Source organism: Miscanthus floridulus, chromosome 4 (genome assembly GCF_019320115.1).
Source record: "Miscanthus floridulus cultivar M001 chromosome 4, ASM1932011v1, whole genome shotgun sequence".
In the NCBI taxonomy this organism is placed as follows: Eukaryota; Viridiplantae; Streptophyta; class Magnoliopsida; order Poales; family Poaceae; genus Miscanthus; species Miscanthus floridulus.
Genome location: NC_089583.1, coordinates 82,936,839 through 83,008,671, shown reverse-complemented (window position 1 = coordinate 83,008,671; position 71,833 = coordinate 82,936,839). Strand labels below are relative to the sequence as shown.

The 71,833-nt window shown below is 44.0% G+C and overlaps 2 protein-coding genes, 1 long non-coding RNA gene and 1 pseudogene across 5 annotated transcripts; 2 read left to right on the top strand and 2 right to left on the bottom strand.

The window, feature by feature from the left end:
• Positions 1-38,791: 38,791 nt before the first annotated feature.
• On the bottom strand, positions 38,792-42,528 carry LOC136551874 (protein GAMETE EXPRESSED 1-like). 3 transcript variants are annotated; one of them, XM_066543411.1, is made up of 7 exons: positions 42,431-42,528; positions 40,780-41,346; positions 40,069-40,656; positions 39,829-39,955; positions 39,562-39,748; positions 39,325-39,481; positions 38,792-39,222 (listed from the first exon to the last, which is right to left on the bottom strand). In XM_066543411.1, exons 2-7 carry the CDS (start codon positions 41,262-41,264, stop codon positions 38,910-38,912), a joined length of 1,857 nt encoding a protein of 618 aa, XP_066399508.1. In that variant the 5' UTR covers positions 41,265-41,346; positions 42,431-42,528; the 3' UTR covers positions 38,792-38,909. The 3 variants fall into 3 exon arrangements, with proteins under 3 accessions (XP_066399508.1, XP_066399509.1, XP_066399507.1); XM_066543412.1 differs by lacking the exon at positions 42,431-42,528 and adding an exon at positions 41,653-41,778; XM_066543410.1 differs by lacking the exon at positions 42,431-42,528 and adding an exon at positions 41,535-41,760.
• A 319-nt stretch (positions 42,529-42,847) lies between these two features.
• Positions 42,848-45,616, top strand: LOC136551873 (uncharacterized). Its single transcript, XR_010782683.1, has 3 exons — positions 42,848-43,176; positions 44,386-44,590; positions 45,291-45,616. It is a non-coding gene; the product is annotated as an uncharacterized lncRNA (long non-coding RNA).
• A 661-nt stretch (positions 45,617-46,277) lies between these two features.
• On the bottom strand, positions 46,278-51,013 carry LOC136549890 (cysteine proteinase 2). Its single transcript, XM_066541316.1, has 8 exons — positions 50,740-51,013; positions 50,490-50,611; positions 50,240-50,361; positions 49,469-49,542; positions 47,258-47,522; positions 47,034-47,165; positions 46,746-46,881; positions 46,278-46,631 (listed from the first exon to the last, which is right to left on the bottom strand). Exons 1-8 carry the CDS (start codon positions 50,943-50,945, stop codon positions 46,594-46,596), a joined length of 1,095 nt encoding a protein of 364 aa, XP_066397413.1. The 5' UTR covers positions 50,946-51,013; the 3' UTR covers positions 46,278-46,593.
• Positions 51,014-53,958: 2,945 nt separating this feature from the next.
• On the top strand, positions 53,959-58,743 carry LOC136548718 (uncharacterized; annotated as a pseudogene).
• The last annotated feature ends 13,090 nt before the right edge of the window (positions 58,744-71,833 follow it).

The following is a 71,833-nucleotide window of genomic DNA, read 5'->3' as shown; positions in this document are numbered from 1 at the left end:
GAGCATGGCACCGAGCGGTGTGAGGTTACCATCTACATTGGGAAGAGTGAGGAGTTCCCTGACCTCACTGAAGCCTGGAGTGTGACCACAACTGGGTTTAGCTTCATCAACACCTACCAGGTTGTGGCTCGCAAAGCCTTGCAGTACCTCTACCAGATCTATGAAGAGCCCATTCCTGTACCCCCATGAGATTCTTCCCACCCTTGGACAAGAATCAGTGGGCATGCAGGGCTCACATGGAGGCCTTGCAAGGGTAGGAGGCACAAGAAGATAGTCCTACCATGGTGCACTTAACCACGTACCTCCTTGCTCTGGATGAGCAGTATGACTTGCAAGCCTTGGAACTAAGGATCTACCTCCGGCGGGCAGTGGAAGCCAAGATTTTCACTCGGATGGTCTAGGTGTAACTTGCCAAAGCACATGCTAGTGCTATAGCTACTGAGAGTCAGGAGACTGCCATGTTGGAAGCTCTGAAGGAGGCTAAAGATTGGTATGTCTATCAGCTGCAGGAGGCCTATCTTGTCACTAGGGCCAAGCGGAGGACGCTAGCTGCTGAAAGGCAGGATGCCCTGATCTTGGAAGGGATCCCTATCCACCCTCTAGAAAGGAGAACCGTGTTGTAGTACCACCAGCACCTCCACCCTCGAAAGTGTTAGGAGTCGAGCCCTTGGTTCCTCTCACTCAGCCATTGTCATGAGAAGATGTAAATCCATAGCCTAGGTGGTAGAAGAATCCACCGAGCCTAGGGATGAAGATGCGTGGTCCAGAGTAGATTAGTTGCCTTGGGATGCTATACCCATAGTAGTAGTGCTGTTCGTCGCTATCCTCCGGTATTGTACTCTTGCCGTTGTTGTCGTCCATAGTTGTTGGGATCGTCCGACCATAGGGAATGATGTGTCATGAATGGGAGACTGAATGCCTATATGATGTACCCGTATGAGACCATTGGAATATGCATTTTGTTATTTTGCTGTGTTTATTATGTTCATCTACCTTAAGTTTTGTTAGGCGTGCTTTAAGTTGTCAAGAATGATATTGAGTTACAAGGGAAGTTACCATCCAGATATCAGCGAACCAGCCGTAATTGGATAATATTGGACACTGTATCGACTAATTGTGGATGTCCTAGCAGAACACTTGAATTTCTTTAAATTAAATCCGCCATTGGATTTGAATTCCTTGTCCCTTGTTGTAAAGGGAACCCTTGTTCTTTGAATCTTTCTTTGCAATACTCCTCTTACTCTGTGGTCTATGACCCCACCGCCTCCATGGTGTGTAAGTTGGTAATAGTTGCCTAGTTAAAAGCTTATGGTGCCGTGACAAAACCGAGGGCTCCTTATGGAACAGCTACCACATGGTGACACTGCTCGGCACACGCTGGTATCGAGGTTGTTAACCAAGTACCTTTGCCATGTTATACCGCCATACCGCTTTTGCTACAAAATATTCTCCTTGGAAATATTCAGGTGTTCAAATGAGAAATCCACAATGGGTTGATGCAGAAGTATTCTCTCTAGTAAGCAAGAGGAGGTGGTTTTGGAGGAAGAACGTATGACATGGTCTTAGTCTACAGGAAAGATGGATGTGGTCAAGAAAGGGAAAGAAAAAGAAGAGTAGTAGGGAAAGTTGGTCTCAGGTAGTAGGGAGTACTTGGAAAAGCCTGATTGGATGTCATGTCCCAAGCCCTGTGTTTAGTTGACCGCACTACGCCTACTGGATTGTTTTGCTACGTGCCCTATGGACACCGTCTATGTCAGGTCCTCTAGCTCACTATTCTCGTGTGGCCATAGCATTGTGCCACACTCGCTGTCCTTGTGCACTATGCGCTTTTCCTTTTCCTAGCATTCAGTCGGCTCTAGACTCTCACGCCTCATCTCTCGTACCAGACCCCTCCTTCCCCTCCCTTCCTTCTTCTTTTGGAGACATGGTCGCCCGCATGCCTCCCTCATCGAACACACCCTCTTATCTCCTCTCCTTTATTTCCCATCCACTCGCTTGTATAGGGAGCGCACCATGGTCGTGTTTATCCCCACGGCATGACCTGTCTGTGTATTCCATCCATGCCATCTCTAATTCTAGTGCGCTGCGCCCCACCTCCGTTCACCGCTATAAAATACCCTTGGTCCTTGCTCTTCTTCTCCACCCCCATTCCCTTCACACTCGGAGTAGAGCTACGAAATCCAGTCGCCATTGTGGAGCTAGGTTTGTCAGTCTGAGGTGATGGTGTAATCTGAGAAGAAGAAAGGATCCAGTTCGTCGAAGAAGTTCAAGTTCCCTTTAGGTAGTCGATCTTTGGGTTCATGATGTTTGACTTCTTAGTCGACTGCTTCTAGATCTATTGGACCTACACCATGTTTTGGATACTCATTATCTTGTTGTTTCTCCATTGTCCTCGCCTATCTTACCTTTTGGATTAAGTCTCGGTTGTATCAGGTTGCTCTTAACCATGTACCTCTAAATCCCATCTGGTTTAGTATTTGAACTCGTGTAATCTTTCGTGTAATCCCTGATCTACGGAATGTAATCGTGTTTCCCCTCTTCTGGTTCTTGCTTTGAATCTTGGGATGAGATTCTTTTTAAGGGGGTTGGTTGTAACACCCCTGGTGTTACGAGCTTATTTAGCACCACGATTTAGGCCTAAGAAGAATTTCCAAAATGAGTTTCTCAGATTTTTTATTTAAACTAGAACTTTTTCATGGGTTGGCGAGAAATAGGATTTATGTTTGAAAGGTCAATTTTGGCAAATTATGTTAAGCCAAATAGTTCAATAGTGCTTAAATGTCTTGTTCCTATGGTTTAGTATAAAGTATGGACCTTTACATGATGTGTTTGTTGGTTGGAGTTAGTAGAGTTTGGATCTCCTAAAAAGGTTGGTAAAAGTGTAGTGGTTGTTATAGTTATAACTACGACCAGTAACTTGTCTAAAAGGGTTGTTGACAATGCTATCTATGGCATTTAAATTCTAACAAAAATGTTAAATACTCAGCGTCATGTTTTTGCACTATTAGTTGTTTCTAAGTGAGCTCATGAGCGTGTTGCAGATTGAGGTGGTGTGTGAGGTCATGATGCACTCTCCAAAATTGCCCAAACCTCCGTAGAATGCGCTGTGAAATAGGTTTTGGAACCTAGTCCATGATTTGGCACCCAAGTGATGAACTCAAGTTGGCATTTCCTTATCTCCCTCTCTAGTTGCTCTCTGGTCATGAGGTTTACTTCGCTAGTTAGGTGTTAGTGCCGACTTTAGGTTGATGGCTTCGGTTGAACCTAAATCGAAATGCTAAGTAGCTATTACTCCGCTTTAAAAAAGTGTGCATAGCACCATTTCTAGCTATTCAGGCTCGGGGCATGGTCATCACGCGTGCGCTACTGCCCTGGTTAGCGCTGTGGCCATAGTCATTGCCCCACTGGTCAGCCCCGTGGCTGCTGGCCCTGTGTTGGGCTGAGTTGGCTACAGTCGCTCCCTGCCATGCTGCCAAGCCGTGTGAGCCCATGCGCGTGCGTTGTCCGCCGTATCACATGGGGTCAAGCCCAACGCCGCAGTCGCTGTTGCTTGGCCAGCATGGCGCTTGCCCTTGCTGTCTGCTCCACCTACCGTGCATAGTTCTAGGGCATGCGCCAAGTCATCACGACTGTGTCATTGGCCCCGGCCACTGTTGCGATGGGACGACTCCCTGCTCTGCCCTACCTGTCCACCCAATCCCGCTAGTCGACAGCGGTGAGCTCTGTTCAGGCTTGGCCATTTTGGTTCAAGTGCATCGCGCCGAGACTCCACTCGCATGTGTGTACGTGCTCGCATCGCTGTTCGTTAGTTCACTGCCATGCTCTAGGATTTGGGGTAAGGCCCAAGGCAGCGGTAGCAGTTCGATCGAATGCAATTTCCAACTTGCCTTAACCCCCTCTATCTGTTGCTCATCTTGGCTGACATGGTTGTGCCACGCTCAGAGCGCCGCCGCCCTTAACTGCGCACATGGCCATCCTAGCACGGGCCGTTTTTGCTCCAGACGACACCATAGCCTTGTCCGAGGAAAGGTCCTGATGCCCTCCCATCTTTTTGTTTCTGTCTCCAAGGTCGTAGGTCACCAGAACAGTCACACCACCATAGCTTTCAATCCGCCGGCATGGTCAGAGCGTTAGAAGTCACCGTTCAACCCCAAATCGGCACCTAGGATTTCGTCTTGGCTCCACGGTGCTCGTTAGCCTACTCCTTTAGTCAGCGCCTTACTCTACTGACCGGCGTAGTGGGGCAATGTCAGTCAGAGCCACGTCGGCATGCGTGGAGTCACCAGGGGCTGGTGCGCTCGAATTAGGAGAAAGCCTGGGGGCTGGGTGAAAGCATCAGAGAGAGAGCAATAGTGGAAAGGACTGTGGGTTATTTTCATTGAAATCCAGGGTCGTTTCTGCAAAAACATTAGCGCGCGCAGGCCTCCCGGCCTTGGGCCATCGCTGGGCTGATTACGCCACGCATAGCCCCGCCCTGGCTTGGGCCAAACCAGGCCGCTGGGCCGAAAGGGGTGGCCGTCGGCCCTTTCCATTTCCTAAATGCTTTTCTAATCTAGGTTTCTAGTTTAACTTGTAAAATCAATATAAAATAGTATAGGGATCCAAAAATTATGAAACCAGTTTTGTTGAGTTCCTAAAATTATGATCTATCTGCTAGTATATTTTGTTCACATAGTTTGATAATATTCTTGGAAGGTATATAATTAATTTAAGGTACTTAATATTGTAGAAATAAAAACTTGTAGGAATTGTTGTGATAAATTGGTAATAGTGTTGGATCTAAAATTGTTATAGTAGGTTCCTAGCAATATTAACTGCTCACTATAATTTTTGTAGCTCTAGAATAATTAATTTGCTAGATAGATAATGATGTCCTATTTCGAATAAAGATTAAATCGATAGAATGAAATAAAGAAACAACTTGGGTTTGTATAACTAAAATGTTGGTTGGGAAGTAACGCCTTATTCGACAATAAGGATACGTAGACCAGTCATTAGAACTAGCCTGTTAACTTGAGAGGCGTAAATTGTATTCTACAAGTCATGATTGCAGTCGATTAATTATGTCTTTGCATTGCATCGCATTGCATATCATATAGGTATGATGATGGATCAACGGATCAAGTGAAGGATGAGTGGGAATCTGCAGATGGTGTGATGGTATTCTCTCCAGGGGATGATGCAATGGGCTTTCTATTTAGATGATGTGGATGATCTAAAGATGTAAATACTAACTTTTGGTTATATTTTACTAGGCAAGCCCCGGTGCATAACCCCTACTTTTCTGCAGTTTAAATTATATTTGTGCATTAAGTTTTAAGGAGTTGATTGAAACCCACTTGCATATATATATATATATATATCTTTATCCTATGAGTCTTACTAGTATGATAGGATCATGTAGATTGCTATGCTACAGGACTCTGATAGAAGTCGAGTGATTGCCTGTCACTCGCGAGAGATAGGAAATATATTACTGTATTATTATCACTTGGAAAATATAAATGGTGGAAAGGAAAATGGTGACCGGGTAGGGATATGGTTTGGGTTATTGGTGGGTGTAAGAGGTTGTGTCGCTGTGGATGTAGGGCATAGCTTGGTTACTGTAAGTGCAATCAAGTCCTATTGTGGGTTTTGGCATTGATGACCACCAAATTAGAGGACTAATGAGATTTATCGAGATGACAAGCAGGGAATCAAAAAATGAGGATGATATACAGGTTGTAGGTGTCCTAATTACAAAAGGTGGCTAGACCTAGCTCAACAGAGGTTTAAATTCTTTTATGTTTTGAAATTGAGTTTAGGGAAAGCCGTACTATTAAGAGGGATTTTAGGACAGTTGGTCAACTGTTGAACCAGATGCTCAAATTCTCAGATTTACATCCTTTCACCTCATCAAAATAGCCAGCCAAATTTCACCTCAACTTACCTGTTTTGGCTAGGGTGGTAGTGCCGCCCTGTTAAGAGCAGCAGTGCCACCCTTAACTGATCGTTGGACCCAAGGGGTATTTATACCCTTTAGGCCTAGCCCACAACGGTCATCTTCTTCACTCAATCATTCTGCTCAAAACAGAATAGAACCAAAGCTCACCCTCTCTCCTCCATTATTGCTCCTCCATTCCTCAAGCAAATCTTTGATTTGAACCATCAAAACTTAAGAGAAAAGGCAGCAAAACTCGATTGGAGAGCAGATTCACTAATTTCCAAATTCTAAGAGCATTGGGTTCATATTTGGCTAGTAGTTCTAGGGTTTATTACTCTTGGAGCTTGCTCCTAGCTAGCTAGGCATCGCCCTTGGACTTGCCAACTCATGTGGCAGCCTTGGGAGGTTTGTTACCTCATTCTTAGAGCTAAGAAATCACCTCTCACTTCAAGAGTTCATCCTCTTGATTTGAGAATAAGGGTAAGGAAAGCCTTTGTGGCAAGCCCAAGCCTTTTGTGGCTTCCTCAAGAATGTGGACATAGGCAAACCTTTGTGGTGAGCTAAACCATGGAATAAATCTTGTGTCTCGCGTGCTTCATCTTGTTTACTTGCTGGTTTAGCTCTTTGCTAGCTGGGGTTAGGGTTTGGTTGCTCGATCCACTCTTGTGTGGAGTTTCTGTGGTATTCAGTCTTCAAACTAGATCTTATCTTTCTATTGTAGGATTAAGCAACTATTGGGATTAGGTTCATCTCTATAAAATCTTAGCTGTGTTAGATTTATTTTTGAAGAGCAGCAGTACCACCCTACAGGCCGATAGTGCCACCCTCTGTTCTGATAGAATTTTAAGTTGAATTTTTATAGACCTATTCACCCCCCTAGGCCTCCTTTATCTTCGTGTAGATCCTACAAGTGGTATCAGAGCGAGGTTGCTTCGTATACGCTTCACCGTGTGAAGTATGGAAAAAGGAGGAGGTTCAAGGACCGTTCGCGATGTAGACGCAAGTGGTGTGCACATCAAGGATGTCGGTAGCAGCAGCGAGCTATCCATGTCGATAGTAAGTGATGCCACCATTAAAGAACCCAAGACCATCGATGCCAAAAGAAGAAAGGCAAGAAAAGAAAGAAAAGCCACCAAGATCGCAACAAGAGAAGCTAGAGAAAAGAAGAAGGAAGAGCAGCGGCTCAAAGATAAGAAGAAGAGAAAAGAAGCTAGAAGAATCACAAGAGAGGCAAGAGTCAAGAGAAGGGCAGCAAGAGCTCAAGAGCAAGAGAAGAATGAGTATGATGCATCATCTAGTGAGCTCTCTAGTAGCTCAGATGATGGAAATGATGATGTGTCATACCATGCTTCAAAAGATAGCAAGAAGGTGAAGAGCAAGGACAAGAAGAAGGATAGCAATGACAAGGGCAGCAACAACAATAAGAACAAATATGCCACCGTATCCTTTAATTATTCTTATTTATTTAACCATAACAAAAGGTCCTTTATCAATGTACCCATGGGCAAGTTGTCCTCATTTTGATGGGACAAACTTTACCAAGTGGAAGCACTTGATGAGTGCCTATCTTGTAGGTCTTCACTCCGGTCTTTGGGAGATTGTGGTGAATGGATTGTAGCCACCGGAAGATCCCAAAGTGCCAACAAATGAGGAGATAGCTACTGTCCATCTCAATGGCCAAGCCACAAGCATTCTTCTTAGTGCCTTGGATGGAAATGAGTACAACCGAGTGATGAATGTCAATGTTGCAAAACAGATTTGGGACACTTTACATCTAGCACATGAAGGTGTTGATAAAGTGAGGAAAGCAAAGATTGATTTGTTGATGGCTAAGCTCAATAGGTTCATGATTGTTGATGGAGAGGGGCCAAAAGAGATGTTTGATAGATTGATGACCTTGGTGGGCAAGATTAGAGGCTATGGATGTGATGAGCTTGATGATCACAAAGTAGTGAAGGTTATGTTGGAAGCCTACTTACCAAGAAATGAGACCGTAGTTACCTTGATTAGAGATAAGAAGAAGTTTGAGCACTTCACACCAAATGATGTGCTTGGAAGATTGTTGATATTTGACATGCAAAGAGAAGAATCCAATGAGAGGAGAAGACTTGGTGAGTTGCAAGCCAAGCTAGAAGGCATGAAAATCAAGGAAGTAGCTCTCAAGGCCAATAAATCAAGCAATCAAGGCACCTCCAACAAGGCGAAGGGCAGCAAGCAAGCATCAACAAGTCAGCCCAAGGAAATCAAGTCAACTCCACAAAATGATGATCCAAGTTCATCCTCAAGTGAAGATGAATATGATGGGGCTGATTACATGAAGATTGATGACATGGCTTTGTTCATGAAGAATTATCACAAGGGGCTGAAAAGGAATAGGTATAAAATAGTGCAAAGAAGGTTCCCAAACAAGAAAAAGAGGACTTGCTATAATTGTGGCAACACCAAGCATTTCATTGCTAAGTGTCCCTATGAGAAGAAAGACAACAAATACAAGAGGGACAACAATGAAGGCAAGCATGAACACAAAAAGAGATACAAGCAAATGGGAGAGGCACACATTGGGCATGAGTGGGACTCAACTAAAGAGTCAAGTGATGAGGATGCGAAGGTTGCAATCATGGCCATTCAAAAGCCATCCTCTACACCAAGGCTCTTCAACAACATGTCCGATGATGATGACCACCACTCCACTCACATTTGTCTTATGGCAAAGGGTGAGAAGGTAAAATGAAGAGCCAAATCTCCACCACCTCCTAGTGACATCTCTAGTAGTGAACTTAGTGATTCTAGTGATGATGAAACTAGCGATGTTGAGAAATATGCTAAATTGACTAAAAATTTGGATCCTAAGACCAAGCTCTTCATCACAAATCTAATGGAGGAATTAGAAAGTGTCAAAGCCGAGCTAGCCGATAGAGATGAAAATCTTGAGGAAACCAAAAAGATGTATATTGGCTGCAAGGAAGCTCTTGAGTTAGAGAGAAGTGAGGTGGACTCTTTGAACAAGGCCTTGGATGGAAAACAAAGAGAACATGCTCTCACAAAGAAGGCAAATATTGCACTCAATGACAAGTATTGTGTCTTAGTTGAAAAGCACAACAAACTTGAGGAGCAATATAATCTTCTATGCAAGAGCACCCCACTGCCCTCTAACACAAATGACATATATATTCCCTCCACTAGCCAAGGGTGTGGAAAATGCTATAATCTGACTTAAATGTTTATTCCACTAACCTTGCAAACATGGAGGTTATGAAAAAGGAGATTGCTAGGCTCAATGCTATGTTAGGCAAAAGGTGCATGAAAAGCAAGAAATCTACTGGTGGCAAAGTTGAACAACCAAAGAGGCCGCAATACAAAGATGAAAGAAATCCACACATCAAGAATGGGCTCGGGCACACTCATGGAGGTAAAACCAATGGAGAAAGGTAATCAATGGATATGAGTGTGTTTAGTTCATGAGCAAAGGGCAGGAAGGTATAGATAGGTCTGCATAGATGGTGGCATAAGGCTAGCCTAGAGCAGCACCATAGCCTATGGGCGGTAGTGTCGCTATGAAGGGCAGTAGTGCCGCCCCCCCATAGAAAAGGGAAGATCACCTCCTCCTCATCTGCTCATGTCAAGCCTAAGAAGAAGGTGTCTCATCCTGAGCAGGTTGTCCAAAAACCAAAGAAATCTATCTAGGTCACTCCAAATAGATATGCTTATCAACCAAAGGCAAAAACACCTCAACAATGTTTGAATTCTAACTTTGTTTTACAGCACAATAGCAAGGGGGAAGTGTTTGCCAAGTTTGTTGGCAATGGTCGAAATGTTTATCTTAATACTTTCATTTGGGTTCCTAAAGTTCTTATGACTAACGTGCAAGGCCCCAAGAATATTTGGGGACCTAAAACTAGGAACTAAACTTGTGTTGCAGGCATACTCCTTCGGTGGGTCAAGTTGGGTACTTGACAACGGCTGTACAAATTATATGACCGGAGAAAGGAGTATGTTCTCATCATACTCCCCAACTACAAATTCAGATAAGAATATCATATTTGGTGACAATTTAAAAGGGGGTGTGATTGGACTTGGTAAAGTAGCTATTACACTTGATCATTCAATTACAATGTCTTACATGTTGATTCCTTGAAGTACAATCTGTTGTTTGTCTCTCAATTGTGTGAGATGGGCTACAATTGTCTCTTCACGGATAAGAGTGTGGAAGTCTCTAAGAGGGAGGATTCCTCTATTGTCTTTACGGGTCGCCTCAAGAACAAGCTTTACCTAGTTGATTTTAGCAAAAGTAAAGCTAAGCTTGAGACGTATTTAGTGGCAAAATCTAGCATGGGTTGGCTATGGCATCGTCGACTAGCTCATGTTGAGATGAGGAACTTGGCCAAACTCCTAAAAGACAACCACACCCTTGGACTAACCAATATTCAATTTGAGAAAGACATGATTTGTAGTGCTTGCCAAGCAGGAAAGCAAGTAGGTGTACCTCACCCACAAAGAACATCATGACCACCACACAACCATTGGAGTTGATTCACATGGATCTCTTTGGACCAGTCACCTACCTAAGCATCGGGGGTAACAAATATGGTCTAGTTATTGTTGTGATTATTCCCGTTTCACTTGGGTGTTCTTTGTTTATGATAAGTCCCAGGTGCAAGAGAAAGTCAAGATATTTGTGAGAAGGGCACAAAGGGAGTTTGGTCTTCCTATCAAGAAGATAAGAAGTGACAATGGGACTGAATTCAAGAACACTCTAGTTGAAGAGTTTCTTGATGATGAGGGCATCAAGCATGAGTTTTCAACCCCTTACACCCCTCAACAAAATGGTTGTAGTAGAGAGGAAGAACCATACACTTCTTGATATGGCAAGGACAATGCTAGATGAGTACAAGACGTTAGACCTCTTTTGGAGTGACGCCATCAACACCGCTTGCCATGCCATCAATCGCCTCTACTTACACAAGAAACTCAAGAAGACTTCATATGAGCTTCTAATCGGTAACAAACCAAAGGTGTCATACTTTAGAGTTTTTGGGTGCAAGTGTTTTATACTTAACAAAAGACCCAAAACCTCTAAATTCGCACCTAAAGTTGATGAAGGCATTCTTCTTGGTTATAGATCAAATGAGTATGCCTATCGTGTCTTTAACAAAACCATGGGTAGAGTTGAAGTCACGGTAGATGTGACATTTGATGAATCTAATGGCTCTCAAGTGGAGCAAGTTGATTCAAGTGTTGTAGAAAAGGAGGATCCACCATGTGAGGCAATCAAGCAAATGGCTATAGGCGACATTAGGCCACAAAAAGATTGAGCCACTAATGATGAGAATCCCCAGGCTATTGCTGCACAAATTTCTGCTGACATACTCCATCGACAAGGGCAGCACTCACCTACTAAAAATCAGCAGGGGCAGTAGTGCCACCCCTAAGGGCGACAGTGCTACCCCATCCACCCTCAGCAGTAGCTCCTTCAACTCCTACTCCACCACTTCAAGGGCTCAACTTGGAGCCTATCTTTGAACAAGAAGAAGCTAAAAGTCCAGAGGAAGAACAAGGAGGTGTTGAGCATCCAAGGCTACGTCAAACTATACAACATGATCACCCTGTTGACAACATCCTTGGGAGCATTTGAAAGGGGGGTAACAACTCATTCACATTTAGAAATTTTTTGTCAATATTACTTGTTTGTTTCCTCTTTGGAACCTCTCAAGGTTAGAACAAGCACTTGGAGATCCGGATTGGGTCATGACTATGCAAGAAGAGCTCAACAACTTTGAGAGAAATCAAGTGTGGAACTTGGTGGAAAGGCCCAATACCAATGTCATTGGTACCAAGTGGGTCTTCCACAACAAGGCAAGATGAAAATGGCGTGGTGACAAGGAACAAGGCAAGATTGGTGGCCCAAGGCTTCACTCAAGTAGAGGGCTTAGACTTTGAAGAAACATATGCATCGGTGGCAAGACTTGAAGCAATTCAAATGCTTCTAGCCTTTGCTGCTCATCATGACTTCAAGCTATACCAAATGGATGTCAAGAGTGCATTCCTTAATGGCCCAATACAAGAGTTGGTGTATGTGGAGCAGCCACCAGGGTTTGAAGATTCCAAGTTCCCCAACCATATCTATAAACTCCAAAAGGTGCTCTATGGGCATAAGCAAGCACCAAGAGCTTGGTATGAATGCCTTAAGGAATTCTTGCTTGAATAAGGCTTTGAAATAGGCAAAGCTGACCCTACACTCTTTACTCACAAACGTTGGAAATGATATATTTGTTGCCAAATATATGTCGATGACATAATATTTGGTGAGTACTAAACATGTGTATTGGTGATGAGTTTAGTAGGATCATGACTAAGAAAGATTTGAGATGTCCATGATGGGTGAGCTAAAGTTCTTCCTTGGATTTCAAATCAAGGCAAATGAAGGAAGGGACATTCATTAGCCAAACCAAGTACACCTATGATATGCTAAAAAGTTTGAATGGTGAATGCCAAGCCTATCAAAACTCCCATGCCAACCAATGGACATCTTGATCTAAATGAAGAAGGGAAAGCCGATGGACATCAAAGGTATATCGCTCATGATTGGCTCTCTACTTTACTTATGTGCATCTAGGACGGACATAATGCTTAGTGTGTGCATGTGTGCTAGATTCAAGCCAACCCAAAAGAGTGCATTAGACTGGCATTTGGCTTTAAAAGAATCTTGAGATATTTAGTAACACTCCTAACCTTGGCTTGTGGTATCCTAAGGGCTCCAAGTTCAATCTACTTGGCTATTCGGATTCTAATTATGCCGGTTGCAAGATAGATAGAAAAAGCACTTCAGGGACATGTCAATTCATTGGACGGTCCCTAGTGTCTTGGAGTTCAAAGAAGCAAAATTGTGTAGCCCTTTCCACCACCAAGGCCAAGTATGTTGTAGCCGGTGCATGTTGTGCTCAACTACTTTGGATGAGGCAAACCCTTCATGATTTCGGATGTCAATTCACCAAAATCCCACTCTTGTGTGACAATGAAAGTGCCATAAAGCTTGCAAACAATCCCATAAGCTACTCAAGAACCAAACATATAAACATTCGACATCACTTCCTGAGAGACCACAAAACTGAGTTCCTAAAATCATGATCTATCTGTTAGTATATTTTGTTCACATAGTTTGATAATATTCTTGGAAGCTATATAATTAATTTAAGGTACTTAATATTGTATAAATAAAACTTGTAGGAATTGTTGTGATAAATTGGTAATAGTGTTGGATCTAAATTGTTATAGTAGGTTCCTAGCAATATTAACTACTCACTGTAATTTTTATAGCTCTAGAATAATTAAATTGCTAGATAGATAATGATGTCCTATTTCGAATAAAGATTAAATCGATAGAATGAAATAAAGAAACAACTTGGGTTTGTATAACTAAAACTTGGTTGGGAAGTAACGCCTTATTCGACAACAAGGATATGTAGACCAGTCGTTAGAACTAGCCTATTAACTTGAGAGGCATAAATCGTATTTTACGAGTCACGATTGTAGTCGATTAATTACGTCTTTGCATTGCATTGCATTGCATATCATATAGGTATGATGATGGATCAACGGATCAAGTGAAGGATGAGTGGGAATCTGCAGATGGTGTGATGGCATTCTCTCTAGGGGATGATGCGATGGGCTTTCTATTCAGATGATGTGGATGATCTGAAGATGCAAATACTAACTTTTGGTTATATTTTATCAGGCAAGCCCCGGTGCATAACCTCTACTTTTTTGTAGTTTAAATTATATTTGTGCATTAAGTTTTAAGGAGTTGATTGAAACCCACTTGCATATATATATATATATATATCTTATCCTATGAGTCTTACTAGTATGATAGGATTGTGTAGATTGCTATGCTACAGGACTCCAATAGAAGGTCGAGTGATTGCATGTCACTCGCGAGAGATAGGAAATATATTACTGTATTATTATCACTTGGAAAATATAAATGGTGGAAAGGAAAATGGTGACCGGGCAGGGATATGGTTTGGGGTATTGGTGGGTGTAAGAGGTTGTGTCGCCGTGGACGTGGGGCATAGCTTGGTTACACTGCTTTCCCTGTTCGTGTCGGTTAAGGACTGGTCGTTGCATAAGACTCTAGGCAAGTCACAGACTTATTATCCTAAACACATACTTGGGTATGGGTGCTTGAAAGACTTGTTGCTCTCTTGTTATGGATCGGCTCTTTCCGGACCGACTGTCAGGGTGGTTTTTGGGCTAGGAGGTCCTTGCACCGCACTGTGTCTGGGACTTAGGGGCGGGGGCTTGGAGTCCTAGTTTGGATGGGGACTTGGACACCTAGGACAGGAGGGTGATGGGTTGGTCCTGCTTGTGCCTTGGGTATAAGCGGGGCATGTGTTTTTAGGGTACCTAGCTAGGGGCATTGATTCGCAAATCGCCGGCGGCCCGGTATGGCTTGTCTAAACTCTAGCACCGTAGTAAGAACTAGAAGATGAAAGATGGTTACATAGAATGGTTAGTTAATGAAATCTGATTGCTTACCACTTGCTTGAAAGTAGCACAGGTGCTTACATAGAATGGTTAGTTAATGAACTAATGCACTGCTAATAAAGATCGAATATAAGGACGCACGCTTAGTAATGCTTCCTGCAGAGGCAATAAACCCACAAGCCAGATAGCCTTGCATATCCTTGGAGTCTTTTCTTTCCTCCTATCAGGTAGGTCTTGCTGAGTACAATTGAGTACTCAGGGTTTTATTTCCCCCTGTTGCAGGTGACAGATGGAGGCTAGAGCTGACCTTTGTGTATGGATTCCTCCTGGTGGGCCCAGAGCGGATTTTCTTTACGCTGCGATCGTAGTTTTTATTTATAACTCTCACTAAATATTTTTATAAATGAAAGTTTTATAATCTGTTGTCATAGTTTATATATTGATGCTTCATCATGCCATGAATAGATGTTTATTTCCGTTGTAACTCTGTTCACATGTTTATATTCCGCTTTTCAATTAAATTGTTCGTAACTCTGATAATATGATTACATTCTGTTGTTATAACAATAAATATTATACTCTCATGTTTAATTAAAAGTGATGTAAGAAATAGTTAAGAATGATGTAAGCTTATTTCTCTCATTTGTGATCCTGATGTAAAAATATGGATTTTTGGGTTCTCCCCTGGGGTGTGCCTGATGGAACTACGTAATTTGGTGTACTCCCTTGAGTGTTTAGTGTCTAATGGAAGATGAGCACTCTAGGAGGCATTAGATTAGGTGGTTCTACCATAGGTGGTATCAGAGAATAAATGAGGAAATAAAGCTTTGAAAACCTTTTCTAAACTAAAATTTGACAACCTATTTTTGTAAAAAGTTAGGGCGTTCAACTGCAAAGTTATATAAGTAGCCCTGTTACTATGGTTATGTATCCAGGATAGATGGCACTCTGTTGATTTAGGTAGGCTTAATCAATTTTTCTATAGGTACACTGACCCCGAGCATAGTTCGATAGTATCGACTAGTTACAGGGAGAGAACGCTGTGCCAAAAATGTGAGAACGGTTGCCCTATATGTTGGCAATAGTGAAAGGACGTATAGGACGTGCATTCATGCATATCCTGTTTATGCATTATAGTGTCGTATTGCTGGCAGATACGCCATCCATAGGTGTCACACGTGTCATAGTGTGCACGACTGACTTGTTCCTGTTCAAGAGTTATTTCTACACTATGGCTTCGTGTTTCACATTCGCCCGTGGTTCACGCCTATCGCGACCCATGTCTCCCTGTACCCCTTTTCTATGCTCTTGTCGGACACCTGCCCTACAGACGTACCAGTTAGTAATGGCCTCGAACCTCAGTCACCTCGAACACGCAAAAAATTTGGTCGATTCATTCATAGTGACCCCGCATAGGAACCCCAGTGGACCATGTCAAAACGCTCCACCTTTATAAGTAGAGCCTGGCTTAGCCATTAGTACAACCACTCGACACACTTTAGCTCGCTTAGCTTTTCTTTTGAGCAAGCTTTTCGCTCAGCTTTCCTTGCAACCACCGCTAGAAATGGCAGGAGCCTGGGTTAGTAGTTACTGCCTGAACATTGAGGGTTTTCCTAGAATCCTACATGCCACCCTACAAAAGCTTAGAGTCAAAGATCATCCTGAGTATGAGGGCTATGAGTATGAGGAGCATGGCACCGAGCGGTGTGAGGTTACCATCTACATTGGGAAGAGTGAGGAGTTCCCTGACCTCACTGAAGCCTGGAGTGTGACCACAACTGGGTTTAGCTTCATCAACACCTACCAGGTTGTGGCTCGCAAAGCCTTGCAGTACCTCTACCAGATCTATGAAGAGCCCATTCCTGTACCCCCATGAGATTCTTCCCACCCTTGGACAAGAATCAGTGGGCATGCAGGGCTCACATGGAGGCCTTGCAAGGGTAGGAGGCACAAGAAGATAGTCCTACCATGGTGCACTTAACCACGTACCTCCTTGCTCTGGATGAGCAGTATGACTTGCAAGCCTTGGAACTAAGGATCTACCTCCGGCGGGCAGTGGAAGCCAAGATTTTCACTCGGATGGTCTAGGTGTAACTTGCCAAAGCACATGCTAGTGCTATAGCTACTGAGAGTCAGGAGACTGCCATGTTGGAAGCTCTGAAGGAGGCTAAAGATTGGTATGTCTATCAGCTGCAGGAGGCCTATCTTGTCACTAGGGCCAAGCGGAGGACGCTAGCTGCTGAAAGGCAGGATGCCCTGATCTTGGAAGGGATCCCTATCCACCCTCTAGAAAGGAGAACCGTGTTGTAGTACCACCAGCACCTCCACCCTCGAAAGTGTTAGGAGTCGAGCCCTTGGTTCCTCTCACTCAGCCATTGTCATGAGAAGATGTAAATCCATAGCCTAGGTGGTAGAAGAATCCACCGAGCCTAGGGATGAAGATGCGTGGTCCAGAGTAGATTAGTTGCCTTGGGATGCTATACCCATAGTAGTAGTGCTGTTCGTCGCTATCCTCCGGTATTGTACTCTTGCCGTTGTTGTCGTCCATAGTTGTTGGGATCGTCCGACCATAGGGAATGATGTGTCATGAATGGGAGACTGAATGCCTATATGATGTACCCGTATGAGACCATTGGAATATGCATTTTGTTATTTTGCTGTGTTTATTATGTTCATCTACCTTAAGTTTTGTTAGGCAGTGCTTTAAGTTGTCAAGAATGATATTGAGTTACAAGGGAAGTTACCATCCAGATATCAGCGAACCAGCCGTAATTGGATAATATTGGACACTGTATCGACTAATTGTGGATGTCCTAGCAGAACACTTGAATTTCTTTAAATTAAATCCGCCATTGGATTTGAATTCCTTGTCCCTTGTTGTAAAGGGAACCCTTGTTCTTTGAATCTTTCTTTGCAATACTCCTCTTACTCTGTGGTCTATGACCCCACCGCCTCCATGGTGTGTAAGTTGGTAATAGTTGCCTAGTTAAAAGCTTATGGTGCCGTGACAAAACCGAGGGCTCCTTATGGAACAGCTACCACATGGTGACACTGCTCGGCACACGCTGGTATCGAGGTTGTTAACCAAGTACCTTTGCCATGTTATACCGCCATACCGCTTTTGCTACAAAATATTCTCCTTGGAAATATTCAGGTGTTCAAATGAGAAATCCACAATGGGTTGATGCAGAAGTATTCTCTCTAGTAAGCAAGAGGAGGTGGTTTTGGAGGAAGAACGTATGACATGGTCTTAGTCTACTAGGAAAGATGGATGTGGTCAAGAAAGGGAAAGAAAAAGAAGAGTAGTAGGGAAAGTTGGTCTCAGGTAGTAGGGAGTACTTGGAAAAGCCTGATTGGATGTCATGTCCCAAGCCCTGTGTTTAGTTGACCGCACTACGCCTACCGGATTGTTTTGCTACGTGCCCTATGGACACCGTCTATGTCAGGTCCTCTAGCTCACTATTCTCGTGTGGCCATAGCATTGTGCCACACTCGCTGTCCTTGTGCACTATGCGCTTTTCCTTTTCCTAGCATTCAGTCGGCTCTAGACTCTCACGCCTCATCTCTCGTACCAGACCCCTCCTTCCCCTCCCTTCCTTCTTCTTTTGGAGACATGGTCGCCCGCATGCCTCCCTCATCGAACACACCCTCTTATCTCCTCTCCTTTATTTCCCATCCACTCGCTTGTATAGGGAGCGCACCATGGTCGTGTTTATCCCCACGGCATGACCTGTCTGTGTATTCCATCCATGCCATCTCTAATTCTAGTGCGCTGCGCCCCACCTCCGTTCACCGCTATAAAATACCCTTGGTCCTTGCTCTTCTTCTCCACCCCCATTCCCTTCACACTCGGAGTAGAGCTACGAAATCCAGTCGCCATTGTGGAGCTAGGTTTGTCAGTCTGAGGTGATGGTGTAATCTGAGAAGAAGAAAGGATCCAGTTCGTCGAAAGAAGTTCAAGTTCCCTTTAGGTAGTCGATCTTTGGGTTCATGATGTTTGACTTCTTAGTCGACTGCTTCTAGATCTATTGGACCTACACCATGTTTTGGATACTCATTATCTTGTTGTTTCTCCATTGTCCTCGCCTATCTTACCTTTTGGATTAAGTCTCGGTTGTATCAGGTTGCTCTTAACCATGTACCTCTAAATCCCATCTGGTTTAGTATTTGAACTCGTGTAATCTTTCGTGTAATCCCTGATCTACGGAATGTAATCGTGTTTCCCCTCTTCTGGTTCTTGCTTTGAATCTTGGGATGAGATTCTTTTTAAGGGGGGTTGGTTGTAACACCCCTGGTGTTACGAGCTTATTTAGCACCACGATTTAGGCCTAAGAAGAATTTCCGAAAATGAGTTTCTCAGATTTTTTATTTAAACTAGAACTTTTTCATGGGTTGGCGAGAAATAGGATTTATGTTTGAAAGGTCAATTTTGGCAAATTATGTTAAGCCAAATAGTTCAATAGTGCTTAAATGTCTTGTTCCTATGGTTTAGTATAAAGTATGGACCTTTACATGATGTGTTTGTTGGTTGGAGTTAGTAGAGTTTGGATCTCCTAAAAAGGTTGGTAAAAGTGTAGTGGTTGTTATAGTTATAACTACGACCAGTAACTTGTCTAAAAGGGTAGTTGACAATGCTATCTATGGCATTTAAATTCTAACAAAAATGTTAAATACTCAGCGTCATGTTTTTGCACTATTAGTTGTTTCTAAGTGAGCTCATGAGCGTGTTGCAGATTGAGGTGGTGTGTGAGGTCATGATGCACTCTCCAAAATTGCCCAAACCTCCGTAGAATGCGCTTGTGAAATAGGTTTTGGAACCTAGTCCATGATTTGGCACCCAAGTGATGAACTCAAGTTGGCATTTCCTTATCTCCCTCTCTAGTTGCTCTCTGGTCATGAGGTTTACTTCGCTAGTTAGGTGTTAGTGCCGACTTTAGGTTGATGGCTTCGGTTGAACCTAAATCGAAATGCTAAGTAGCTATTACTCCGCTTTAAAAAGTGTGCATAGCACCATTTCTAGCTATTCAGGCTCGGGGCATGGTCATCACGCGTGCGCTACTGCCCTGGTTAGCGCTGTGGCCATAGTCATTGCCCCACTGGTCAGCCCCGTGGCTGCTGGCCCTGTGTTGGGCTGAGTTGGCTACAGTCGCTCCCTGCCATGCTGCCAAGCCGTGTGAGCCCATGCGCGTGCGTTGTCCGCCGTATCACATGGGGTCAAGCCCAATGCCGCAGTCACTGTTGCTTGGCCAAGCATGGCGCTTGCCCTTGCTGTCTGCTCCACCTACCGTGCATAGTTCTAGGGGCAGTGCGCCAAGTCATCACAGACTGTGTCAGTTGGCCCCGGCCAGCTGTTGCGACTGGGACGACTCCCTGCTCTGCCCTACCTGTCCACCCAATCCTACTAGTCGACAGCTGGTGAGCTCTGTTCAGGCTTGGCCATTTTGGTTCAAGTGTGTCACGCTGAGACTCCACTCGCATGTGTGTACGTGCTCGCATCGCTGTTCGTTAGTTCACCGCCATGCTCTAGGATTTGGGGTAAGGCCCAAGGCAGCGGTAGTAGTTCGATCGAATGCAATTTCCAACTTGCCTTAACCCCCTCTATCTGTTGCTCATCTTGGCTGACATGGTTGTGCCACGCTCAGAGCGCCAGCCGCCCTTAACTGCGCACAGTGGCCATCCTAGCACGGGCTTGTTTTTGCTCCAGACGACACCATAGCCTTGTCCGAGGAAAGGTCCTGATGCCCTCCCATCTTTTTGTTTCTGTCTCCAAGGTCGTAGGTCACCAGAACAGTCACACCACCATAGCTTTCAATCCGCCGGCATGGTCAGAGCGTTAGAAGTCACCGTTCAACCCCAAATCGGCACCTAGGATTTCGTCTTGGCTCCACGGTGCTCGTTAGCCTACTCCTTTAGTCAGCGCCTTACTCTACTGACCGGCGTAGTGGGGCAATGTCAGTCAGAGCCACGTCGGCATGCGTGGAGTCACCAGGGGCTGGTGCGCTCGAATTAGGAGAAAGCCTGGGGGCTGGGTGAAAGCATCAGAGAGAGAGAGAGCAATAGTGGAAAGGACTGTGGGTTATTTTCATTGAAATCCAGGGTCGTTTCTGCAAAAACATTAGCGCGCGCAGGCCTCCCGGCCTTGGGCCATCGCTGGGCTGATTACGCCACGCATAGCCCCGCCCTGGCTTGGGCCAAACCAGGCCGCTGGGCCGAAAGGGGTGGCCGTCCGGCCCTTTCCATTTCCTAAATGCTTTTCTAATCTAGGTTTCTAGTTTAACTTGTAAAATCAATATAAAATAGTATAGGGATCCAAAAATTATGAAACCAGTTTTGTTGAGTTCCTAAAATCATGATCTATCTGCTAGTATATTTTGTTCACTATAGTTTGATAATATTCTTGGAAGGTATATAATTAATTTAAGGTACTTAATATTGTAGAAATAAAAACTTGTAGGAATTGTTGTGATAAATTGGTAATAGTGTTGGATCTAAAATTGTTATAGTAGGTTCCTAGCAATATTAACTGCTCACTATAATTTTTGTAGCTCTAGAATAATTAATTTGCTAGATAGATAATGATGTCCTATTTCGAATAAAGATTAAATCGATAGAATGAAATAAAGAAACAACTTGGGTTTGTATAACTAAAATGTTGGTTGGGAAGTAACGCCTTATTCGACAATAAGGATACGTAGACCAGTCATTAGAACTAGCCTGTTAACTTGAGAGGCGTAAATTGTATTCTACAAGTCATGATTGCAGTCGATTAATTATGTCTTTGCATTGCATCGCATTGCATATCATATAGGTATGATGATGGATCAACGGATCAAGTGAAGGATGAGTGGGAATCTGCAGATGGTGTGATGGTATTCTCTCCAGGGGATGATGCAATGGGCTTTCTATTTAGATGATGTGGATGATCTAAAGATGTAAATACTAACTTTTGGTTATATTTTACTAGGCAAGCCCCGGTGCATAACCCCTACTTTTCTGCAGTTTAAATTATATTTGTGCATTAAGTTTTAAGGAGTTGATTGAAACCCACTTGCATATATATATATATATCTTTATCCTATGAGTCTTACTAGTATGATAGGATCATGTAGATTGCTATGCTACAGGACTCTGATAGAAGTCGAGTGATTGCCTGTCACTCGCGAGAGATAGGAAATATATTACTGTATTATTATCACTTGGAAAATATAAATGGTGGAAAGGAAAATGGTGACCGGGTAGGGATATGGTTTGGGTTATTGGTGGGTGTAAGAGGTTGTGTCGCCTGTGGATGTAGGGCATAGCTTGGTTACTGTAAGTGCAATCAAGTCCTATTGTGGGTTTTGGCATTGATGACCACCAAATTAGAGGACTAATGAGATTTATCGAGATGACAAGCAGGGAATCGAAAAATGAGGATGATATACAGGTTGTAGGTGTCCTAATTACAAAAGGTGGCTAGACCTAGCTCAACAGAGGTTTAAATTCTTTTATGTTTTGAAATTGAGTTTAGGGAAAGCCGTACTATTAAGAGGGATTTTAGGACAGTTGGTCAACTGTTGAACCAGATGCTCAAATTCTCAGATTTACATCCTTTCACCTCATCAAAATAGCCAGCCAAATTTCACCTCAACTTACCTATTTTGGCTAGGGCGGTAGTGCCGCCCTGTTAAGAGCAGCAGTGCCACCCTTAACTGATCGTTGGACCCAAGGGGTATTTATACCCTTTAGGCCTAGCCCACAACGGTCATCTTCTTCACTCAATCATTCTGCTCAAAACAGAATAGAACCAAAGCTCACCCTCTCTCCTCCATTATTGCTCCTCCATTCCTCAAGCAAATCCTTGATTCCAACCATCAAAACTTAAGAGAAAAGGCAGCAAAACTCGATTGGAGAGCAGATTCACTGATTTCCAAATTCTAAGAGCATTTGGTTCATATTTGGCTAGTAGTTCTAGGGTTTATTACTCTTGGAGCTTGCTCCTAGCTAGCTAGGCATCAGCCCTTGGACTTGCCAACTCATGTGGTAGCCTTGGGAGGTTTGTTACCTCATTCTTAGAGCTAAGAAATCACCTCTCACTTCAAGAGTTCATCCTCTTGATTTGAGAATAAGGGTAAGGAAAGCCTTTGTGGCAAGCCCAAGCCTTTTGTGGCTTCCTCAAGAATGTGGACCTAGGCAAACCTTTGTGGTGAGCTAAACCATGGAATAAATCTTGTGTCTCGCAGTGCTTCATCTTGTTTACTTGCTGGTTTAGCTCTTTGCTAGCTGGGGTTAGGGTTTGGTTGCTCGATCCACTCTTGTGTAGGAGTTTCTGTGGTATTCAGTCTTCGAACTAGATCTTATCTTTCTATTGTAGGATTAAGCAACTATTGGGATTAGGTTCATCTCTATAAAATCTCAGCTGTGTTAGATTTATTTTCGAAGAGCAGCAGTACCACCCTACAGGCCGATAGTGCCACCCTCTAGTTCTGATAGAATTTTAAGTTGAATTTTTATAGACCTATTCACCCCCCTAGGCCTCCTTTATCTTCAGTGTAGATCCTACAAGTGATATCAGAGCGAGGTTGCTTCGTATACGCTTCACCGTGTGAAGTATGGAAGAAGGAGGAGGTTCAAGGACCGTTCGCGATGTAGGACGCAAGTGGTGTGCACATCAAGGATGTCGGTAGCAGCAGCGAGCTATCCATGTCGACTAGTAAGTGATGCCACCATTAAAGAACCCAAGACCATCGATGCCAAAAGAAGAAAGGCTAAGAAAAGAAAGAAAAGCCACCAAGATCGCAACAAGAGAAGCTAGAGAAAAGAAGAAGGAAGAGCAGCGGCTCAAAGATAAGAAGAAGAGAAAAGAAGCTAGAAGAATCACAAGAGAGGCAAGAGTCAAGAGAAGGGCAGCAAGAGCTCAAGAGCAAGAGAAGAATGAGTATGATGCATCATCTAGTGAGCTCTCTAGTAGCTCAGATGATGGAAATGATGATGTGTCATACCATGCTTCAAAAGATAGCAAGAAGGTGAAGAGCAAGGACAAGAAGAAGGATAGCGATGACAAGGGCAGCAACAACAACAAGAACAAATATGCCATCGTATCCTCTAATTATTCTTATTTGTTTAACCATAACAAAAGGTCCTTTATCAATGTACCCATGGGCAAGTTGCCTCATTTTGATGGGACAAACTTTACCAAGTGGAAGCACTTGATGAGTGCCTATCTTGTAGGTCTTCACCCCGGTCTTTGGGAGATTGTGGTGAATGGATTGTAGCCACCGGAAGATCCCGAAGTGCCAACAAATGAGGAGATAGCTGCTGTCCATCTCAATGGCCAAGCCACAAGCATTCTTCTTAGTGCCTTGGATGGAAATGAGTACAACCGAGTGATGAATGTCAATGTTGCAAAACAGATTTGGGACACTTTGCATCTAGCACATGAAGGTGTTGATAAAGTGAGGAAAGCAAAGATTGATTTGTTGATGGCTAAGCTCAATAGGTTCATGATTGTTGATGGAGAGGGGCCAAAAGAGATGTTTGATAGATTGATGACCTTGGTGGGCAAGATTAGAGGCTATGGATGTGATGAGCTTGATGATCACAAAGTAGTGAAGGTTATGTTGGAAGCCTACTTACCAAGAAATGAGACCGTAGTTACCTTGATTAGAGATAAGAAGAAGTTTGAGCACTTCACACCAAATGATGTGCTTGGAAGATTGTTGATATTTGACATGCAAAGAGAAGAATCCAATGAGAGGAGAAGACTTGGTGAGTTGCAAGCCAAGCTAGAAGGCATGAAAATCAAGGAAGTAGCTCTCAAGGCCAATAAATCAAGCAATCAAGGCACCTCCAACAAGGCGAAGGGCAGCAAGCAAGCATCAACAAGTCAGCCCAAGGAAATCAAGTCAACTCCACAAAATGATGATCCAAGTTCATCCTCAAGTGAAGATGAATATGATGGGGCTGATTACATGAAGATTGATGACATGGCTTTGTTCATGAAGAACTATCACAAGGGGCTGAAAAGGAATGGGTATAAAATAGTGCAAAGAAGGTTCCCAAACAAGAAAAAGAGGACTTGCTATAATTGTGGCAACACCAAGCATTTCATTGCTAAGTGTCCCTATGAGAAGAAAGACAACAAATACAAGAGGGACAACAATGAAGGCAAGCATGAACACAAAAAGAGATACAAGCAAATGGGAGAGGCACACATTGGGCATGAGTGGGACTCAACTAAAGAGTCAAGTGATGAGGATGCGAAGGTTGCAATCATGGCCATTCAAAAGCCATCCTCTACACCAAGGCTCTTCAACAACATGTCCGATGATGATGACCACCACTCCACTCACATTTGTCTTATGGCAAAGGGTGAGAAGGTAAAATGAAGAGCCAAATCTCCACCACCTCCTAGTGACATCTCTAGTAGTGAACTTAGTGATTCTAGTGATGATGAAACTAGCGATGTTGAGAAATATGCTAAATTGACTAAAAATTTGGATCCTAAGACCAAGCTCTTCATCACAAATCTAATGGAGGAATTAGAAAGTGTCAAAGCCGAGCTAGCCGATAGAGATGAAAATCTTGAGGAAACCAAAAAGATGTATATTGGCTGCAAGGAAGCTCTTGAGTTAGAGAGAAGTGAGGTGGACTCTTTGAACAAGGCCTTGGACGGAAAACAAAGAGAACATGCTCTCACAAAGAAGGCAAATATTGCACTCAATGACAAGTATTGTGTCTTAGTTGAAAAGCACAACAAACTTGAGGAGCAATATAATCTTCTATGCGAGAGCACCCCACTGCCCTCTAACACAAATGACATATATATTCCCTCCACTAGCCAAGGGTGTGGAAAATGCTATAATCTTGACTTAAATGTTTATTCCACTAACCTTGCAAACATGGAGGTTATGAAAAAGGAGATTGCTAGGCTCAATGCTATGTTAGGCAAAAGGTGCATGAAAAGCAAGAAATCTACTGGTGGCAAAGTTGAACAACCAAAGAGGCCGCAATACAAAGATGAAAGAAATCCACACATCAAGAATGGGCTCGGGCACACTCATGGAGGTAAAACCAATGGGAGAAAGGTAATCAATGGATATGAGTGTGTTTAGTTCATGAGCAAAGGGCAGGAAGGTATAGATAGGTCTGCATAGATGGTGGCATAAGGCCTAGCCTAGAGCAGCACCATAGCCTATGGGCGGTAGTGTCGCTATGAAGGGCAGTAGTGCCGCCCCCCATAGAAAAGGGAAGATCACCTCCTCCTCATCTGCTCATGTCAAGCCTAAGAAGAAGGTGTCTCATCCTGAGCAGGTTGTCCAGAAACCAAAGAAATCTATCTAGGGTCACTCCAAATAGATATGCTTATCAACCAAAGGCAAAAACACCTCAACAATGTTTGAATTCTAACTTTGTTTTACAGCACAATAGCAAGGGGGAAGTGTTTGCCAAGTTTGTTGGCAATGGTCGAAATGTTTATCTTAATACTTTCATTTGGGTTCCTAAAGTTCTTATGACTAACGTGCAAGGCCCCAAGAATATTTGGGGACCTAAAACTAGGAACTAAACTTGTGTTGCAGGCATACTCCTCGGTGGGTCAAGTTGGGTACTTGACAATGGCTGTACAAATTATATGACCGGAGAAAGGAGTATGTTCTCATCATACTCCCCAACTACAAATTCAGATGAGAATATCATATTTGGTGACAATTTAAAAGGGGGTGTGATTGGACTTGGTAAAGTAGCTATTACACTTGATCATTCAATTACAAATGTCTTACATGTTGATTCCTTGAAGTACAATCTGTTGTCTGTCTCTCAATTGTGTGAGATGGGCTACAATTGTCTCTTCACGGATAAGGGTGTGGAAGTCTCTAAGAGGGAGGATTCCTCTATTGTCTTTACGGGTCGCCTCAAGAACAAGCTTTACCTAGTTGATTTTAGCAAAAGTAAAGCTAAGCTTGAGACTGTATTTAGTGGCAAAATCTAGCATGGGTTGGCTATGGCATCGTCGACTAGCTCATGTTGAGATGAGGAACTTGGCCAAACTCCTAAAAGACAACCACACCCTTGGACTAACCAATATTCAATTTGAGAAAGACATGATTTGTAGTGCTTGCCAAGCAGGAAAGCAAGTAGGTGTACCTCACCCACCAAAGAACATCATGACCACCACACAACCATTGGAGTTGATTCACATGGATCTCTTTGGACCGGTCGCCTACCTAAGCATCGGGGGTAACAAATATGGTCTAGTTATTGTTGTTGATTATTCCCGTTTCACTTGGGTGTTCTTTGTTTATGATAAGTCCCAGGTGCAAGAGAAAGTCAAGATATTTGTGAGAAGGGCACAAAGGGAGTTCGGTCTTCCTATCAAGAAGATAAGAAGTGACAATGGGACTGAATTCAAGAACACTCTAGTTGAAGAGTTTCTTGATGATGAGGGCATCAAGCATGAGTTTTCAACCCCTTACACCCCTCAACAAAATGGTGTAGTAGAGAGGAAGAACCATACACTTCTTGATATGGCAAGGACAATGCTAGATGAGTACAAGACGTCAGACCTCTTTTGGAGTGACGCCATCAACACCGCTTGCCATGCCATCAATCGCCTCTACTTACACAAGAAACTCAAGAAGACTTCATATGAGCTTCTAACCGGTAACAAACCAAAGGTGTCATACTTTAGAGTTTTTGGGTGCAAGTGTTTTATACTTAACAAAAGACCCAAAACCTCTAAATTCGCACCTAAAGTTGATGAAGGCATTCTTCTTGGTTATAGATCAAATGAGCATGCCTATCGTGTCTTCAACAAAACCATGGGTAGAGTTGAAGTCACGGTAGATGTGACATTTGATGAATCTAATGGCTCTCAAGTGGAGCAAGTTGATTCAAGTGTTGTAGAAAAGGAGGATCCACCATGTGAGGCAATCAAGCAAATGGCTATAGGCGACATTAGGCCACAAGAAGATTGAGCCACTAATGATGAGAATCCCCAGGCTATTGCTGCACAAATTTCTGCTGACATACTCCATCGACAAGGGCAGCACTCACCTACTAAAAATCAGCAGGGCAGTAGTGCCACCCCTAAGGGCGACAGTGCTGCCCCATCCACCTCAGCAGTAGCTCCTTCAACTCCTACTCCACCACTTCAAGGGCTCAACTTGGAGCCTATCTTTGAACAAGAAGAAGCTAAAAGTCCAGAGGAAGAACAAGGAGGTGTTGAGCATCCAAGGCTACGTCAAACTATACAACATGATCACCCTGTTGACAACATCCTTGGGAGCATTTGAAAGGGGGTAACAACTCATTCACATTTAGAAAATTTTTGTCAATATTACTTGTTTGTTTCCTCTTTGGAACCTCTCAAGGTAGAACAAGCACTTGGAGATCCGGATTGGGTCATGGCTATGCAAGAAGAGCTCAACAACTTTGAGAGAAATCAAGTGTGGAACTTGGTGGAAAGGCCCAATACCAATGTCATTGGTACCAAGTGGGTCTTCCACAACAAGCAAGATGAAAATGGCGTGGTGACAAGGAACAAGGCAAGATTGGTGGCCCAAGGCTTCACTCAAGTAGAGGGCTTGGACTTTGAAGAAACATATGCACCGGTGGCAAGACTTGAAGCAATTCGAATGCTTCTAGCCTTTGCTGCTCATCATGACTTCAAGCTATACCAAATGGATGTCAAGAGTGCATTCCTTAATGGCCCAATACAAGAGTTGGTGTATGTGGAGCAGCCACCTGGGTTTGAAGATTCCAAGTTCCCCAACCATGTCTATAAACTCCAAAAGGTGCTCTATGGGCATAAGCAAGCACCAAGAGCTTGGTATGAATGCCTTAAGGAATTCTTGCTTGAACAAGGCTTTGAAATAGGCAAAGCTGACCCTACACTCTTTACTCACAAAGTTGGAAATGATATATTTGTGTGCCAAATATATGTCGATGACATAATATTTGGTAGTACTAACCATGTGTATTGTGATGAGTTTAGTAGGATCATGACTAAGAGATTTGAGATGTCCATGATGGGTGAGCTAAAGTTCTTCCTTGGATTTCAAATCAAGCAAATGAAGGAAGGGACGTTCATTAGCCAAACCAAGTACACCTATGATATGCTTAAAAAGTTTGACATGGTGAATGCCAAGCCTATCAAAACTCCCATGCCAACCAATGGACATCTTGATCTAAATGAAGAAGGGAAAGCCATGGACATCAAGGTATATCGCTCCATGATTGGCTCTCTACTTTACTTATGTGCATCTAGGCCGGACATAATGCTTAGTGTGTGCATGTGTGCTAGATTTCAAGCCAACCCAAAAGAGTGTCATTTAGTGGCTGTTAAAAGAATCTTGAGATATTTAGTACACACTCCTAACCTTGGCTTGTGGTATCCTAAGGGCTCCAAGTTCAATCTACTTGGCTATTCGGATTCTAATTATGCCGGTTGCAAGGATAGATAGAAAAAGCACTTCAGGGACATGTCAATTCATTGGACGGTCCCTAGTGTCTTGGAGTTCAAAGAAGCAAAATTGTGTAGCCCTTTCCACCACCAAGGCCAAGTATGTTGTAGCCGGTGCATGTTGTGCTCAACTACTTTGGATGAGGCAAACCCTTCATGATTTCGGATGTCAATTCACCAAAATCCCACTCTTGTGTGACAATGAAAGTGCCATAAAGCTTGCAAACAATCCCATAAGCCTACTCAAGAACCAAACATATAAACATTCGACATCACTTCCTGAGAGACCACAAAACCAAAGGAGATATCGAAATTCATCATGTGAGCACCGAAAAACAATTAGCCGATATCTTCACTAAGCCTCTCGATGAGTCAAGGTTTTGTGCTTTGCGAAGTGAGCTAAATATACTTGATTCTCGTAACATGGTTTGAAATATGGCATACCTCGATTTGACAACCTAGCGACATAGGAAAATAATTTAAAAAGGATATTATATTGTGTTTCAAAACCATTTCAAAAGGCCAACTAAGTGTCATGACCATTGTCTGTATTATTGATTGCTTACTAGTCATGATATTTAGATAATATATATCCATATCTGAGGTAAAGGAGGTCATAAAGTTTCAAGCATAATCCCTGCAAAATTAGCAGGGCGGCAGTGCCGCCCATAATGGTCGGCAGGCCGCCCTCTAAAAACTTGGTCATTTTCTGCCAATTTTGACTGGGTCGCGGGGCCCGTTTTCTTCTATCTATTCCATTCTCTGGCCTCCGACCCAACTCTTTCCTTCTCTCCTAGCCGACGCTGATGCCCGTGCTTCTCTCTCTTTCTCTCTCAAGCACGCTCTGTCACCATTCCTTGCGATCTACCACCCCGGCAGTGCCACCCCTACAGCCAGGCCAAGTCTCCTCATTGCTGGCCCCCTACAGGAAGCTCCTGGCCGAGCCCTTTCTCCTCTTCTCCCTCCATTCCATCAGTTTTGGAAGCAAGGTGAAACCCTAACCCCATTTGATCTATGCAATGTAAAAGTTTTAGTCATGGATTTTTGTTTCTAGGGGCAGTATGAAGGGTTTAGAAAAGTTTTTGATGAGTAAATTGAAGTGATTTTGAATTTCACCGGTTGGATGATTTTGGGAAGAGCGGCAATGCCACCCATGGGACCATTAATGGCACCCCTAGCAGATTCTAACTGCTATACTTCGATCTCATTAATCTGATGAAGTTCAGAATGGATTGGATTCATTTATAAAAAATTGTTTCTAAAGTTTTCATACTCAATCTTTCAAATCCATGACTAGGGTTTCATATTTTTTTCAGTTTAGACTGTGATTATGAAATTGTGATGATGGATAGACATCGTTGGAAGTAGAATTTAACCAGAACTGAGAAAGTTGAAAATGAACTAGAGAAGCAACTAAGGGTGGCAGTGCCGGCCTCAGGGGGTGGCAGTGCCGCCCTACCATGCTGATTCCAAATCTAGCAAAGCTTCCTATGTCATTTTCAAAATTCTTTTTCTTTTTAAAACCTACTTGCAACTGTTTCTAACTCATTATCTTATATAGTTTCTTATCAAGTCTCATTTAATTGCATAGATGGACCGAGGAAAAAGGAAGGTGATGTCAACTAAGCAAAAGGTCAAGAGAGGCAGGAGATAGGCAAGCTATATTCCCAATGACAGAAATCTTGATGAAGACCTTGCTAAAGAAGAAAGACTTCAAAGGATGGGAATGACCATTCGTGTGTGGCCTGATTCTCCTCTGCACATTTTAGAGTTTGATAGCAGCTATATGAGAGAAAACACTGACGGGTTCATCCTCAATCCTCCCCAAAATAGTGACAATCATACAGTTCTTGATTATTCCATGAGTTGGAAGAAGACATGTGAAGCTAGAGAGATTGATCCTTACTCCTCTAACAGGTCCAATGGCATTGATTATAGATTTTGGAATGCTTTCCAATCTAATTTTTATGCCACAGCCATCCTATCTAAGCCAAAGGTCAAGATCAGCAAGATGTAGTACATTGATTTTGGTGACTTGGAGAGCAGGGATGGTCATGAGTTTGCTGCAGCCATCAAGACCTGTGACCGCTTTGAGATGACAGATATCATGAGTTTCAGGCATGATTGGAATAGGGAGATTCTTGCACAGTTCCATGCCACTTACTATTGGAATAGGGAAGTGGGTGAGCTTCATTGGATGACTGATGGGCGACATTATCGCATTGATTTTGTCACCTTCTGTCGTATTCTTGGTTTTGGACACATCCACAAGGGATATGAGAGGATTCATAATGAACGTCGTCTTGAGCCAATGGAAGTAAGCTTCATGTGGGAGAATCAAAATCTTGCAGTTCCTGATTGGTCAAGGACCAAGCTCAAGAGCTTCTATTACATCATGAACAATCTTTTCAGGATCACTCTTAACCCTAAAGACAATGCAACAGATTTGAATGGCTACATCACTAATGTATTGTCTAGGTTTCCCAGTAGTGAAAAGTTTAATGTTCCTAAGGTTTATTTGGGTTGAGCTAGCATATGCCATGGATGATGGGAGGATATCTTTGCCCTATGCTCCTTACCTCATGTTTGTGATTGAGAGAGTGACTGGCATGTGGTTCTCTAAGGATTGTGAGCACACTGTTTACAAGATCAAAAAGACCCATGGTGGCTTAGGGGGACTTGGGTCAGCTACTCAGCACACTTGTTCTGGAGGACATGGAGATAGTGGGGCAGTAGGCTTTCACTCTTTTGGAGCTGCACATAGAGATATTCCTGAGTCCGTCTAGGGCTAGGGAACAAAAGAAGAAGTCAAAGTGGGGGAAGATGAGTGCATGGATGAAGGCAATCTTTGCTCATTGTGCATATGCGTCACAGACTGCTTATGAGGATAGAATGGAAAATAGGGAAGCAGTGAGGCATGCTAGGGAAATGGCGGGGCTACCACCCCTTCCACCAGTACAGTCACCACCTCAGTTTCCTAACTTGCCTCGCCTTTCTTCCTCTGACGAGGAGCAAGATCAGCCACATAAGCACTATTATGAATAGCCAGATGATCAGCAGTATGGGCACTCATATGAGCCATTCAGTTAGTACTATGTGTACCCATAGGGGCAACATTTTGAGCAACCCCCAAGGCAGCAGGACTTTGGTGCAGAGATTCACTCCACAGAGGTCGATCCACAGGTTCAGGCTAGCCCTATTTCGCACATATTTTAGGAGACCGCGTCCTTCGACAGATCACTCTGCTGATCAGTGTAGCAGGGTAGTGTCAGCCGGAGCCGTGTCGGGGGCTGCTCCTTTAGTCGGCGCCTCACTCTGTTGACCGGCGTAGCGGGGGCAGTGTCAGTCGGAGCCATATCGGCGTGCATGGAGTCATCAAGGGCTGGTGCGCTCAAATTAGGAGAAAGCCTGGGGGCCTGGGTGAAAGCATCAAGAGAGAGAGCAATAGCGGAAAGGACTGTGGGTTATTTTCATTGAAATCTAGGGTCGTTTCTACAAAAACGTTGGCGCATGCGGGCCTCCCGGCCTTGGACCATCACTGGGCCGATTGTGCCACGCGTAGCCCCGCCCCGGCTTGGGCCGAAAGGGGTGGCCGCCGGCCCTTGCCATTTCCTAAATGCTTTTCTAATCTAGGTTTCTAGTTTAACTTGTAAAATCAATATAAAATAGTATAGGGATCCAAAAATTATAAAACTAGTTTTGTTGAGTTCCTAAAATCATAATCTATCTGCTAGTATATTTTATTCACATAGTTTGATAATATTCTTGGAAGCTACATAATTAATTTAAGGTACTTAATATTATAGAAATAAAAACTTGTAGGAATTGTTGTGATAAATTAGTAATAGTGTTGGATCTGAAATTATTACAGTAGGTTCCTAGCAATATTAACTGCTCACTGTAATTTTTGTAGCTCTAGAATAATTAAATTGCTAGATAGATAATGATGTCCTATTTCGAATAAAGATTAAATCAATAGAATGGAATAAAGAAACAACTTAGGTTTGTATAACTAAAATGTTGGTTGAGAAGTAACGCCTTATTCGACAACAAGGATACGTAGACCAGTCGTTAGAACTAGCCCGTTAACTTGAGAGGCGTAAATCGTATTTTACGAGTCACGATTGCAGTCGATTAATTACGTCTTTGCATTGCATCGCATTGCATATCATATAGGTATGATGATGGATCAACGGATCAAGTGAAGGATGAGTGGGAATCTGTAGATGGTGTGATGGTATTCTCTTCCAGGGGATGATGTGATGGGCTTTCTATTTAGATGATGTGGATGATCTGAAGATGCAAATACTAACTTTTGGTTATATTTTACCAGGCAAGCCCCGGTGCATAACCCCTATTTTTCTATAGTTTAAATTATATTTGTGCATTAAGTTTTAAGGAGTTGATTGAAACCCACTTGCATATATATATATATATATATATATATATATATATATATATATATATATATATATATATCTATTATCCTATGAGTCTTACTAGTATGATAGGATCATGTAGATTGCTATGCTACAGGACTCCGATAGAAGTCGAGTGATTGCCTGTCACTCATGAGAGATAGGAAATATATTACTATATTATTATCACTTGGAAAATATAAATGGTGGAAAGGAAAATGGTGACCCAGCAAGGATATGGCTTGGGGTATTGGTGGGTGTAAGAGGTTGTGTCGTCGTGGACACAAGGCATAGCTTGGTTACACTGTTTTCCCTGTCCATGTCGATTAAGGATCCGGACATTGCATAAGACTCTAGGCAAGTCACAAACTTATTATCCCGAACACATACTTGGGTATGGACGCTTGGAAGACTTGTTGCTCTCTTGTCATGGATCCGGCTCTTTCCAGGACCAACTGTCAGGGTGGTTTTTGGGTTATGAGGTCCTTGCACCGCACTGAGTCTGGGACTCAGGGGCAGGGGCTTGGAGTCCTAGGTTTGGACGGAGACCTGGACACCTAGGACAGGAGGGTGATGGGTTGGTCCTGCTTGTGCCTTGGGTACAAGCGGGGCGTATGTTTTCGAGGTACCCAGCTGGGGGCATTGATTCGCGAATCGTCGGCGATCCGGTATGGCTTGTCTAAACTCTAGCACCAGTAGTAAGAACTGAAAGATAAAAGATGGTTACATAGAATGGTTAGTTAATGAAATCTAATTGCTTGCCACCTGCTTGAAAGTAGCATAGGTGCTTACATAGAATGGTTAGTTAATGAACTAATGCACTGCTAATAAAGATCGAATATAAGGACGCACGCTTAGTAATGCTTCCTGCAGAGGCAATAAACCCACAAGCTAGATAGCCTTGCATATCCTTGGAGTCTTTTTTTTCTTCTACCGGGTAAGTCTTGCTGAGTACAATTGAGTACTCAAGGGTTTTATTTCCCCCTATTGTAGGTGACAGGTGGAGGCTAGAGCTGACCTTTATGTGTGGATTCCTCCTAGTAGGCTCAGAGAGGATTTTCTTTACGCTGCGATCATAGTTTTTATTTATAACTCTCACTAAATATTTTTATAAATGAAAGTTTTATAATCTATTGTCATAGTTTATATATTGATGCTTCATCATGCCATGAATAGATGTTTATTTCGGTTGTAACTCTGTTCACATGTTTATATTCTGCATTTCAATTAAATTGTTCGTAACTCTGATAATATGATTACATTCTGTTGTTATAACAATAAATATTATACTCTGATGTTGTATTAAAAGTGATATAAGAAATGGTTAAGAATGATGTAAGCTTATTTCTTTCATTTGTGATTCTGATGTAAAAATGTGGATTTTTGGTTCTCCCCTGAGGTGTGCCCGATGGAACTACTGTAATTTGGTGTACTCCTGTGAGTGCTTAGTGTCTAATGGAAGACGAGCACTCCTAGGGAGGCATTAGATTAGGTGGTTCTACCACAGTTAGATTATCCAAACTTCTACGAGAGGAAGAAATAAAATGGTACCAACGTGCTAAAGTAAAGAATTTATTAGAAGGGGATGCCAATACAAAATACTTTCAGTTAGTAGCAAATGGGAAACATAGGAAAACTAGGATATTTAGACTAGGAGCAGGAGGAAGGTTTAATTTATGGTGACGCTGAGCTTAAAAAATATATCACCACTTACTATAAAAAATATTCTTGCCATCTGATCATAACAATTTGGTGATGGATGAGTCATACCGTGATGACATCCCTCAAGTTACAGTTGAGGAAAATGATCTCTTGGTTGCTGAGTTTACGGAGGAGGAGATTAGAGGTGCAATTTTCCAAATGAACCATAATACGGCTCTAGGTCCTGATGGTTTTCCTCCATAGTTTTATCAGGTATTCTGGAATATAATTAAGGATGATCTGATGGCTTTGTTCATAGATTTCCATAAGGGAGAATTGCCTCTACATAGCCTAAACTTCGGAACGATCATTTTAATACCAAAGTCTAAAGAAGCTAAACAAATACAACAATATAGACCTATTTGTTTGTTAAATGTTAGCTTCAAGATTTTTACTAAAGTGGCTACTAACCGAATTGTAAAGATAGCTCAACGCATAATTAAACCATCCCAAATAGCATTCCTGCCTAGGAGAAATATAATGGAGGGTGCAGTTATTTTACATGAAACCTTACACGAGTTATATAAAAGGAAACAAAATGGAATTATCTTTAAGATTGATTTTGAAAAGGCGTATGATAAGGTGAATTGGAATTTCTTACAACAAGCACTAAGAATGAAGGGGTTTCATCCGGAGTGGTGTGATTGGGTCAAAGTTTTTATTCAAGGTGGGAATATGGGCATTAAAGTTAATGACCAAATGGGCTCATATTTTTCAGACAAAGAAAGGTCTTAGACAAGGTGATCCTCTGTCGCTGATCCTTTTCAATATTGTTGTAGATATGCTAGCTATCATTTTATCTAGAGCCAAGGAGGAAGGCCAAATAAAAGGGGTTGTTACACACCTAGTGGAAAATGGCTTGTCTATCTTGCAATATGCAGATGGACACGGTTCTATTTTTCGACCATGATATTGAACGGGCAAAAAATTTGAAACTTTTGCTTGATACTTTTGAACAATTATCAGGTTTGAAAATCAACTTCCATAAAAGTGAATTATTTTGCTTTGGCCAAGCAAAAGAATTTGAGGAGCAATACTCATATCTATTTGGTTGCAAAATGGGATCATACCCTTTTTGATATTTGGGCCTTCCTATGCATTACAGGAAGTTATATAATAAGGATTGGAAATTAATTGAAGAAAGAATTGAAAAGAAGTTAAGTGGGTGGAAAGAAAAACATTTATCATATGGGGGTAGATTAGTGTTAATCAATTCTATTTTGTCAAGCTTACCTATGTTCATGTTGTCTTTCTTTGAAGTCCCGAGAGGTGTTCTAAAAAAGATTGAATATTTTAGATCAATGTTTTTTGGCAAAATGATGAACACAAAAGAAAATATAGACCGGCAAAGTGGAATATTTTGTGCCAACCAAAAGAGCAAGGTGGTTTAGGAATTCAAAATATAGATTTACAAAATAAGTGTCTTTTAAGCAAATGGCTTTTCAAACTTTGCAACGAGGAGGGCACTTGGCAGGAGTTAATAAGGAACAAGTACCTAAAGAACAAGACTCTTAGTCAAATTGAAAAGAAAAACGGGTTTTCATAATTTTGGAATGGTTTGCTAGGAGTCAAAGACATTTCTTAAGTCTTGGAAAGTTTAAACTAGACAATGAAACTCAAATTAGATTTTAGGAAGATAAATGGTTGGGCTCCCAAGCCTTGAAAATCCAATACCTGAATTTATTTAATATAGTGCGGAAGAAACAAGCAATGGTGGCTGATGTACTTAATTCCACCCCTCTCAATGTGTCTTTTAGAAGGGCACTAGTTGGGAACAAGCTGTTGGAATGGCAAAGTCTAGTTGCGAGAGTTGCTTTTATTAACTTAAATGAGGGTCGAGATACTTTCATCTGGAACTTAAATAATAATGGCTTGTTTTCTGTTATATCCATGTACAAATACTTAGTCAATAACGAGATTAAGGTTACCTAGAAAATTTGGCATATGAAAGTGCCCATAAAGATTAAGATTTTTCTTTGGTTCTTAAAGAAGGGGGTGATACTAACAAAAGACAATCTTGCTAGAAGGAATTAAAATGGTAGTAAGGCTTGTTGTTTTTTAGCACACCTGAAACTATCCAACACTTGTTTTTTGATTGCCATTATGCCAGTTTTCTTTGGCGTGCTGTGTTTGTTTTGTTTGGCATTAATTCTCCAAAGAACACGAACCGTCTTTTCAATAGTTGGTCTAAGCTAGGAGGTTCCAACCATAATCATCTTTTATTGATTGGAGCTGCAGCGTTTTGCTGGGCAATATGGATCACAAGGAACGATGTGGTTTTTGATAAAGGTCACCCAAAAACTTTTTTACAGGTTCTTTTCAGAGGAACATAATGGTTACGGTTTTGGGCTCTGTTGCAGCGCTCGGATGACGACAAGAAACGGATTCTTAACGCTTGCAAGCTACTAGATTCGAGAGCCATGGAGTTCTTCGCATAGCTGGATGGTCTTTTATTTACCGTCTTGGACTTTAGTTTTGAACATGTAATAAGTTTTAATTATAGGTGTTGCGAGCGATGAAGAATGAAAAACATTAGCCTCTTACATATTACATATACTTATATATTTCTATTTTTATCTCTTCCTGTTTGGTATATAAATATAGTTATTATTAATATAAGCGATAGTTATAGTTTTATAGCATATATATTTGATACTCATTCCGTTTCAAATTATAAGTCGCTTTGATTTTTCTTGGTTCGTTTATTTTGCTATAGATCTAGATATATTATTATATCTAAATGTATAGCAAAATGAATGTAAAAAAAAATCAAAGCGACTTGTAATTTAGAACGGATGGAGTATTATAAATATTGATAATCTTTGGGTCTGGTTTGACTTTGATTAAGTCCTTATAAAATTATTTTTCAACGGACAAAGTACTGTATATGTTTTTTTTTCCTCTTTTGAGCTCAGAACCCGGAGGACTTTACTTTTTTTGAGGCTACCTGGAGGAGTCCTGGAGCAATAGGAAACGGGTTTGTTTCCGTTTGCGGAGGGCAAAGTACGAAACTGTTTGCACGCACCCACCTCACGGCGCGTGCGCGGCCGTTGCCCTCCCGCGCTCGAGGGCTCGCCCCTCCGCTAGGACACGCGTGACGCGTCGCGCGCGCTCCAGGAGCTGCCGCGCCCGGCGGCACCACGTGGCTTGGGGCTGGGGACCAAGGGCGAGGTGGCGGCTGCCGACTGGCGGGGGCGAAACAGGAACAGCTGCCCGTGCCGTTTCGTCTCGTCTCGCGCCAGCAGCTCAAGACGTGCACGTATACGTACGTGAAAGTGGTATATACGGGGAAAACGTGTGGGAAATACCAGCGTAAGATGGGGAGTAGTGTGATGGCTCAGTGCCTCAGTTCTTCAGTTTAGCTTTGCAGTTGGTGTGGGTCAACTTTTTTGACTAGTTCGGTTGAATTTTTTCAGTTGGCAGCAGCAGCGGTAACTTTGTTTGTGTTTGCTCGATTACGATGGCACAGACGTATACTACTGAATTACTGATGCACTCTACCTTTAAACCGCTCCAGAAAAAAAAAATACCGGTAGAAACTTGACGTGAACGTGATCGGCCTCTCTATTGCAAATAGGCCCAGATGAAACTTGGCTTCAACTGATGGACTGCCCCTTCGGCGGCCTTTCCAGTTTTCGCCCATTCCAACAAGCTGGGCTTCACAAGTCCCCGAAAAGATATTGGTCCGGGCCTTTCTTAAGCATATTTATCCGCATCATCTTTGTCTTCTTAATAAAAAAATAAAAAAGAAGAATCACTGAAGCCCCTCGGATAGAAGCAGCAAAATGCTAAACATCATACAAGATTTCTGCAGCGTAACTTTATTTCACAATGGTAGCTTCATGAAAATGCGCTAGAACATCGTGTAAATAAAAATTTCGTCAACATCTGATGCGACACTCAAAGTAGCTCCTTACGAACTAAAAAAACCCGACCGCTGTGCCTATTTCCGTGGCCGCAGATTGTACTTCCGGGAGACCGACGCCGTGATGGAGTTCTCGCCGATCTCCTCTGCCACGACAACTTGGTTGCGCCTTCGAATTGGAGGCGACCGCTCCGGCGGCAGGACGTATGTTGGGTCAATCTTACTGTCCACCTCGTCTTCCAGCTCGTCGAAGACCCACGAGTAGTCCCTCAGGCTCTCCTCCTCCTCCTCCGAGCCGTACGACAGCGCCCTCCTGCCAGTGTTTTCCTCAAGCGCCCGGACCTTCTCGACCAGCGTCTGGAGCAGCCCGTGGTTCAACACCTCGTAGTCCCTGAAGGATGAACACAAGTTTAAATTACAGCTAAGGCCGGTCCATGAGCGTGCGTATGTGCATTGTGTGATTGTGAACGGAACGTCTTGGTTTATCACCTACCTGTAGGTAAATATGGAGTGCAGGATTTGAACAGTGGCAGCGCCAAGGAACACCATTCTGACCAAGAACACCTTGGACATGACCCAGAACTGCTTGTCGAAGTCGTCGGCGCCGATTTTGATCAACCCAATCTCCAACAGAAGCGTAATGCACAGACCTGCCGATGCAAAATGTTAGCCAAATGGGCATTCATATTTAATTGATGATAAGTTTTCAATTTCTCTAGTGAAATCATACCAAAGTAGAGCTGGCCCCTGATGCTGAACGTTTGCTTTGCACTGGTGAGCATATAGATGAGGAACACAATGCAGCAATAGAAGAAGAAGGCCTTGATGAAGCGAGACTCAGCTAGAATGGCATTGTGCAGAATGTACAGCTTGTCCAGAGCAGCAAAAATGTTAGCCTGCTTTGCTCTAAACTCTTCCTGTGATATGAAAAAGTTCAGTAAATATAAGCGAACATGTAAAGTTAGTCATATTTTCAAAATGAGATATAAGAACAAACCTGTGCTTCCAGTATGGAGTGAGAATTTTGGATGAGATGCTCATGAGCCTGTCGGATTTCTTCTTGCCGGGACAGTAGCTCTTCCTGCTGACGTTGGCCGAACTGTGCAAGTTTCTGAATTGTTTCCCTGCCATTGATAACTTAGTCAATATCTTTTTTTTTTCTATTAGACGTGCAGCAAGCATTTATCGATATTCAAGAACAATACAAAATGAACGGTACATATGAATATAACAATACCTGCTTTCTTTAAGAGCTTTTGCTTGAGAGCTGTGGAGCTTATTCAGTCCATCCATGGCCCGGGTCTGTCCATTCATCAGTTGCTTTTGGTTCTCCAATGACTTTCCAGTAACACTCCCAATGTCATCAGCAGTACTCTGCAAATCCAGCATCTTTGAAGTTATTGACTCACCAACACTTTTAATTTCCCTTTGCATATATCCGGTCTCTTCTTTTATCTTATCCATCCCATTTCCTAGTCTTTCATATGATTCCTCAAAGCGCACCATACCGGCCTCAATCTTCTCCCTCATCTCCGTTTGCCCTTTACTCAGTTGTGCCTGAGTGTCAGCGATCTCCTTGGACTGCTCAAAGATGGACTTCGAGTGAACCAGCACAACGTTGATCTGCTCCTCGGTGTGCTTTGACACCTCTGCCAGATTGTCGGCTTGCGTCTCGATCGATGACAGTGTGTCCTTCACTTTACTAGACTCTTTGATGATCTGATCTGACCTCTCTTCGATCACCTCGAGCTTCTCCTCAGCGGACTTGGATGTCCTTGTGAGATCATTGACGAGCCTCTCAGTGTTGTGCTTGAAAGCTTCAGCCCTGAACGACGAATAAATCAAATGAAGACAAAAAAAGATAGTGTCAAGTTCAGTATAAAAAAATGCTTTAAAAAAAGTTCAGTACAAAAAACATATCAATGCTAGGAGAGAAAACCAAACTTACTGCAATTGGTGGCATAGGGTGTTGGTCTCCAAGAAGAACTCGAGGAAGACCTTGCCTTCTGATTCACTCAGCCGCTTGCGGCAGTGCACCATCTTGGATCCCTCTGCGCAGGACGGGAAGGGCGGCCGCCCCGAGTCCTCCTGGAAGCAGCTGCTGAGGTGCCACGCCAGGCGCGACTGCCTCTCCTTGTCGGCCATGATCTCGCTGCAGCTAGCGAAGAGCTTCCGGTACGCCTCCTGCCAGCAGTTCCTCGGCCCGGCGAGCTTGTTCCGCGCGTTCTCCAGCAGCTTCAGCCCTCTGGGGTCATTGGTTCCGTCCAGGGCGAAGTCGGCCACCGCGCCATCGAGCTCCATCACCGGAGCGCGTTCGCCGCCCTTGGGCGCAGACGAGGAGGAGAAGATGTTCCATGAGAATCCACGGATCCTCACAGGACAAACCAAGAAGCAGATCAAAATCAGCAGCACGGGCCACAGGTTTCTTGACATGATTCTACTGGTAACTGATCTTGGCGCCGGCAATTAGTGATCTTTATATCTTGGCAGCTTAAAATCAGGAGGTCAGCAGTCCCTGCCAGGAACAGAGAGGGGTATCATAAAAAACCGTCAATTTCATACAGATTGTTATGGTCATATTGCTCCGGATTAAAACAGCCAATCGGGTCATCAAGAGAGTTCTCTTGATGTCGGTTATTTGTGATGTTCCTCAAAAAGCAAGTTATTTGAGAGGAAAAAAAATATGATGAAACGAGTAACCACCTAAACTGAGTCGTTGCTGCAAAATTCAAACAAGAATGGACAAGGACTAGGCGAAATTCTCCAATCAAGATTCGAGAACGAAAGGTAATTGCGGCGCAAGCAATAAGTTGTTGCTAACTTGGAGGGCCTGCGGCGTGAATGGCTTCCTCTTAAGTAGTCGCGGTCACAGGCAGAGGTGGCTGTCACATCGCATGTTCACATCCAGGGGGGAGAGCCAATCAAATGTTTCCAAGAAAACAGAGTCGGTTTGGACCTTTTGAATTTGACGCCGCAGGTGAAAGAGACCCACTCACTCTCGCTGACACGCACAAATGAACAACGAAGCGATTAGCAGCAAGGTAATGGGAATCTGGGAATATGGGATGTATGCCAAGCCGATCAGGCTTTGTAGATCTCCTGCCGTCTTGTTAATTAGGTGCCGTTCCCGGCAAGGAAGCTACAGTTAAGCAACCGGTTAATTGCAGTTAAGTCGGCGCGAGCGTGAGGCGGTGGCGCTGGCTTCCGCCGCAAGCCTCGGCCAACGGCGATCGACAGCCTAGCGGACTGGGACCAAACTGCCGCAATTCAGCAATTCCTATTCGCGATTCCGCCTACGGGCCCATGTCAGTCAGGCACATGGGCAACGAGGATTTGTGATCAGATTAATCCGACGAAGCACGCATAAACCAACCAACATTTCAAGATTTACAAATGGTATTGAAATGAATGGAATTTTTATGTTTATATGAAAAACTGACTGACAGTGAATGATCGAATGTTTCAAGAGCTTGATTCGCAGAATTTAGTTTCGTTTCCTAATTGTTTAAAAAGGACTCCGCAGAGTGCAGTTTCAGAGCAAGGGAAGTTCTTTAGGACTTTAATAAACAAAACAACAACAAAAAGTGAAAGAAGCTCACAGAGTTCGTCCGCGTCGTCGATGTTGATGTTGGTGCTGCAACTGCGGTGCCAAGATGAAGAAATGAAGCAGCGCAGAATGGGGATTGAGGGATTGTCTGTATATATAGGCGACACTGGAGTGGTTTAGTGGGGGGAAAATCGCAGTGAAAAGATGCGATGGTGTTCACACGCCTTAGGGCCTTGTTTAGTTCCCTTCAAAGTTCCAAATTTTTTCACTCTCTCTCCATTACATCAATTTTTGGACGCTTGCATAGAGCATTAAATGTAGATAAAAAAAATAACTAATTAAACAGTTTAGTTGGAAATCACGAGATGAATCTTTTGAGTTTAGTTGGTCCACGATTGGACAATATTTATCAAATAAGACGAAATTACTACTATTCATCGAGTTGAAATTTTCTTCAACCTAAACAAGGCCTAGCAGTGAAAACCGATCGAACACCAGGAGACGAAGAGGCAGGATTGCTACTCGTCTACAGTGAATGTGGACAACTAGACATGCAATAGGCGTGGGTGACGCGGCGCCAGCCGCCCAGCCCGCATTAGCCCGCGAGCCAGCCCACGCATCCGATCCGAAGCGGCGCCGCTTCAAGTTCAACCTGTCGCCACAGAAGATGCAGCCAAGCCAAGACCGTCGCCGCCACCTCCACGGAACCCCTGCCTCCGTCTAGCCGCCGGCTCCAACGCCGGCCAGGGCAGGGACCACCCGTTCTCCCTCGCCTTCGACAACGCTGGCCATCAGCAGGTGCCCCCTAACCCTAATGATGTTGTGATCCTGCTGTCAGACATGAATTGGTTGATAATATATATTTGTCATATTACGGTTGCGGCTAACTAAAGATTTTACCACACAAAAAATAGGACCATGCGTGTTCTGACGTAATAGGAGCACTACTTTTCAATGTAGCATTGTTTTGGCAATGGGACTTCGGTCCTTTCTTGTAGCAATGGCCTTGTGACGTTTCAGACATGAGACATGCTGGTCAGTTTGTTTCGTGAATGTCTAAACGTCTTGTTATCCTGATGACTGGAGGTAGTAGTCACACTCTATATGCAGGTTGCAGGCCATTTCTGTTGTTTCACTATTGAATACCTTTGGGAGTATAAATGTTGGAAGCTTCCCGCCTTTATTTTGCTTAAGAAGCTTTCATTTAGTTGTTCATGTCCACCAATTTCTTCACTGCAGTGCAAGGGAAACAGTGATATGTTACTTAGGCTATGTCTGAACAGCATTTTCAGAAGCCGCGCTGAAAAAAAAGCGCCCCTTTCTAATTTTCCATACTGAGTACCCTGACACAGGCCCACATCTATGTTTTCAGAATTTAGCTCTAATTATGTCTGTAGTTACATGCCAAACATGACCAAGATGCTATATATACTTCCATGGCAATCAATTTATCTGACAAACGAAAATTCACAAGCATATATGTTTTTCATCTGCTCAAACTAACAGGCATGGCCTAAATTGGGCCTAAATTGTTGCACAAGCACAGCCTAAAGGTACCTTTTCTACAACCAACCATATGAATTTGATATAATCTCGTCATAAAATGGAAAAATACTTCCAAGATAGCCGATCATATGTGCCTGTTTATATCTGTAGTTACATTTGCCATGGAGTTTTTATGGTCCTCCAGTTATGTTCATGATTTATATATATCTTCTATAGAAAACTGGTTTAGAGCTGCCCCTTGTTTCTCTGCATGGCCCAAAGATAAACTTAATTCTAGCTTTCTCTTACTATTGTGTAGTTCTGGAAAGTAATCTTGCATCAAAAACTTGGATGAACAATGCTTTCTCGTACTGCTAGTGGGCAGATTACGCTGTGATATGGCTGGATTTTTGTTACAAACTTTATTCTAGCCTTTGTCACAAACTTTCCCTTACTGGCCATAAATATTCTAGTTTTTCTTGCAAACTAATGCTGCTGCTTCATGTGTGATGGGCGATGCAGAAGGTTTCCTTATCAGCAGCAAAGAGGAAGGCATCTGGATTGAAGAGGCAAAAAGATTAAAAGATCCATCAGCAAAACGGTTGCCAATGCCGCCACCAATTCTAGCAATGTCAACAGGGATAAGAATCATGCTATCCCCAAGGATGATGTCCCCAGCAAACTTCCCATCACAAGCCCCAATATCTCCTGAGTAATCATGGTCAAGGTAAGTGATGATGTAATCAATTGCTACTGTTTTTTTATGTGTTCTAATGCTATTTATGCTTCGAATTAGTGCTTTTACTGCTGCTGCATATATTTTAGTTCTTGTTGTCATATACTTCCTCTATCCCAAATTATAAGACGTTTTGGCATTTTTAGATTCATATGTTTTATTATGTATCTAGACATAATATATATCTAGATACGTAGCAAAATTAATGAATCTATAAAAGCTAAAATGTCTTATAATTTGGAACGAATGCAAGTATTATACTATGCCCGGCCCGCCAGTAGGATCTTCATATAGGGTTAAAAGATTTTTTCTTGCATATGTGAAAGTTCAGTCTGGAGCACAGTTCTCTTCTACTGGAACATGCATATCTATCAATTAGGTTGGCAATTATGCTTTTCTTCTGTGTTCTTGATTTTTTTAGTTTGCTTGGCTGAAATGATATTTTAGTTTGCTAAAGATATATTTCAATAGAACAAATATTACATATCTGACCAGCTCAATGGAAACCTTCAGTCCTTGAACTCCACTTCTCCTTTCAAGTTGTATTACAAATGTTTGTAAATATTACCATTGATGACATGGCTCTCATGGTTTGTCATCTGAAACTGAAGAAAATGGAATCTTTATACGATTTTTCATCTGTATCGCATGCTGATAAATGCATTGCATTCTTTATGATTTTTATGAACAGGGCTGTGATGTGGTGGAGTGCAGGGCTGCTTTAAAAATCTCCATCACTAATTTTTCAAGGCAATCGGTCTCAGACTAGTCAGCACAAACCTGTATAATATTACTAGTGTCAGGATAGCAGATTAGCAACACTGGTTTGTATAATAATATTATTAGTGTCAGGATAGCAACACCCAAGTGTCATCTCCGCGGCTCAGCTTATTTCGGACTCCGTTCTAAGTCTTCTGCAATCTTTTTTGAACTTATGATTAGAGGAACAGGTCGTGTGGCCTTCTTAAAGCATATGCTGACTTCAATTTAGCTTGCACTTGTATGAAGGTGTGACCATTTTTTGCAACTTTGATAAATTATGAATCATGGTATTACAAAATATCTAGTCTCATAGATTGGTTTATTGGACAAGTGAATTCCATGTTTGCTGATGACCTCATCGCAAGAGGCAGCCATAACATGTTCTCCGTTGCTGCTGCAAGAATCGTGGTAATTATAATTTATAAGCACTGTGTTTCCATGCAAGTTCAGGCGCATATGTCAACAGGCAGCAAGTTCAGGCGTATCAGACAACAATATGCAGCAAGTTCAGCAGCCAGCCAGACACACTGCACGCATAAACGGGAACGCGGCAGAAAACGGGCCGCCGCAGAAACCCACGGGGTGGGAATTGGGATACCCGCAGCCGCGCCGCTTGCATGTCTACTACAGTGTTTGCAAAATTTGGTCACTTATAAATGCTAAGCACCAAAGTTCTGTGATTTGTTTCACAGCAATGTATAGCGTCACTAGTTCTCCAAGCATCACGCGAGCCAGCCACCATGGCACTTTAGGTAATAAGGTGTAAAACTCAGATTTTAGGTGTACGGCAGTCTTTGCTTGAGGGAATGGGGATCCGGACTAGCTTACGGACGAGTCGAGTATCCAAACACCCCGATGGCTCCTCCAGAGAGGCCTCGCATCCAGGCCAACTAAACATAACTCAGAGACACATGAGTACAGTACATGACAATATATAATCTGCATATGGTACATTATTTTATGATAAAATGTCCCAAGCTGCACCATCATATGATTAATGGGTATTTTGTTTCATAAATAAAATGCCATACACACGTATGAGTAGTTTGGAACCCCAACTGACAATCTACCTACACAGCCATAATACGGGGGAGACGTAAAGGCAGGGGCTAATTCCTTCCCTTCACGATTTTCTATTCACAACAGAGTTTCCGCTCTGTATAACCCATCACCAAGCGCAAGTTAAACATGCATTACTGCTGCCAAACAGACTGTAACATTTCGTAGGGGCCTCATGCGACAATAGGGTAGGATGCACACGTAGCAACACCTGCATCGTTGAGAGTCCAAGTCAGTATCGTGTCACCAGTGCTAGTGCACCATATCCTGAAACACAAGATCTCTTCTTGTTCTTTTGCAGCGATGAAATGTATGGAATACTCACCGCACATGTTCTTGCCCATTTCCATCTTGAAGTAACCCTCGTCACCCCAGTCGGCGCCCCATGAGTTCTTGATGAGCCAGTAGGGGACACCATTTTCGACACCATAGCCAACAGCCAGAACAGCGTGGTTCACATCCTAGTAACGTGAAAGAATTCATAATTTAAGATCATAACAACAGGATAACAATAAGTCCTAGCATGATAGGGTTAGGGTAGGAGCAATTCATAGATAAACTCTACATAAGCAAACTATAGATAAATCATGGATACAAGGCTGCTGTAACTGACCATCGGAGTAGTTCCACAGCTGTCACTAGTGTAAACTCCGCTCTTGTACTGCCTGAAACCATTGATCACCTGAAAGGCAACACTAACTGGGCGAACCAGAGCAACAGCATCCTTCAGTTCATCCTCAGCACCCTGACCACCACAACAGAAATAGTATAAACTATTAACTCAGAGTAGTTAAATGTAGATAACACAGTCAAAATTTAGTATGAGGCTCTCCTCACCAGGGTGATGTTAACCGAGTCCAAAACCTTGACTCCAACATTCTCAGCCTTGAAGTCACAGATTCCATTGACACCTTTGTATGGGTAAGATTCCTCAGTGTCAAGGCCACCATTGTATTTGATGTATTCAAAGGCCTGGGATGGAAGGCCTCCGTTACATCCGAAATTGTTGAATGGTCTTCCGCAGTCAACAAGCTGTTGCTCAGAAAGAGAGATAGGCTTGCCAGTTGCCTGGGTATATGCAGCCTCAAGTGCACCAGTAGTGCTGCCATAATAAGCATCAAAGGAATTTAATTATTTTGTCTGCATGATCCCCTTTTCCTACTTTCAGAACATGCTATGATGGTCATTCTATGCACAGCAGATAAGAGGAGTGAAAAGAACATGTAAAAGTATTTTGAGTACAAATATTCAAATCCTTAACTTCTTAAGAAGTCCTGCAACATGACCATCTAATGTCACCAAAAGCTACCAGTATAAACTTTGTGGTATCTCCCTGAAATATTGATTTAAGTTTTTTTCTAGTTTAGGAGAAGTTAGCACTAGAGTGCCTCAGCATTCCATGAAAGTTTTTCTACATAGGTTTGCCCTTTGCCTCTTTGTTTGTGAGGCATATCTGATAATACAAATGTGCACTACTTCAGAATTGATGTATAAGTGCTAACTAACACTTTCTTAGGATCATTTCCTTTTCACCACGAAGCTGTTGCCCAATCTCATTTCTATCATTGCCTACAACCTACAGTTTGGAACTGGATACCAGTGAATCCAATGACAAAAATGATATTTACTCAGACTCACTGATTTAGGAATAGCAGAGGGGAAATACAGACCACATTAAATCAACAAAATCCAAACTAGATGTAAACTGTCCTGAATAAAACTTTATGTTATTCATCTAGCCCTGCAGCCTGAATTTGTTGTCATATATATTGACATGAATAAAGGAAGTAAACGTGAAGTATGCAATGCTCTGACAATTAAGAATATCATTTGGCTTCTTGTCTCTAGAGTGACTTTGTTTCTCTATCTATGAATCAAATTTGCTTCTCCCAGATTTGCACTGTGATTTTTTTTCCGGGCCCAAAAGGATAGTATAGGCGCAAACATGTTTGAAAGCTAACTTTTCACTATGAATAAACTCTATCTCAAGGACATCATCTAGTAACCAACTTTTACAAGGGATCAGAATGGCACCATTATCAGAGAGTCTGGTCCTTATCACGGCTCTCACTGATATGTTAATTTGTTACTTGGGTCGACTGGATAATTAGACTTGCATTTGCTTTACATTTTAATTGAATTTTTTAATTTATGAGGAAAAGTTTTCCACAGAGCTTCTGCATTTACACTATTGGATAGTAATGTATGTCATATGATTAGCTTGTGTGCATATAAAGCTTCATAATGCACTAATATGAAATGGAAACTATTATTTGAAAGTAAATTTAGTTGGCAGGAAACATGAACAGCTCCATAAAATGATCATAGGTCAACTAACTGGGACAGATTTGAAAGCAAAGTATAGCCCAAGAGCTAAGGTTGGTTGGTTGATCGTGATTCAATTATTTAATTGCTTGCATGTCTCACGAGTGCAGTAGTTTAGGTCAATTAACTGGGACAGATCTGAAAGCAAAGCATAGCCCAATAGCTAAGGTTGGTTCGTTGATCCTGATCCAATTATTTAATTGCTTGCATGTCTCACGAGTGCAGTAGTTTTATCCTTTGCTGAACATTTTTAAAATCTCTTTCGTTCCCCAAAAAACACCTCTTGGGATCAAAGATCTGAACTACTACTCTTGCTAGCAATAATCAGCTTCACCAACAGATATATCTAACAGAACCCATCCTGGACCACACCTAAAGTAGTTTTAAATTATTAACCCTAGCATGGGGTTTGAAAGTGCCCCATACTGATTACTTTCAAGACCATGATTGATTTAAAGGCATTAAGCCCATGCAAGTCATTTGGAGGCAATCCGTACTTCCTGTCAGATACCATATGCACCCTTTATTTACTGGTAAAGTAAGCACGCACCAAACACAACTATCATTGACATGATTCCCATATATTATTACTTTTTAGTACATTAGGGAACAAGGTAAACCAGTAATGACATATGCTCCATCCAGTTTTCTCTAGGAATGATATATATATATATATAAGAAATGAGAGAACGAGAAAGAGGTCGCTGATTTTTCAGTGGTTACCTGAAGGTCCAGCATGATCCACAGTGGCCCTGGTTTTTCACTGGGCTCACAATCCCATCCTTCCTCCAGTCTTTCTGCAGTAGCCAGAACAACATCACATACACATTTCAAAGCATAATGTCCACAAAAAAAAATATATAGCATCCAAGACTAGTTGAGATTGTTCAATTCGTAACCACGTCACATGGCTCAGAACTAGTAAAACAACACCGCCTTGCAAAACTGCGAGAAGCACTACTGGACATGTATGATGTATCCCAGAACTGCTGTCCTACAATCTTTAAAGATATACTAGTTGATAACGAGGTACTAGTTAGTCAATTAAACAATTTTGCAGTTTTGTTGGAAAAATAAACAGTTCCACTGGTACTGCATAGAAAGAGGGGTCATCTGAGCAGTAACTGCATCATGATTCATGTGCCGGGGCCAAGGCAGAAAGTGGCTGAAAAACATTGCTTGTCGTGGTGGAGCGGTGGAGCCGGCTGAGCAAATAGGCAAAAGCTAGAGACCACAAAGCCTGAAAGCAATTGAGAAAATACTGCAGCCACTCGCAAGCTTCATACCAGAAACACCCCTGTAATGACTAAATAGACTGAACCCACACAGGCCTGTCTCATGTGGCTGATGCTGTTACAAATGAAATCACAGTACCAACGTGGCTGCAACCTACTCGGTACTCGCCTCCCCGTTTGGGAGTCAAAACGTTACGGAGTATGTTACAAGACATAGAGGATTATCTGTGACGACCGACGAGCAGCTTTGGTAACTCACCGTCTCCGGCAGCGCGGCGGCGGTGGCGCGCATCCGGTGGTTGCCGGCGAGCGTGGCGGAGCAGTTCTGCGCCGCGCCGAGCCGGGTCGCACGGAACTCCTCCCAGCTCATGTCGGAGAAGCCTATACACCAGCCACACATAAAAGACACAGACATATGTGAATCCGTCTTTCAAAAAAAATGTCAATCCGGGACGCGCTGAAGAACACGTTGCATGTTGGGACGAGGACTGAGAAGATCAAGGTCATACGGTTGATGCCGAGGCGGTAGGAGAGGCCTTTCCGGTTGGTGGAGCGGACGAGCTGGAGGCTCTCGGAGAAGATCCTGAACCGCTTGTGGACCTCCGCCGCGCTCTCGTAGCTCTTGCCGTATCTGCATCGCGCGCCGGCGGCGGCCCAAATCGTGAGGTCATCAGGGAGGACAGAAACGGGAGGGCGGACGGGAGGCGGGGTTTGAAGTTTGGACCGCTGGTCGCTGGATTAGGGTGACCGGGTGCTCACCTGACGGCGAAGCGTGCGAAGCGGAGCGCGTCGCGGGTGCGGCCGAGCGCGGCGAAGACGGTGGACTCGAGGAGCGCCGAGGCCGCGCGGTCGGTGACGGAGCGGATCGGGTTGGAGTCGGCGAAGGCGGAGTTGTCCGCGGCGGCGGTGGCCGCGAGGGCGAGGGCGAGGACGGCGGCGAGGACGAGCAGGCGGCGTTGGGCCATCTCGACGGCGGGACTGGCAATATTTTACTGGGTCTGTTGAGGGAGTGGGAGGCGAGAATGGGATGTCCGGCACTCCGCCCGCTATATACTGCGTTGGGCCCCTCACTACTTTTTCTTTTTTGATGAATTTGTCTATGTTATTATCTGCTAATTTATGCGGAAATTTAAATATTCTTTTTGTTAACATTTGTCTATGTTATTATCTGATAATTTGTGCAGAAATCTAAATAAGTAAATTGTGATCAACTTAAATCTTTAAAAAATCATCGAAAACGAGTTGAATTTCTAAAAAAAAAAGAGAGAAACATCAGCGGGTTTCAAACGAAACCAAACTCTAGGATTCAGTTTCCATAAGGTCATGTTTGATCCCCGACTCTAAAGTTTACAACTCTAAAAATATTAGAGCATTTTAGCTCAGTTTTTAGATCTAAAGCTTTAATGTGAGGTAGGTTAAAGTTTAGAGCTACTTTAGATTACCTGTTTTAAGACTTTAGCTCTAAAGTTTAGAGCATGAGATCCAAATATACCCTAACTGGTGCGTTTTTGGTATTGGGATCCATTTTCCATCCGCACATGCTGAGCAAAATCTGTACTAGCGGAGAACTCTGACCAACAGTGGGGCACGACTAATAGAGGCTAACACTCTTAGGCCTCGTTCGCTTAAGGCAAAATCATGTCAGGAATCCTTCCGGAAACTGAAAGCTTATATAAATTGAATAGCAATCCCGTCCGGGAATATTTCTTGGCGGTCATTCATGGAAAAGGGGACAGGGTCTTAGTGGTTCTAGTACAAATAAAGTGATTCACGTAGATTAGGAAATATTGAGATTACTACTCACACAGTGCAAATTATCACTACTTATGGTTTACATATAAACTTTTTTTCAGCATGCCTCACATTTATATCCTCTCCCTCTTCTTTTTTAGCATGCACCTTTATATCCTCTTCCTCTTCTTTTTTTAGCACGAACCACTTTTTTTTTTCTCTAAGCATATGTATCCGATCCTAGGTGAGACTTGGCAGCGTTGGGAAGGCCAACAAAACCAACGGTGGTGACGCCATTGGTGACGCTTGGAGTTGAGAAGGGACTGGTGACGCCATTGGTGACGCTTGGAGTTGAGAAGGGACCTCATACATGATTGAGAGCTCGGAGAAGGAGATGCTGATTGGGCCAGTGAAGGAAGCAGACAAGATGACGCAGCAGTGAATCTAGAGAATCTATTCCAATCTCCAGGGCATGGGGAGATATTTTGGTGCTGGGAGTGGGACTGGGAGGCGAGGGCCGCTTGCGATTGAGCCACTGGCTGCGGATGGCGTCGCCAGATTGAATGGAGCGGACACAAGCCACGACGACGGAGATGGAACAACGTCTCCGACACTACAACAAGTGTACGTACATGCTGATGTGCCTTTTTCTTTCTGTGTGCAAGTGCAGGATCATCCTGCTCATGACAATTGACAGCATAGAAAGCGATTGCGTCCCAAAATATGTGGGAAAAAAGGGGATTTCAGAGCCTATTCATGGCTATATATATATATATATATATATATATATATATATATATATATATATATATATATATATATATACACACACACACTAGTACTCCCTCTATTTCAAATTATACTTCAGTTTGACTTTTTTTACTCTAAATTTGACCGTTAGTCTTATTCAAAAAGACTTGTGCAAACATAGTTAAATTTAAATTAGTTTTTGAAGAACTTTTGTTAATAAAGCAAGCCACGACAAAAAAAAAGTGATATTTAGCATAAATTTTTGAATAAATCGAGTGATCAAACTTAGGGTAAAAAAAGCCAAACGAACTATAATTTGAAATGGATTTAGCAGTAGATAGTGTACTTATATAGCATGCTTTCGTTCATCCGTTGCACCCTGCCATGGACAGAACAGTCTTGGGCTGGATGTGAGAGATAAGATACTTCGAGTGAGAGTACTCGCTCAATACACGGCACTGTTCTAAAAAAAGGACGAGAAGGAATATTCTCTATAGTTGAAAACGTCAGTAGGATAAGGTGGATTACTGGATTGTCTCGGTGCATGTCCGGAAGTTTTGCACCCTGCGATCGGACGTGCAAACGATACGTGGACGGTAATCGCCGAGTTACCCGAGCGCTACGGTGAATTCCGTAGCCATGGCATAGATATTAATTTGTCGAGTGGCAACTGTGTGTAGCTCTTGGGGTTACAAGGTCACCATCCAAGCGTCGGCATCTCGTGTCATTTGTTTGGAGAGCCATTCGACAGTCTTTATCTCGAGAAGTAAATAAAATGTACCTAAAAATCATACATGGGCCCACAGGATAGTGTTTTCTTACTCACGCCCAGGATTGTGACGGTCACGACTGATGCTAAGCTATCTTTTTCCAAAGGGGGGTGGTTCTATCGTCATGGACGCAGCGGCGAATTAAGGATTTTAACTTTAGATATGCCATAAAAAAAATTCATATACAATTTAATAAATTTATTTGAGCAATTCAGTAACAATTATAAATTTTACAACGAGATTTGATATACATACACTAAGTAGCATGATAAGGCTTAAATCCAAGGAATTAAGTTGAAGGGTCCCTAAGTTGAAACCATCTACTAAATACAATATAAATAGTTCAAAAGCCATATTGATAGTTTAAATATAGGCATAAAAGAGTATTAAAGACTTACAATGCTATTTTTTCATACTATTTTATTCGACGCTTTTCAAGGAATATGAATGTCTTACTGTATCTTCTTCATCAACCAGATCAACCACCGGTCTTCCACCACTAGTTCAACCTGATCAGGTGGAGGATTAGAAGGTTCAACTGGCTATGAATGTTACCAAATAGCTATGAATGTAGAAAATAATTTTCTAAAAACACGAAGAAGCAAAGATTAAAATTTACCTAACCAAAATAGTGAATCAAGACGATAAGTCCTGACTGGCGCAACCGTATATTCTGTAGACAGGACGTGGGAATTAGACGGCGATCCTCCGATCTAGCATTTAGAGCATGGCGGAGGGCGGCATGGCACCAGGGGCCGCGGCCAGCCAGGGCATCACAGACTCACCTGTCAGGCGGCGACGCACGTGTTCCTCCGTGGCTCCCCGTCTGATCGAGATTAGATTAGGAAATTCGAAGAGTCGTATACGGAGCGCACATACCGGATGTTTGGACTTTGGAGAATTAGAGTTCCCTTGCCACATGGGCCGCATCAGTGCATCATATGGGCCTCCCAGTCATCACGTGATGGTGTCCACACATGTTTTTTTTTATTTTTAACAAATACAGCGTATATACAATATGATAGTATATATACTGCTGCTGTCTAGGTTTGCAGGGTATGCCGGTGCATACCCGGCATACCCTGTGGCTACGCCACTGCATGGACGACGTAAGCATGGACTATTACAGAATAATAATTGTTCAACTTTTTTTTTCAAAAGAGATGACTCTAAAAAATCATCTCTAAAAACAGTGGCGGATCTCTTCTATTTTCACGTCCAAGGTCACTATCAGTTCTCAGAGTGCATATACCAGCACTCACACCGAATTTAATACCAATAGATAACAAAACTAGTTCATAAATATAAGTTTATGTGATATCCCAATTCTATGTTTAAATCCTACAATATGATTAATGGAAACATGAAAATGGTAAACAAATAAAATACCTAAGGAACGATGGTTTGGTTCGCCCTCGTCTCTCATATCTTCATCAACAATAGCATGTGAATCTAAACCTACACATACGTTTGGTATTTAAAAATATTAGCAATGCAGTCCATAAAATACAACTCATCAATCGACAAAAAAATGGTAGGAATGTTTTAGTGCGACATACTACTTGCTCTAGTTTGAGATAATGGAAGTAACTTTTTTACCCAACACTTCAATTCTTGGAAATGGTATAAAATGTCAACATTCTTTTTATGCTTGCAAAGACATCTCGCTCAGCATAACAAATCATCCTATAATTCAACCAATTACCCCCATCTTATTCCTTGATTCAATCTTGACAAATTTCATACCTGAGAAGGCTCTGCCAACCATGGTGGTCGCATCGGCAAAGTCAAGGCTAACACAAGGAGGCAATAAACCAATAGAAAATTTATGTGTCTCTCAATTTGAACCATCTTAATAGCAATATCTTTAAGGTCATGACAACCAGCGAAACTAGGGTCGCCATTTCTCACTTTGCCTTGTATTTTTAAAGTACTATAAGCCCTTCTAGACTTATTTTGATATATACAATTAGAATAGGCATCAATCAAGTCACTGCCATCCTTCCATCCATGAAACCCAATAACCGTGAAAAGCATCAACTCCATAATTTCAGTTCTATGTTGTTTAAAGAGAAAACAATAAAAGCAAAATGCTCCATCTTTTGCAATATTTCAAGCCGGTTTCATCTTTTAAAAAAAAGATCTGGTAGACATGATAAGGTTTTTAAACCACCAAACATGTCTCTATGCTTCTAAAAATTCTAGAAAAGAACATAGAGATAGATTGGGACACGAGAAGCCCAAACAAAACATTTAGAGCTCATGAAAATATATTTAGAAGATTCCTGAAGTTAGATTTAGCTTAAAAATGGAAAATATAAAAAGATAAAAAATTCTCAAAATATTGCAATCAATGTCTAAGCGTGTTTCAAAAAGTATCCATAACAAAATATGAGATCCAACATGGTTGAATTCAACATCGCTCTATGTTGTGTTCATGGAGAAAAATCTCATGTTTCTATTGTAAAAGGTTTTTAAAATGATTTCATACACTGATGAAGAATGTTTTGGGATTTTTTTTCATATTGTTTGGGATATTTTAACCATTTTCTAAGATCTAAATATAATTTCTAAAAGCCTCCTAATATATTGACATATAAATATTTTATTTGGATTTTCCATGTCTCATTATGTCGACTAAATATATTTAGATCTTAGAAAATGGTTAGATCGACTAAACTGTACCCAAGTAGGGGACCCTCCTGTTCTCATAATTTTTAGAAGCTTAGAGATATTTTTCTTAGTTTAAAACCTTATTAGTTTTTTTAACCATTTTAAAAAATAAAAACCAATTCCAACTTGGGTACAGTTTAAGAGCTGAGGGAGATAATTCGATTTTGATGTCCGTGGAGGAAATCTAGACTGAAGTGATAGTTCAGAGGGTAAAAAAGTTTTTTTTTTCAAACGGATATTACGTTGTTTAACAACAAAAGACCATGAAATGGAACGGAAAGGCACATGCAGGGTGGTGTCCCAGTTAGAGGCTTAGAGCTCAGTTCGATTTATCGCCGTGTGCGGTGTGCCCGTGTCCAGAGTTATTTCATCGGGTAGCCCGTGGCCCAGCCCAGCCAAGTACGAACTGGGTTTCAAGTTTCAACAGCACAGAACCTGAGCTGTAACCCTATGGGCCTAAATGGTCTGATGTTAACAGTAGCGAAAATAATGTGTTATGGGCCCAACGCCCTAACGCCACATGACCACTGTCACCGTCTCTAGCATATCTCAAAATCGAAACGTGCACTCTTTTTGGAGAATGGTCCAGAAACACGTAGAACTAGGAGCGAGAATAGGAACTGATAACCGGGAGAAGTATATGAAGTATTATGTAAAAGTCAGAATATGCAGTCGAAAATAACCTCATACACAACATTATGTAAGTACTTAAATGTGGATTCCAAAATTGTGGCAGTTAATTAAATCTGTGTAGAATGGGACTTGTCAGCGAGGCATGCGTAATACAAAGAAATAATGAGGCTAATAGCAGGCTGCAGCTGCTTTTTTTTTTTGTCAAACCATCCATATAACAGCGTGTAAATGCATTATTGTGGAATGTTCCTGCAAAACAAAACCATAAGTGTAGATCAGATTATTTTTGAAGGAAATCTAAGGCTGCATAAATTTGTAGTAGCCCGTATTGCAATAAACATCGTAAGAATGTGACCATATGTTAGCAAAAATTCCTAGCATAGTCAATAGTAATGTATACATGTTGCGAAGAACATTTGACGTACCCAGTGCAGAGAGCTCCCACTCTGTGCATGGTCTGAAGAAAGGTGTCAGTGGCAAGCCTTATCTTCGCCTGTGCAATACGAGGAGACCGCGATTCGAACCCAGGATCTTCCGGTCACAGGCGGTAATACACTACCGCTTGCACCAGGCCATGCCCTTCTTGGACAGAACATTTGGATTGCCCAAAAAAAAATACGAAGCTAAACAAAGGAAACTGAAAGGTATGAAAAGTAACCGTAGACAAATATGTGGAAAAGTAGTCGAAGTGAACCTCGGAAATGAGGCACCAATTAGAATAGACGCAGCCACATCCTGTGCACATTTCCATAGTGCAACCGGTTGTCATTTCCCGCTGTAAATCGGATAGCTGCATAGATCATTCAGAAGTTTAGATGAATATCTTTCCAAGGCGAGGAAGAAAATAGGTTGGAGAGCTATACCCAGGAAAAATGTCATGTGTAGTAGCGTAATGGGCATAATAATGTCACAGCAATGCGCGACCAATGGAAGAGCGAACTGCATCTGTCATGGTCGGGCGCACGGGGACGTCGCCGGGCCCGTGACGTGCGCCGCGACGTAGAGCGCGCACCTGGACGCGCAAGACGCGCAGGACGTGGTCAGCTCCGGTGGCTAGACTAGGAAATAAAGATAGCCTTCTATTTTAGTTCCTAAATTAAGGGAGCATGTTGCTCCGGTTAGTTGAGGCCGATGGCCATATATTCCTGTAACAGACAATTGATGAGATTAAGAAAGATATTATTCATCTAATCTCCTACCTCCCTCTTCAACCAAGCCTGTAGCTAGGGGATCAACCTCACCAGAGAAGACGGATCAAGGCTACGAACACCGTAGCCGAGGTCTAGCTACCAGAGGGTTCAACGCCCTTAGCAACCTGGTATCACGGTCCCGGTGATCCTCTGGCCGGTCCACCTCACCATCAGCTGCCGCCACCCCACCTCCACCTACAGCCGCCGCTGCCGACATCACCTTCGTCGTCCGTTGCGTCGTGTGCTCCAGCCATGGGCGACCCCAACTGACTTCAAGGCCCTCTCCGAGGCCCTCAAGTCGCTGCAGGAGTCCGTAGTGGCCAACGCCAAGGCCATTGCCAGCCTCACAGCCGACCGCACGTCGTCCTTCGGCACCAAGCCTGGCTCCGCCGAGCACCATAATGACCGACCGCCGAGGTTCCAGAAGATGGACTTCCCTCGGTACGACGGCAAGACCGATCCTCTCATCTTCATCAACCGCTGCGAATCATACTTCCATCAGCAGCGAATCATGGAAGAGGAGAAGGTCTGGATGGCCTCCTACAACTTGGAGGACGGGGCGCAGATGTGGTACATCCAGGTCCAGACAGGACGAGGGTACGCCATCGTGGTGCCGGTTCTAGGAACTGCTCAACCTGCGCTATGGCCCTCCTCTCCGCGCGGCGCCCCTCTTCGAGCTGGCCGATTACTGTCGCACCGGCACCGTCGCCGAATACCAGGACCGCTTCCAGGCGCTCCTTCCACGTGCCGGCCCTCTCGACGAGGCGCAGCGGGTCCAACTCTTCACAGGGTGGCCTCCTTCCTCCGCTCAGCCTCGACGTCCAGGTCCACAATCCGCATTCGCTTGCGGCGGCCATGAGCCTGGCGCGCTAGCTAGAGCTCCAGGAGCAGTGCACGCCGGTGCTGGCGCCTCCCAAGGCTGCGCCCCGTGGCCTACTGCCGGCACCCACGACGCGCCTCGCGCTGCCTGCTCCTCCTTCGGTCGACAAGGCAGCAGCGCCCGTGGTCATGGCTGATGGGCGGAAACGCCTGCCCCTGCACGAACAAGATGAGCGCCATAGGCAGGGCCTATGCTTCAACTGCAACGAGAAATATACGCGGGGGCACAACCGCATTTGCAAACGGATCTTCTACATCAACTGGCGTCGAGATTGACACCGCCGACGACGTGGCGGCTGCGGACAGCCCCGACACGGAAACGCCGGTGTTCTTGCTGCACGCCGTCGCCAGGGGTGCCCATCATCAACACCGTCCAACTCCAGGTGGTAGTCGGCACTGCTACCTTCATCGCGCTCATCGACACGGGGTCGACCCACAGCTTCATTCGGGGAGGCGGCTGCACGGCGCTCGGGTCTGCCCATCGAGCCGCGTCCACGACTAGACTAACTGGCCACGGTGGCCAATGGGGAGTCTCCTGCCCTAGAGTCCTCCGCTAGGCCCCGGTCCGCATCGATGGCATGGCGTTCGGCGTCGACCTCTTCGTGATGCCGCTCGCCGGGTACGATGTGGTCCTCGGCACACACTGGATGGCCACGCTTGGGGCCCATCGTTTGGGACTTCTCGGCCCGGACCATGGCATTCCAGTAGAAGGGAAGCGACGTCTGCTGGCGTGGTGTGGCACCACAGTCAGCGCCGGCCCTCCTCGCCGCCACGACCGACGACGCCCTCCTCGAGGGGCTGTTGCACTCCTTCGTTGACGTCTTTGCCGAGCCGTCTGAGCTGCCACCAGCAAGGGGCTGCGACCACCACATCGTCCTCAAGCCTGGCTCCCCTTCGGTGGTGGTGCGCCCGTACAGGTACCCGGCGGCTCACAAGGACGAACTTGAGCGACAGTGCGCCGCCATGATCGAGCAAGGCATCGTCCGCCGCAGCGACTCGGCGTTCTCCTCCCCGGTCATCCTCGTCAAGAAACCGGACGGGTCGTGGCGCTTCTGTGTTGACTACCACGCGTTGAACGCGCTCACGGTCAAGGACGCATTCCCGATCCTGGTCGTCGACGAGCTGCTGGACGAGCTCTACGGCGCCCGATTCTTGTCCAAGCTCGACTTGCATTCGGGGTACCACCAGGTGCGCATGAGGCCGGAGGACATCCACAAGACGACGTTCCGCACCCACGACGGCCTTTATGAGTTTCTGGTCATGTCGTTTGGGCTCTGCAACGCCCCGGCAATGTTCCAGGCTCTCATGAATGATGTACTCTGCCCCTTCCTACGTCGTTTTGTACTTGTGTTCTTTGACGACATATTGATCTACAGCAAGTCCTGGGCGGATCATCTTCGTCACCTACGCGCCGTCCTCGCCGAGCTACGCCAACAGCACCTCTTCGTTAAACGCTCCAAGTGTGCGTTCGGCGTCACCTCCGTCTCCTACCTCAGGCCACGTCATTTCGGAGGCAGGCATCGCCATGGATCCGGCCAAGGTACAGGCCATTCACGACTGGCCGGTGCCTCGCTCGGCGCAAGCGGTGCGCGGGTTCCTCGGACTGGCGGGCTACTACCGCAAGTTCGTCCACAACTACGGCGCAGTCGCGGCACCGCTGACCGCCCTCCTCGAGAAGGACGGCTTCTCCTGGAATGAGGAGGCCGCTGCAACTTTTGACACGCTCAAGGCAGCGGTCACAACGGCCCCCATCCTGGCCATGTCGGACTTCACCAAAACCTTCGTCGTCGAGTGCGACGCCTCGTCCCATGGCTTTGGGGCGGTGCTGGTTCAGGAAGGGCACCCCATTGCCTTCTTCAGCCGACCCGTGGCACCCCGCCACCGCGCTCTCGCCGCATATGAAAGGGAGCTGATCGGGCTGGTCCATGCTGTGCGCCACTGGAGGCCATACCTATGGGGCCGTCGCTTCCTCATCAAGACGGACCATTACAGCTTGAAGTACTTGCTGGACCAGCGCTTGGCCACCATCCCGCAACACCACTGGGTGGGCAAGCTGCTGGGCTTCGACTTCTCCGTTGAGTACAAGCCGGGTGCGGTGAACGCTGTGGCCGACGCGCTATCCAGGCGTGACACAGAGGAGGGGGCGCTCCTTGTACTTTCAGCGCCACGCTTCGACTTCGTCGACCGTCTCCGCCAGGCACAGCACACGGACCCGGCTCTTGTTGCCCTCCGTGAAGACATCAACACCGGCTCTCGCGGGGTTCCCTGGTCAGTCGCCGATGGCATGATCCAGTTTGCCGGCCGACTTTACATACCGCCGGCCTCTCCCTTGGTTCAGGAGATCATGGTGGCAGTCCACGAAGACGGACATGAGGGGGTTCAGCGCACGCTGCATCGCCTGCGGCGCGACTTCCATTTTCCTAACATGAAGCAGCTCGTGCAGGACTTGGTGCACACGTGTGTCGTCTGCCAGCGGTACAAGTCGGAGCACTTGCACCCGGCTGGTCTGCTTCTTCCGCTACCAGTGCCTCAGGGCGTTTGGACCGACGTCGCCCTCGACTTTGTCGAAGCGCTGCCCCGCGTCCGTGGCAAGTCTGTTATACTAACCATGGTGGACAGGTTCAGCAAGTATTGCCATTTCATCGCTCTGGCACACCCATACTCCGCCGAGTCAGTCGCGCAAGCCTTCTTCACTGACGTCGTTCGCCTACACGGCGTGCCTCAGTCCATGGTGTCGGACAGGGACCCGGTCTTCACGTCGACATTCTGGCGTGAGCTCATGCGCCTGATGGGTACCAAGCTACATATGACGACGGCGTTCCATCCGCAGTCGGATGGGCAATCGGAGGCTGCTAACCACGTCATCATCATGTACTTGCGGTGCCTCACGGGAGACAGGCCACGCCAGTGGCTCCGGTGGCTACCATGGGCGGAATTCGTCTTCAACACCGCCTACCAGACTTCGCTGCGGGATACGCCTTTCCGCGTCGTCTACGGGCGCGATCCGCCGTCCATCCGGTCGTACGAACCAGGGGATACATGGGTGGCTGCGGTCGCCCAAAGCATGGAGGAGCGCGAGGAGTTCCTGGCCGACGTCCGCTTCAGGCTAGAGCAAGCTCAAGCGACGCAGAAGCTGCACTACGACAAGGTGCACCGCCACGTCGCATACCAGGTGGGCGACTGGGCGCTCCTTCGGCTCCGCCAGTGTGTGGCATCTTCGCTGCCCCAAGCTGTTACCGGCAAGCTCAAGCCCCGCTTCTTCGGACCGTACAGCGTCACCGAGTTGATCAACGACGTCGTTGTCCGCCTCGCCTTGCCACCTCGAGCACGCATTCATGACGTGTTTCACGTCGGCCTGCTCAAGAAATTCCAGGGAACGCCCCCTGACACGGCCCCACCCCTACCGCCTCTGCATCATGGCGCTGTTGCCCCAGAACCAGAACGTGCCGTGCGCTTCAGGTTAGCTCGCGGGGTGCATCAGGTCCTTGTCCAGTGGAAGGGCGAGTCCGCCGCGTCTGCTACTTGGGAAGACGTCGACCTGTTCCGCGCCAAGTATCCGGAGTTCCAGCTCGAGGATGAGCTGCTCCTCGACCGGGGGGGGGGGGGGGAGATGTCATGGTCGGGCGCACGTACTCCAGACGCCGCCGGGCCAGTGACGTGCTCCGCGACGCAGAGCGCGCTGAGCGCACGGTGGGCGCGCACCTGGACGCGCAAGACGCGCAGGGCGTGGTCAGCTCCAGTGGCTAGACTAGGAAATAAAGATAGCCTTCTATTTTAGTTCCTAAATTAAGGGAGCATGTTGCTCCGATTAGTTGAGGCCGATGGCCATATATTCCAGTAACAGACAATTGATGAGATTAAGAAAGATATTACTCATCTAATCTCCTACCTCTCTCTTCAACCAAGCCTGCGGCTGGGGGATCAACCTCACCGGAGAAGACGGATCAAGGCTACGAACTCCGTAGCCGAGGTCCAGCTACCAAGGGTTCAACGCCCTTGACAGCATCAGATGCTGATACCTGCACACTGATCATGTTAAATGTTGACAATACCAAATTTCATGTGATTATGAATTCACTTATTATACGAAAAACGGCACCAGGTGCAAGAGCACAAAGGAGAAGTGTATGCATCATACCTCGGTTGTGGCAGGAAATAATGGTTTCTTAAGTAAAAATTCCACAAATATGCAACCAACTGATCAAATATCCACAGGTTCAGTGTGGCACCAAGAAGCAACTCAGGGGGTCTGTGAACAGCTTGAAATGATGTCCCCATTCCATATTCCAGTTACCGGTACCATTAAGAGATGACATGATTTGTTAAAGCTCCATCTCCAGTGAACAGCCTTGCAAGGCAAAAAACTGTAAACTTTGACAACCTAACAACAGTTAATAGAAGATTAATCCCTACAAACAATTCAATAAACAGGCAGCTATGAGATCCATAGTCACAGAAAATGGGGTCAAAGGCACAGATGACCGTTGATGCAAAGTTTGAAGTTAAATAAAAAAAAAAGCGAATGTGTTCCAGTTTGTTTGACACCCACCTGACAAATTGTGAGACAATGCGTGTTGCAATCCTTTGTAATTGAGGACACTGCCCTTGATAAGAAAACCACCAGTCAGCTGCAATTAATCTTAAAAAGGTTAAGTTGCAGTAGGCGACACAGGACATGATCACTGTCAGGCAATTTATTTCAGAGATGTTGGTTGCACACTGACAGGAGTAACAGCAGATCAATACCTGTGCTGGTTTTGCCATTTAGTGCTGATCACGGAGGTTCTGCATCTCCAAATAACCCTGTCATTTGAATGAACCGAGAAATTTGGAGTATCACAGGTGCTGCTTGTGAAGTTGACTTGGCAAGCTTATTGATTGCCATGGTTACAACAAATTGGGAGCTTGATATTTTTTTTTGGCAGGCTTTGACCTGTATAATCATGCAGGATCGACTGCAGCAGCTAGAGAGGTAAAGAAATCACTAATAGTAGAAAGATAAGAACTGAAAGCAACTTTACAAATTTAGTATACATGTTGGAAACAACATTTGGATGAACCAAAAAATATGAAGTTGCACATACCAAATCGGGAAAACTAATGGAACTCAGAATTCAAACACCAATCAGAATAGACGCAACCACTGATAAAGTGAGAGGCAGGGGTACCACATCAGCAGATGCCACCACAAATATAAACCATTCATGATATTAATACATGACTGTCCAAACCAATCAAGCAATAGGCAGAATGAAATTACGCCACAGCAGAACATGTCCCGTGCGAGCCCGCGCCTCCTCTCGGCCGCGTGTGCGAGCACGCATCGCTTGGAGCAAGAGCCCGCGCCTCCTCTCGTCCGTGTGTGCGAGCACGCGTCGCTTCGAGCCGCCGCCCGCACCTGCTCCCGTTCGCAAGCGTGTGCCGCCACAAGGCGCCGCCGCCTAGGCCTGCTTAAAAATTCACGAAAGGGATATGCAAGCACCGGGAAAGAAAAAGAGAAAAACAAGAAAAGATAAGAAAAAATGAAAAAAGAGAGAACAGAACGGACACAAAAACAACGCCGAACATAAAAGGGAAAGTGTTTGTGTATTACAGTTACGTTGGAAATTAGAGGAGTGCTGTCTTGCCGTCTAAATGCTTGCTTTTTGGTTCCGATGCTTTATGCTCTCTCTAGGGTATTAGCAGAATCGTTGTATGTATTCGTATTTGGACAAGGACCATAGTCCTATACGGACTCAGTAATTGGTGTAAGGGTGGAATTCCAAGAACTCTTTCTTTGTCTATATAATATATTATTAATTAATGTTGGGTAAGCTGGCTATCATCCTGTTTGTTTAGGTTTGTTTGGCTGATAAGGCATGGCTAGAAGTATTGTTGGCTAATTTGGTGTGAGAGAAAAATACTATTCGTTGACTGAAAAAGTACGACTTATAACAAGTTCAAACGAACAGGGCGTACAGGAAGGGAAGCGGACAACTCTTTTTTTTCCCTTCTTTGTTTGGGCCGAATTTTTCGCACGCATCACAGGCTCGGATTGGACCTGAACCACGCAGACTTGGATTGGACTTGAACATTTTTGTTTGGGCCGGATTCTCACGCGAAACGTAGAAGGAACTGGAAAAAAGAACGGTTAAATACTGAATATGATAGAACCCGGACCAGAACAGAAAAAATATACAAGAATACAGGGGAAGAGACAGAAAAAAGTACGGCTATGTCCATACATTGCAACGGGAGTCTTTTTTCTTGAGAGTCTAAGAACGAACACAGGGTTTAGGGTTTGTTTGGTTTATAATCACCACTTGCCACTTCATAAGTTAGTCACGCCATAGTTTTTTATGTAATTGTGTGGTTCACTGTCGTAACTACAATGTGCCACACTTTCTTAGCACTGTTTTGCATGCTATAGTCTTTATTTTCTTGCCAAACTTTATCGCAAGTGTGGCTTTTTATTTTGCTCGTCGTACTTTGATCATGTGTTGGCTTGGCTTGTGCATGCCCGCCGTGCAGTGCGTCTGTGGCGTGAGTCGCGGTACAAAAAAAACAGGACTCTAGTTCAAATCCCATGGCCCGTGGTCTGATGCGAGGAGAAAATCACCGCAACTATGACGTGTTTGCATGATTGTCGCATTCTGCAACTGAAAATCTACTTTTAAGTGGTTTCAAACAGGATACATCCGTGGCAACCAAACTACGGCACCAACCAAGCATAAAAGTATCTTCGTGTCAAGATTCTTTGTTGAACTATAATGCAATTTAGTTATTGTAGTGCGAAGTCAAGATGATCATCAAGCACTTTAAAATTTCTTTGACCTAATCATTTATAACATTTCATCTTGCACTGTTCCGCGGCTGAGGTGAGACAAAAGAGGAAATCAAGTATTTATGTATCAACCTAGATTTCTCGAATCAGTGCGGCTCAAAGGAGAATCAAATATAAAACATTTTGTTTTATATCATGTAAAGCATATGGTGCCTCGGTGCGTGGTCTCTCTTCATGAAGTTTTGGGCGTATTTTTCACACAAACTGCTCACGATTTTAGTTTTACGATTTGATTTGTGGAATCATTGATTGATCCTGTTTCTTTTTTAAGAATGATTGGTCCTGTTTCAAAGAAGAATGAGCCCGCGCCTCCTCTCGCCCGCATGTGCGAGCACGCATCGCTTGGAGCAGGAGCCCGCGCCTCCTCTCGTCCGTGTGTCGCTTCGAGCCACCGCCCGCACCTGCTCCCGTGCGCAAGCTTGTGCCGGCGCAAGCGCTGCCGCCTAGGCCTGCTCAAAAATTCACGAAAGGGATATGCTGCAGCACTGGGAAAGAAAAAGACAAAAACACAAGAAAAGATTAAAAAAAATCAAAAAAGAGAGAACGGAACGGACACAAAAACAATGCCGAACAGAAAAGAGAAAGGGTTTATGTATTACAGTTACGTTGGAAATTGTAGGAGTGCTGTTGTCTTGCCGTCTAAATGCTTGCTTTTTGGTTCCGGTGCTTTATGCTCTCTAGGGTATTATTTATTTTCATTATATAGTAGCAGAATCGTTGTATGTTTTCGTATTTGGACAAGGACCATAGTCCTATACAGACTCAGTAATTGGTGTAAGAGTGGAATTCGAAGAACTCTTTTTTTCTCTATATAATGCATTATTAATTCATGTTGGGTAAGCTGGCAGCTGGCTATACCGAGGCTAGTAAGGGAAGCGGACAACTCTTTTTTTTCCCTTCTCTATATAATAGTATTTTTCCTTTTTTGTTTGGGCCGGATTTCTCGCACACATCAAAGGCTCGGATTGGACTTGAACTACGCAGACTTGGATTGGACTTGAACATTTTTTGTTTGGGCCGGATTCTCACACGAAACGTAGACTCGGACTGGAACTGGAAAAAAGAACGGTTAAATACTGAATACGATAGAACCTAGACTAGAACGGAAAAAATATACAAGAATACGGGGGAAGAGGCAGAAAAAAAAAGTATGGCAGAAATTTTGTCTCCTTATTATTAGGGATAGATCTATTGTTAAAATGATCCCTTTGAGCAAGAACCAAGCAAATATGTTGACCCCTTCAAGTTACCACATTGGGCAATTATCTACAAAGTATGCAAATTTTGAGCTTGAACACAAATTTATACAAGAGGAAAAGAAGAGACAATCACCATGTGATGTTTTTCAGCTACACTGTTCATGGGTGATCCATAGCCTACAACCTTTCACACCCTGATTTCTTTGTTTTGCTTTTCCTTGCACAAGTTTCTATTTATGCTTAATTTTTTAGCAACCCCCGTCCTAAATTATAGGTCATTTTAGCTATGCATCTAAATATATGATATGTTTAGATATATCATAAAAGTTATTTAGAAAAGGCAAAACGACCTTGCCTGTTTGGAAGTTGTCCCAAAATCGCTGTGTATGTGGCATCCATAGTTTGGATGGAAGTTCACATACACAAATAGAAATATACCTTCGCCAATGGGATCACCATAGCACCTTGCCTGTTTGGACAGCGCTCGCTCGGAAAAAAAAAATGCTCTTCTAAACTCAGTCTTGCGAACCGAGAGATGATGAGTAGATGATCGCCTACCTCAATCACATGTCGTTTTACACTAAAACGTGACGGTGTTTGATCTTGAAAGAGTACAAATGTCGATCATTCTTGTTACTACAGCCAGAAAATTTTGCAAGAACTGCAGGTACTTCTAATGCTCGATCATTATTAAAAAAAAATCTCTTTGGAATTCCATTTTCGTCAGACGTGAGAAACATTGCGGAGGGACCGCCTACAGCTAGCCAGCATGAACTCTGGGAAACGCAAGAAAGTTCACAGCAAAATGCGGTTTAAAACAGACAAATTAAAGTTGCAAAAGCAGATACTAGATCACACATCAAAACATTCAAAACTGATGAAACTTATAAAAAGAACTCACCAAATTACGGTCGCGGCTTGCGTTTTGCATGTGCCACCACATTGTCTTTCTTCCGGTGGTCGTCAGCCGCATGCGGGCAGATGCAAGAATGGCACCTAATGCTTTTATCCTGATACAGCTCTCGAAGGCAAGGCAACGAGCCATCGATTTCATGAACTTCTCGAACCCCTTTTATATGCCATGTGGTAGACTTCAGAAGCACCTCACCAGCCTCATACGGCTCTGGCCGTGCTAGTCTATCGGAAGATATTTTCCCCGAACGATTAATTAATAATTTTTCTATCAGAAGACATTGACCACAAGACAGCTAGTCCAGTTCATGTTTATCAGAAAACATTGACCACACAGCACAATTAATCCAGTTCTACGTAGAACTCACCAAATTACGGTCGCGGCTTGCGTTTTGCATGTGCCACCACATTGTCTTTCTTCCGGTGGTCGTCAGCCGCATGCGGGCAGATGCAAGAATGGCACCTAATGCTTTTATCCTGATACAGCTCTCGAAGGCAAGGCAACGAGCCATCGATTTCATGAACTTCTCGAACCCCTTTTATATGCCATGTGGTAGACTTCAGAAGCACCTCACCAGCCTCATACGGCTCTGGCCGTGCTAGTCTATCGGAAGATATTTTCCCCGAACGATTAATTAATCATTTTTCTATCAGAAGACATTGACCACAAGACAGCTAGTCCAGTTCATGTTTATCAGAAAACATTGACCACACAGCACAATTAATCCAGTTCTACGTAGATGTTTGGATTGTATCAAATGAGGTTGGCGTCATTCTGTCCTCAGAACTCACGTAACACTTCTGCAGATTGCAGTTCTCCAAGTGATTGTTCAGCAAGCACACTTCATATTGATCAGGATCACCGGTTTGCCAGTCAAACAATCTGCTCAGGAAAAAAAATCGCACGACCTTGCTGCTGAGTGCGTCCTCAACCCACATGCATAGAATTCGTCAGAGGATGGCCTTAACTATTAGTTCTGACTTAGACGCTTAATCTTCCTAATCGGCTTCACCTTCCAGTTTGTTAATTGAAAAACTAGGTTTCCAGCGGTCGGAACAAAAAAAAGACAACGATAGCCTTCGCCCAATCTGGAGCTCTGGGCGAAGGCAAGAGTAGTGTGAAGTGGGCCCGAACTTGACTAGGGTTGCATTAAAGTCTCTCCCCCTTGCACAGAGTTTGAGTCCCTTTTTTATAGGGCTCTATTTGCTAAAGCTACTCCTTACATTTTTTACCCTTGTCAGTTATAGTACATTTCCGAAATATTCCTATCCTATTACAAGCCTCCTAGGGCAATTTGGGTATCTCTTTCCTTTACCGCCTTTGCCTGTTGGGCCACCGCCGACGACCCAACACCGGCCCATGGCTCAGTAACGCCGTTGAGTGGGGCTTCCCCTGATTCCGGGGTCTTCGCCCAAGAAGCCTTCGCTGAAACTTCCTGACATTCGCTTCTGACACCCGAGCCATAGCCTTCGCCTGTGCCACGAGAGCCTCCGCCCCCGACAGCGTCCTGGCGCCTTCGCCACAGCTCCCTGGCCTTCGCCTCACGCGATCTTCCAGGCGAAGGCCTATGCCTCCTTTCTCTGCACACTGTTCATAAAGCTCGTTAGCTGTTATTTCTTATAGCGCTTGCGAACTCTGTCCTCCTCAACCCATATCCTTGCCCCAACACAGTTCCAGCTCCCCACGAGAAACCACAGATCGCAAGAACAACACACACAGAAAGCAACAGGTGATCGCATTCCCTGTCTGCACAGAAGGACAGTAACACATGCATCGACGAGCTCCTGTACGATGACTCGGGGATCAACTCAGCATGGTGTCACTGCCCCAGCCGCTCACACAACACAACCAACGGCAGCGCATGTGGCTCGCGTGGCGAAACTGCTCAAGAAATTGACGAATTTCATTCGCGCCGGGGCTTTCTTGGGCAATTTGGTCTGACTCTCGCCTCACCCGCCGGCCCAGTTGGCAGTTTACAAAACGGAGCTCGGGTCACCGTTGTACTATGTTGCGTCCGGCTGACGCTGACCTGCTTAATAAACTATCTCTCGGCGTGCAGCCACAAGCAGCAACTCTATATCTTGATCTTTTCATGAACTCCAGTCCATGATTTTTCAGAACTAGGCACAAGTACTGCTTGGATCACGGGCATGTGATAAGATTTGAATGATCACAGATCATAGTTAATGTTCGGTTTTCAACGGAAGGATGACAGAAGATTGGTGAGCACTGTTCTTCAGAAATCCTGCCCCAGAAAAGAAAGAACAACTGTTCCCTGATGACAAAAGTTCGATTGGAAAGAGATACACCATACGTTACATCCATGATCATTCTTTTCCTGTATGTCTCACCAGATTCAAATCTTTGTTCCCATAAAAATGATTATTATCCGGGTTTTCGCGAAACAAAGAAACAATCTGATATAGCTCTTTTCAAGAACAGATGGCAGTACCATGGGTGCGCGCGTGAGAGTATAAGACTGATGACGAGTTTACGGCAGCGTGATTTATGCATTAGCGTCATCCTGCAGGTCGTCTGCTCGCACTCACAGATCGAGTCACAGGTCATCTCCGTGCCAAACGTTCAAAATTACGGGACAGTAACGTAACTTGTTTATCTTATGGAGCTAGAAAAACCTCTTCCAGTTGTTGCCCCAGTTCATCGCAAATGACAGCTGACAGATAAAGTTGTTGCAAGACAAATAAAATTAAAATTAAATCATCGGTGCTCTTACGTGTTACTTACTTCAAGACGATGGATGCAAAGAACAATATGCATACACCACACGAGATGACCCGATCGATGAGTGTTCGTGTGGAATAACTTGATGTTTTTTCTAGTCTAAGTCAACATGTACACGTCAGAAGTTTTACAATGGAAATTTTTTACACGTAAGTCAGTGGAAGTAGCTGGTACAAAAATATCTGTATATCCACAAAATGTCAGTCAAGCAAGGCATCCAGCTGGTCGGTCGACATTGAGACACATAAGATGCTGAAAGCCTATTTAAAACCACCAATTCAACAATGTGCAGAAAAAGAATTAATTAATTAAAACCGGGACTAATACCGTAACGGACTGATTCTGAACGGGGTCAGCAAGTTTATATATGAATTCTTTCGCTTCATCCATATCTTCAGAAAAAAGTCATATAGGATTTTGGGTACCAATAATTGACCGATTCAGATTGATTTTATGGGTATAATGTATGGTTCATAAGTTTTAAGTCAACTCTCTTCTTACAAAAAAAAAATAAATAAATATATATATATATATATAAGAGGAGAGGAAGAAATCATTAATCAACTTATCAGTAGCTAAAAGGCTATGTACAATGCATATCGGCATAAGTATGTAAGTCCGTTCAAAGTTCGTTAAAAAATACATAACAAAAATTGGTTCAAACATGGCAATAAGAATCTTCAATTTCTAAATGTAGGATGCATGCATATTTCAGGGTCTAGGCATATGCAACTTGTCTGGTTATGTTTTGAGAATTCATTTTTTTCTACTTGAAAAAAAGGAATCATTTTGATTTCTCATGCCCCAATCTGGTGCAGCTCTTACGGAAGAACCCAGACCCGAACCGCCTCAAGGACTTCCGCCCGATCGGATCGCTAGCCTGTTCGGTTGGCTGGTTCGTATCGTTGCTGGTTCGTTTACGTGAGAGAGAAATACTGCTAGCTGATTCACGTGAACAGTGTTTATGTGAGAGGGCTGGCCAGCCAGCCGCTCCCAGCCGATCAGGCTTATCGCACAGCTTTAGTAAGCTGTTTGCTAAATGCTTAGCAAGGACATGGTCGCCCTAAACCAAAGCGCTTTCATCAAGGGCCGTGCCATCCACGATAACTTCAGAACCATTCAGCTAGCTTGCCGGTGGTTGCACATGAAGAATTTCCCATCGGTGCTCCTCAAGGTGGACATCGCAAAAGCATTCGACTCGGTGTCCTGACCGTTCCTGATTGAGGTGTTGCAGCACATTGGCTTCTCTCGGCGTTGGACGGATTGGATTTCTACCCTGCTGTCCACAGCAAGCACTAAAGTACTAGTGAACGGAAGACCAGGGCGGCGGATCGTGCACGCAAGGGGCTGCGTCATGGGGACCGCCGACCGCCGCAAGCAGCATGGCCTTCAAGACGACGACGCATGTGCTCTATGTGATCAGGCACCCGAAACAACGTGCCACTTGTTCCTCGGATGCGTCTTCTCTAGACAAGTCTGGCACGTGCTGTTGGAGCCCATACATCTGTTGGCCCTATTGCCGGACGGCGTACAGGAACTCGACGAGTGGT

Coding starts and splice junctions, on each gene's coding strand:
- LOC136549890 (XM_066541316.1), bottom strand. CDS start 50,945: ATGGCCCAACGCCGCCTGCTCGTCCTCGCCGCCGTCCTCGCCCTCGCC. Junction 47,166..47,257: donor ACTCGGTTAACATCACCCTG/GTGAGGAGAGCC, acceptor TGTGGTGGTCAG/GGTGCTGAGGATGAACTGAA. Junction 46,632..46,745: donor AATGGGCAAGAACATGTGCG/GTGAGTATTCCA, acceptor TCAACGATGCAG/GTGTTGCTACGTGTGCATCC.
- LOC136551874 (XM_066543411.1), bottom strand. CDS start 41,264: ATGTCAAGAAACCTGTGGCCCGTGCTGCTGATTTTGATCTGCTTCTTG. Junction 39,956..40,068: donor AAAGCTCTTAAAGAAAGCAG/GTATTGTTATAT, acceptor TATCAATGGCAG/GGAAACAATTCAGAAACTTG. Junction 39,223..39,324: donor CACTCCATATTTACCTACAG/GTAGGTGATAAA, acceptor TTCATCCTTCAG/GGACTACGAGGTGTTGAACC.